General features: G+C 33.3%; 2 protein-coding genes across 3 annotated transcripts in view; both read right to left on the bottom strand.

The window, feature by feature from the left end:
• Window positions 1–9,354, bottom strand: part of LOC145269705 (uncharacterized) — a 12,522-nt gene extending 3,168 nt beyond the window's left edge. Inside the window, exons 1-2 of the mRNA XM_080125430.1 lie at window positions 9,107–9,354; window positions 1–1,850 (exon numbers count right to left, since the gene is read on the bottom strand). The exon at window positions 1–1,850 is cut by the window's left edge and continues 3,168 nt beyond it. Of these exons, the coding sequence (XP_079981556.1) occupies window positions 1–663 (663 nt within the window). The 5' untranslated portion in view covers window positions 664–1,850; window positions 9,107–9,354. The remainder of the gene's footprint in view (window positions 1,851–9,106) is intronic.
• Window positions 9,355–31,119: 21,765 nt separating this feature from the next.
• LOC145269704 (uncharacterized) lies at window positions 31,120–59,105 on the bottom strand. Of its 2 annotated transcripts, XM_080125428.1 has the most exons (3): window positions 58,948–59,105; window positions 42,133–42,430; window positions 39,743–39,920 (listed from the first exon to the last, which is right to left on the bottom strand). In XM_080125428.1, the coding sequence occupies exons 1-3, from the start codon at window positions 58,976–58,978 to the stop codon at window positions 39,878–39,880; spliced, it is 372 nt and encodes a 123-aa protein (XP_079981554.1). In that variant the 5' UTR covers window positions 58,979–59,105; the 3' UTR covers window positions 39,743–39,877. The 2 variants fall into 2 exon arrangements, 1 of the variants encoding a protein (XP_079981554.1); XR_013865179.1 differs by lacking the exon at window positions 42,133–42,430 and having other exon boundaries at window positions 31,120–39,920.
• Window positions 59,106–72,089: the final 12,984 nt, after the last annotated feature.

Here is a 72,089-nt window from a genome sequence, read left to right as displayed (position 1 = left end):
TTTCAGGTTCGACCCTTTTGTAAATGAAGCCCCACACACCTGACAAGAATATGGTTTCTCTCCGCTATGGTTGTGCTTGTGTCGGTTTAGTTCGGATCTGCAAGAGAAAGAAGTGAAACAGATCTCACAAGTAAAAGGTTTTTCTCCAGTATGTGTTCTCATGTGTACAGTTAATCGGTACCGTTCAGGAAATGCTGATCCACAAATCTCACAGGAAAATGCTTTTTTTCCAGTGTGTGTGCACATATGAATCTGTAAGGAGGATTTGCGTGCAAAAGAAGAGCTACATATTTCACAAGAATATGGTTTTTCTCCAGTGTGTATCCTCATATGAATTGTTAATTGTGATCTTATTGAAAACGATACATCACACAGTTTGCATGAAAACGGTTTTTCACCTGTGTGCGTTCGCATATGTGTTTTTAATGATGACTTCATTGAGAGTGAAAGACCACACACGTCACAGGAAAAAGGTTTTTCACCAGTGTGTGTCCGCATGTGGTACTTTAGAGATAAGTTCAATGAAAATGCTTTGCCACATACTTCACAACTAAAGGGTTTCTCTCCAGTGTGAGTTCGCATGTGGACGTTCAAGTTGGATTTATAGGAAAACAGCAGGCCGCACACTTCACAAGAATAAGATCTTTCTCGAATTGTTTTCATTTTACTTCAGTCAGTGACAACACGTTATTTTTATTAGATATCTACATTTTCAGTCACAATTCGCCACCTCCTTTTGGGGTTTAATTAATGAAGCAATCACGAACAAGTTTCCTCTCTCCAATACACAACTGTATTAGTAGAAATTTTATAGAAATTCTCTCAAATCAAGGAACCCCTTTCTTGGGAGTAAACACTTTTTTCCATAGAAATTCTATAAAATCAAAATGCCCCTTCATAGGGGTCAATACTTGATTTCTATATAATATCCACGTTTTCAGTCACAATTCAATTATTATCATTTCTGGGGCTAACACTGCATTTCTATGAGATACAGAGATATTCGAGTATAGAATTTATTAAAATTTTATAGAAATTCTAAAAAAAACATCAAGGAGCCCACACTTTCTTTCAATAGAAATTCTCAAATATCAAGGAGGCCCTTTCCTGGGGGTCAACACTTTCTACATGCAATATCTGCAATTTCAGTGACAATTTGCCATGTCTGGTGTTTATTTCATAAAACAATGAAAAACAATAAGTTTCCTCTTCTCAGTTGATGACTCAACTATTCCCATTTTATCGGACTAGCACTTGATTTTTATGAAATACAGTGATGTCCGAGTATTCAGTCAAAAACGTTTTCCTTCTTTCAAAGTTAAATTTGCATGGTTCATTTTATTCTGCCTAATTGACCACAATTAAATTATAGTTATACTTTGTATAGGGCATAATCATGTTAACACACCTGTTCCTGCTAGATCACCAAAATTAAGCAATGTTGAACTTGGCCAGTACTAAATGGGTGACTATTTAGGATTTTTAGGTGCTGTATGTGCTCTCCGCTTACCTCGGCATTGTTTCAAGTCGTCCTGAACTTCTCTTTACCACTGGAATCAAACAGTGTCAATACAGGAGAAATGTGTCTAGAGATTGCACAACCCTTGCCCCAGAGTTACATGCACAGCTGCCCCTATCAGGGGTATTCTTTGTCTTTAGGGACTAAATGGAGGCAGCAATATTATAGTTTGTTTTCTATTGTCATTTGCTGAATTTTGTTGGAATCCAGGACAAGAATTCATCTGATCTAATGAAGCATTCAGTTAAGTACTGTTATTTGAGACATTATAACTAGAGGATGCAGCATTCCTCTTAGGAACCAGTGTAAAGCCATGTTGAGTGAACTTTTCCTGTGAAGAAAAGACATTAAAAATGTTTTAGTAAATAAATTGTACAATAATTATATATAATAAATTTATAAGTATATATATGAAGTATCTATTCCTGTAAATAAACAATGCTTAACATGTTATAGTAAATAAAACTATAAACAAATTATACAATAATAAAACAAATAATGTGGTATGTATAAAACAATACATCCATTGAAAGGTTGGCCCGGAAACAGTGTGTATTCTCTCCTGATGATCCTACATTATCTGGAGACCACAATTTGTTCCTTATTAACTTTAAACACTTGAACTGATTTTATGAAGGTTCTCACAAATATACCTTGTCTGGAAGCGTTCTAGTATCGGAATATTTTTTTATAATAATCAGAAAACCGATAATCAAAAAATATCAGTAAATAAAGAACAATTCAATTTTGACTAAAGTTAACACCATTATACAGTCTAACATCACAAGTGCATTTGAGAAGTTTTACCACCACACAAGCAGGACTTGATGCATAAAATCAAGAGTAGATCTTTTGATAAGACGTAGGTGTGTTCAAAATGAATGTTTCTGTTTAGAGCACAATGGAACCATGATACTTGACTTTTGCAGTTTAAACTTTAATTCAAGTTTTCGACTAAAGCAAGCAATCAATCGATTTGATTAACAAATTTCATTGATTTCGATGACGATAAAAGTATTGGAAGTGTGGAAACATTTGTTGATCTTCATTCAATCCCAGGCAACGTCAGGTCTCCCTGCTAGTATCTACTAAAAAGTAAATAACAAATTCAGGCAAGAACTATTATCTAAATGTTGCTCCAATGCTGATATCATTTCAAAAATGTAACAATAAACAATTATAAGAACTATTATGACTGCTATATCAGGTTTGTGCGTGAGGTAAGCACACAGACACAAATTGTAAAAGGAAAACAGTAGAACAATTATTGACTCTTATTGACCTCGTCTACTGCAGAGGGCGCTAGTAATTTCCCCTTTTATCTCTCTCTCTCCACTTCTGTTTCTTTCTCTTTTCGCCTTGGCACGATCATGAATAGACGTGACTTGCGTTCGCTTCAAAATACATGCAAACCAAGAGCAAATTTCTTAATTCTTCATATATATTGATGGACTACAATGAACTTTCACTTAACTTCTCAACAATATTTATGAACTTATCAGAACTATATCTGTTTACATATTTCATACACACATGCTTTTATGTTATTTTCTATTGTTTGTAAATAAATGTATTGTTGTAACTCGGTATTTTGTTGTCTCATTTTGATGTTGGAATCGAAGAACACATATATATTCTGATTTTACCTTTCTTAGTTAGTCTGTACATTACGCTTTGAAAAAGGCCAAATACAATTTTTGAAGGTCCAGCTGCTACAAAAATGGTCAAATTCACAAATCTAAGTCTTGAGAAGAACAATCTGGCAACCCTGGATAGGAATATGAGTGATCTCCCCTTGATGTAGCCTCGTTTTCGAGTATCATTATAATAATATATGATCCTTGTTGTAATGGTGTGAGCGCTTTTTTACAAGAAAAAAAGTCAGCAAAACATTACATAAATAGGAAAAAATTTGAAGGAAAACAGAACAAAAGGTGCTGGACTAAAGGAGTCAATTAAAATTGGTTTTTGCAATGTGATTTTATTATTTATATAGAACTATGTAGCATAATATTACTTTCTGACTATTTATTAATACTTTTTAATGTATCTCATTTTGGTCAGTTCCATATTTAAAATATATTGGACAATATTTTCATAGATAAACTCATATGTTCTGTGTTATTGTTTTTTTTTTCAGTCAAAAAATCTAATTTTTTGCTTCTATCCAGAAAAATATCAGCCTTATCAAAACATTTGTGTGACTCAATATATTTCTCATTCCATGGAATTTTCATGGGTCCTGCTAGTATCGAATATTTATTTTTATATTATCCAATTATATATAGCAAGGATCATACACCAATCACATTCGAAAACGAGGCTACACCAAAGGAAAGTCACTCCCATATTCTTGTCCAGGATTGCAAAATTTGGCTTTTTTTAAAGTCGTTTGTCCTTCAAAAATTGTAGTTGACCTTTTTCAAAGTGTAACGTGCAGAATAACAAAGGAAGGAAAATTATTATATAGATATATGTCCAAATTCAAAATGACTTTGTTAACTTTGCTCATTGGATTGGATACATATTTGGTGGAGGGGGGGTTAGGGTTAGGGTTAGGGGGGATTATTTCTATGAATATCACCTTACTTAACACTAAACCTTAATTTTTTTACCGTTTTCACAAAAAAAAACATGGTGTACATTTTCTTCACACTGCCATTAGCCCTAACTCAAGAAGGCAATAGACAAAAATGCATAAAAGTTTTTCCAAAAACAAACAATTAAAGAAGAAATATTCTTAGTTAGATATATCATTATTACAAGGTTTCATTTGTTATATAAAATTATGAATATAAATAGGGCATTCGAAAATTAATGTCTCTTATTTTTTATTCTGCTTGAATGAATGAGGAGATTGCAAATTGCATTGTTTTGATTACTGAACTTTTGCACTTTCCCCACTCTATATCTGTGCCTAAACTCAAACGTAAATTCCATGAACAAAGCTTCTTCTTAGAACTGCATGCATGTGGAACTCTTTTCCATTTGCTTGTTTTCCATTTGACTACACTTTGCCTTTTTTTCATCTGACTACAATTTGGTTGTTTTCAAGTTCAATGTAAACAAATTCTTGATGAGCCCTTAAGTAATCCAATTTACCAAATTTCCACTACTAATGATTACTATGGTATTATTCTATTGTTTACTCTACACTCAATAACCCTTATCATCGAGTGGCCTCTGGGCCTTGATAAGTGGTGACCCCTATGTGAAAAAAAATCATCACGTGAAAGTTTCATATAAACGAGCGTACAGTATAATCCTGACCTTAATCTATGACCTTGAAAAATTGTGTACACCATCTCAAGGTTGGGGACAAACATTACATCAGCTTTGATCATGATCGCTCCAGTGGCGAGTGCTCTAGCAGAGTATCTATGCATATGCTATGACCTTGACCCGTGACCTTAATGTTAACAAATGGTGTGCACCATCCCTAGGTGCAGGACCATCATCATGCCAGGCTTGGTCATGATCAGTCCAGTGGTGTGTGCTGTAAGAAAATTGTAAACATACACACATACACACACACATGCTGCTTTATATATATATATATATATATATATATATATATATATATATATATATAAAATGAAAATTACAATTGAATTTACCAAAATGATCCAAGATGGTAAAATTAAAGTAAATTATAAATATTAAAGAATTAATATTTATAACAGTATCTCAGCCAGATATAAAAGCTCGATAATACCAAATAGGAAATAGAGCTTATAATATATAATATGATATATATATATATATATATGTATATATATATATATATATATATATATATATATATATATATATAAGCCGTTGCTTCATTATTATGGCGAAAATCGAAATGAATTTTCATTAAAAATTAATGTTATCTACTTTTTATGTAAATTTCATCTAAAAGCAATGTTAATTGGCATGTTGCAATTAATTAAATATCACTGCATTTACATGAAACATGTATTTTGACAAAGCCACAATCTATTAACTGCCATCATTTTGGGGTGAAATGTAACAAAACAGACTAGAATTACCTCCCCTGTTTATTCTGTTTATCATTTAAGTATAAATTGCAATTTATTCATAAACTATTTTCTAGGTACATGCATTTATAGTGGAAAACTGATAAGGGGATATAGTTTTGAAAGCTGGTTTATCATAATGTTTTGTAGGTTTCTGATTACTTTTTGATTATATTTGAAAGATGTAAGGCTAATGTTAATGAAAAGTGTTTCCATGGAAACTCACAAATTCAACTAAATTTTAAAGTTAGATTTTTTTTTTTTTTTTACACAGTGATCACCACTTATCAAGGCCCGGAAGCCACTCAGGGATAAGGGTTATTGAAAGTACATTACGTCAGTGTGGAGATTTGATGAAGTGTTTACTTAAGGGGGCGGTTCATTAGGAATTTGTTAACATTGGACTTGAAGACATCCAAGTTGTAGTCTGGTGGGAAGCAGGCAGACGGAACAGAGTTCCACAGGCGTGCAGTTCTAAGAAAGAAGCTTTGTTCATGGAAGCCGCGTTTTGATTTAGGCACAGATATAGAGTGGGGGAAATTTTTCACAGTGGATTCAGCTAGACAGGTGTTTTTCGTGAAAGATTGGCGAGGGGGGACCAGAGATTGGAGTTCAGACGAGCACCTGCCATGGAAATAACGATAAAACAAGGATAGGCTCGCAACGTCTCTTCTGTGGGAGAGAGGTTGCAGGGTAGAGAAAAGGGCATCCCCCACTAAGCCACGAAGTCTATTTTGTACTCTGTCAAGGCTGGATAGGCTGTTTTTAGCAGCTCCTGCCCAGATATGGCAACAGTATTCCATCCTTGGACGTACTTGGCTTTTATATAGATAGAGAATTGCATCAGTAGTGAGATATCTTCTGGAGCGGTAGAAGGATCTCACCATCTTTCCACCGACCTTGGCAACAGACTTGATGTACGTGTTCCATTTCAGATCAGGAGTAAAGGTCAAACTCATTGTAAAAATCCTTTGAAAGAAAATATTAGTTTTTTGGACTATTTCAAAGATAATTAGTAAAGTCCTAAAATATTGAATTAAATTTTTTAAAAAAACCTTTAATTAGCCCCCAAAAGCAAGAGATTCTGGCTTCACACACAATAAACAAAAAATCGTCCACAAAAGCCCAAACTGTCAGAAACTCAAAAAGCTATCTTAAAATGATGTTAAGTGGTTGAATGGGATGTAAAACCGATTGGTTTTCCTTTTTTTCAGTTGTAAATCTGTAAATTCGTATTGTGAACATTTGTAGTTTTACCATTTTTTAATTTAACTATTTTCCTGCGTTCCTGCTTTTGATTTTTCATTTTTTTTTTTCAAGATTATATAAAATGTATGTTTTTTTTTATGAACAATACCGTTTCATTAATATCATTTTTAATTATCTTTATTTGTTTGTCATTTTATTTATAAAATTATGCGGGAGTGATTCAATAAAAAAGATCTAAACTGATAAAAATCATTTTTTGAAATCCTGTATTCAATAAAAATTATTTAATAAAAAAAATATTATTTTCTAATATTGTCAATTTCAATATTTCATTTTATTTATAAAATGACGCCAATTTCACTATCCAATCAAGTGGCATTCTTATTACCGGTGTAACACGACTTATGTCCCATTTACTTATTCATATTTTAGTTTCCTTAAACTGTAAGAGGGCCTTTATGAACTGATTATACCATGCTGAAATAACGTTATTATTTTTAAAAAACATTCTTATTATAGGGAGGGTGTATTGTAACTATTAACTATTCTGCTCTTTCACCTAACAATGTAATAAAAAATAAAGATATCGTAAAACTTGAATTTAACCTGAAAATATCTTTTTCAAATAGTATGGTACAATAAATGTATAAACACTGATGTACGTATTCATCATGGAACGAATATGTCATATTCCAAAAATCGTGTAACCTGATCAGGTCGGGTTTTTTTTTTTTTAACTAAGAGATTAAAAATTATTACTAAGCAAGATGTAGTGCTTTGATCTAGTATAAATAAGTAGGAAATAACTAAATTCAAACTACCGAGATTAAAATCAGCTTTATAATGAATGCCTTTAATATTAGAATCGCTAAAAATCATAATTTTTTATTTGCTTAGTTTAAAAAATAATATGTGTTTTTTTTTTTGGAATATGACATCTTTGTTACATGACGAGTATGTACATCATAAGTTTAAAAAAAAAAAAAAATAAGTATAATTAATTCTAAATATTCATAAAAAACAATGGTTCGACCTTGATTACAGAATAAAATGTTATCGTTTGAAAGTTTACAAAAAACTGGAAAAGTCACTAAATATTGTAATGAGTTGATTGCAAGAAAATAATTAGCACTTTGACAGTGCCAGGAGGCGAATGTATTTTAGTTTCAAGAACGGTCGATAGAGGGGGCTGTCAGTCGAACAGGGGGTCGATAAATCATCACTCATTGAAAAAAAGAAAAACAATATTAAAAATTTCTATAAATTTTTATAAATAAATAAATAAAAAACTTCAATATTATTTTTTTTTCTCTCTAGTGACAAACAAAAAATTATATTTTAACATATGTTTATACAATCTTATTGTGAAAAACACAATCTTTATGTAAAAAATATTCTTGTTTTTAAAATTATATTTTGCTGCATTTTTATACAATCTTATTGTGAAAAAAATAAACAAAAACAAAAAAAAATTATATGTTGCTACATTTTATACAATCGTACAGGAAAACAAATAATTCTAAAAAAAACAATCTATAAATGTTTCATGTTTTCAACCTTTATTTTATTATCACTTATAAATCAATCACTTAAAAGAAAGAAACATTAAAACTATATTTTTTATACAATAAATGTTTCGCTTTTTCTATATTTTTGTGTTGATTTCGTTATTATTTTTACGTTCTCGGAGACACTTGTTTATATTTGAGGTTCACAGAACGGCCGGTAGAGGGCATTTCTCATTCAAAGAACAGGGATCGATAACTCGTCTCAGTCGCCTCATGACACTGTCATGCAGAAGTGCCAAGTAATTTTGTGTAGACGTAAGAAAATATTTTTTAAAAGATATTATTGCATGAGGAGTTATTTCGTGTTAAATCCATTAAGAAAACACACGCACAAACTTTTATTTACAAATACACACTTTAAATATCTATACATTGAACAATGAAAAACATGTTTTGGGGTTTATAGCTTGTTTATATAAACAGCGAAACGCCGTGATCCGAAACAGAAAACGAAACGAGGTATCGTTTTCTAGAACGAAGAAAGTGATCGTTTCGTTTTCCGATTCATTTCGGATCAGCACTTCGCTTTTTACACCAACAAGATTTGACCCCGAAATACTTAATCTATAGATATTTAAAGTGTGTGTTTCTCAATACTAAATGCGTAGTTCTATCTAGATTTTAACTCAAAATGATGTTTCATGTAATGGTATTCATAAAAAAATAAAAAAAAACATTGTTAATGGCTACACACGGAATTATATTTTCGCGATCAACTCAATACGGTATTTAGTGACTTTAGCCAACAATCATATTTACAAAGATGTAAAATAATTACAGTAACTTACTTTTAGAGTCAATCTTTTTTTTTTTAATTATTATTATTTTGATTAATCTGTTTGAAAAAAGAATAAAAACCGGGTGAAAGAATTGCGAATTTAGTGCTGCAGAGTTTAATGAGTCCGCAGTAAACATTCAAAATGGTGACTGCGATTCGCAGAAAATATTTTTAAAAAAGAAAATAAAAACAAAGGGAGAAAACCCTGAAATAAAGCGTCAATGTTTCTTTGAGTAATATTTTAAAATGTATAGGTGATTTTAAATTAAAAAAAAAAGTTTGTTTTTTTTTCGACTTCCGCTTTATATTTAGAAGTTTTGCCGGTGAATAATTAAGAAGAGTTCCTTCTGATTAATATTCATGTGAATTCATTTTACTTTTTAAATTATACGTAATGATACCGTGGCATTTATTGGGTGGGTTTCTACCAGAATTGTGAATATTTTTTATTTATTTATAAATCATTATCAAAACTTTAAATATTTAGGTGTCACTTTACGGCCAGTTTACACATTTTCACACTACGTTTTCGAATCAAATATACGTTTTACAGTGAACAAAAACCACTAAAAACTTTCGGTGCTAATGCAGAAAGTGATCCGCGCTATTTTTTAAATCGTATTTCCAGGTTTAATTAAAGTTTTATGATATGTTTTTTTTTTTTATTATTCAATTGTACGGTCAAAGTACAGAATAAGTACAAAAACCCTCCTCTCCCCATGTTAAGAATGGCATATTAAATAATAACGTTATTATTTCAGCACGGATCACTCTCTGCATGAGTACCAAACTTTTCCAGAAGAGTTAGTTATCTTGTCTTGGATAACAGTTTTGCCTCCGTTCATTCCATTTTATTTGATCTTGGTTTTTGATCACAAGGTCAAGGCTGCTACTTGCGCTACGAAATTCCAGATGACAGCCATCTTGAATTTTATTAATTCAATATTTACACATTTTTAATCCTGCATTTTTCAAGTTTCAATGAGTAAAATAAATTAACTTTTTCCTCAAAATGGCTCATTATGTAATAATGTTTAAGGCAAGAAATATTTTTAATGGCGACACAGATTTATTTTCTCATGTCATCCGCAAACCCTACTTAGTGACATTACCAAATGCAAATCTAAAAACCAGTAACATTTCATTTGAACTTATAAAAATAGCATGTACAACATGTAATTTTTTTTTTTCTTTTTAATGATTTATTTAATGTAATACATACGAAAATAGAATGAGACAGACCAACCCATCGATATCCATGACAAATAACACCCTACATGAGAATTCTTCTTTCAAACTCCTCGGCTTAACATTCACGGACAATATGAACTGGAACAAATACACTGAGGACATTGCGAACGCTGCTGCAAAGAAGGTGGGTTCTGTCTATCATGCTAAAAAACAGCTTACACCTGAGAGTATCTTGCACCCCTACAAGGCCACCATTTGCCCATGCATAGAGTATTGTTGCCACATCTGGGCTGATGCATCTACCACTAGTCTCTCTCTCTTGAATAGGATCCCAAAAAAGAGTTTTCAATCTAATATATCCCACTTTGTCAACTAAGCTCCAATCCCTTTCCCATTGCTGCACTGTTGCATTTCCATGCATATTTTACCAATATTTTAAGTGAATGTGCTCTGATGAACTTGTTGCACTTGTGCCCCCTTGACGAACATATCCCCGATATACCTGCTTAGCAACAAAATCACACCCTTTCACTAATGAGGTCCATAAATTCCAGAAAGTTTTCTATTCTAATAGTTTCTTCCTTCGAACAGCTAGACTTTGGAATTAACTTCTTGCCACCTGCTTCCCTGACTGTACTGATATGCAGAAGTTTAAATGTAATGTAAACCAACATCCTGTTAATCTTCCTACGCATAGTCCCAAATAATACTTCCTTACGTCCAAGTGGCGATATGCCTTGCTAGGGGTAAACTATCTATGGCAGCACATCAAAGGCCATAAACAACCAAGGGGAAGGGGGTGTAGGTGTGAGAGAAGAAAGCAAAGGGGCTGATTTGCTTTGTCATCGCTTCCAATAGAGCTACACCGGAAATCAGGAGGTACGTAAGCTGACTATAACCAAAAAAATTTCTTTAGGGATGAATTCGGCTCATAATATATTTTTTCGGTTTTGTGACAGATCGATTGCATATTTTAGATTAGTTTCAATTTTTGCTTATTCTTCGTTATTTTAATTGAATTAATGTTTTTTTATCAAAAGCAAATTTTGATATAGATTTATGAAAATAAAACTGGAAATTATTTAAATTATAATTAATTAAATCAAAGTACTCTTTTTTCTGTTTGTTGTTTAATTAAATTAGGTACTTATGCATTTATTGTTGTAAGAAATTATTGAATCATCGTACAAGCTTTAACTGCTATTGTATCGATCGATTTGATTGGTTGAATCTAACAAGACATGTCACGTGCCTTTGGCACCAACTTTCTATTTCCTTTCAGTTTCTTCAGCTCATTCCTCATCAGCAAAGGAGAAAAGACTTATTTTTATTACGTCTTCTTAAAAGGAGACTTGGACGCTAACATTAGTGCCTTCTATGCTTCATATCTCAGCCGTGGATGAAGTACAGAACATTTGTAAAAGCCTACGAATTAGGTTTACTTATAAGACAGAATGTCTACAACTGCATTACGGACCTTTCTTATCATTGTGAAATTTTCATCTTCGGTATTCAGCCTGTTTTTTTTTAGGGCCATGAGGTCCAATGGAACACGACTAAATTAATCTTTCCCTGCAACAAACTATGACAACATGTGGATTGCAAAAGGACTAAAACTTCCGCTTCATTGAAGCAACCTTCCAGCTCCACCACATTGGACGCAATATGGGCGCACTATTTTGCAATAATATCCAGTGTACCAATAAAGTTTGTCTTAAATTTTAAAGGTAGAATTTGTTGTTTTGTGATTGTCTCATTTCTTGCCTTCAACAGAGAGCACCAAACATGTTAGTTTAAATTCCTATCTTGACATAAAATAATTCCTACATGGTACTGTGCTGAAATAATAACATTATTATTTAGAAAGCCATTCTTAACAATTTAATAAACAAAAGATATCTTACTGTGACATATATTGGATGGGTTCCTAACAGTATTTTGTGTAATTTTCTAGTTTTAAGTCATTTTCAAAGCTTTGCATTTTACGAGCCAACTAACTGCCATTTTTCTTGTTCTCATGTAAACGCTAAACACTTGAACCGATTAAATTTTTTAAAGTGAGCAAAACCACTACAAAATTTTCTCGATAGGTAGAAGAGTAACTTATCTTACCTTTGATAACATTTATTTCTTATGTATTTTAATTTTTTACCACTTTTTCGAATCTCTATGGATTGTAAAACAAACCCAGCCAATCTTAACATGAGGAGGGGGGTGGTGTTTTGTAACTATTCTGTACTTTCACCTAACAATTTAATTAAAGAAAAGGGAGAGACGGGTAACTACACTATAGGTATTTAGTTCTCTCCTACGGCAAGAACTTAGACACCAGGGTCGGAAAGTGGAATTGAGAAGTCTGTGCCCTCTGAGGAGGATCACTCTGACCTGCAAAATGTGCCCGGGCAGCTCTGTCGACTTCCCCCGGTAAGGGCGCCTCAGGCAATTAGCAATAAACTAACAAGGCCATGGAGTGTAGACCTCCTAGAACTGCACAGAACTTTACTCCCACCGCAAAATCAACAGGGACCATATTATAACAGTAATGGTCTAATGATTTGGGGGGGGGGCAAGGATAAAGATCTCCAGCCGAGCGAAATTTGGAAAACGAAAAAATCGATTTAAAAAAAAAAAAAAAATGGCATTAAACTTTTTGTGTAAATTTCAACTAAAAGTAATTATATCTACTCTTCCTGGGAATTTCAGTAGTTTAAGGGTTTACCTGTTAGATATTTACACACACATATGCCTACTGTTTTATTTATATAGATATGTTTATAAAAATGATTTGGTGCTTCTACACTGTTGGGACGAGATTTTGTAATGTTAAATGGAGATTTCAGATAAAAACCAATGGTTTCAACTGTTTTTTGTTGTTTTCAATTCTAATAAGTTACAATGGTAGCTTCCGAATTTATTCAGTCGAAATTACCCGAAAATTACTGAATTATTAACAAAAAACTAATCATGTGAAAAATTGCCTCCATCTTTGTTTAAATCGAACAAAAATTACCTCCATGTTAAACTCTCCTGTGTTTTACGATCGTTTTCATCAAATTCTATTTTTCATTTTTTTTAATAAATAATTTTCTAACTTATTGATTTTCGTAATTTTTGGACAAAATCATCTTAAAAATGCGAGGAATACGTAGATACCATTGTTTTCATGTGAAATTCAGTTTTATGATTTCCAAAAATCTCGTCCGAATCCTGTAGAAGCGTCAATATTTTTTTTATTTTAAAAATAAAAGTTTTTGTTATTTGAATTTATCTAATAAATATATATTTATGAAAGTATAAAAAAAAATTATTGTAATCAAAATAACAAAATTTCAAACATCATTAAAAAAAAAAAAACGTATCCAATCTATATATCTATAAAAGTGAACGTGTCTGTGTGTCTGTGTACATTTTCCTTCGCAATAACTCTGTTAATTTTTAGTCTACGGACTCGAAATTTGATTTACAGGGTACTGAGATTTGGGAAAATCTATGTGGTCGGTTTTTGGCCAGAAATTTGGCTGTTAAGGAGTCAAAGTTCAACGAGTTGACCTTTGTAGAGGACTAGAATATATATATCCCAATCCCGTTACAAAAGAAAATAATGAAACGAATGGAATGAAGGAAACAAAAACTCAATTGCTGGATAAGATAAACGTGTCATTTATTTATTGTTGAAAGAATGAATGTTTTAGGTATAACACGTGTTCATGTCCGCGTTCGAGTGTAACCATCGTTTGTTGCGGGATTGGTGGTGTAGAAAGAAAAGGAAATGCGTGTTCATCTCACGTTCGGGTCACCAACGTTTGTTCGCGCGTGGGAAGAGAAGTGAATAATGTAGTGGAAATGGGAATGATAGTCCAGCGTGTAGACAAAGACAAAGATAGAGGGTTGACATCAGTAAAGCTGTGTGCCATGTTAGCAGTCAGCTACGCGGAGGTGTTCTCCGGCACAAGTTGTAGATAGAGAGAGAAAGTCAATCCAGGTTATGGAGATAGAAAGTGTATAAGATGTACGTACTGTTTGTTAGCTTTTTGCCCCATATACAGTAGCAAGTGGCATGAGGCGCGCGCACACATGCACGCGCTTGCCAAAACGGCGGCGGCGGCTGGTCCGTAGACCACTCACCTCGGAAGGCGAGTTGGAAAAGGAAGAAGCTGCTTATTGCTCTTGCTTTTATAGTTGTTTCCAGTGGTCTTTTGCGCATGTGTGGATTTCCTCTGAAAGGGCAAGTGATGTTGTCCATGTGTGCGTACGTGTGCGCGTATGTGAGTACATGTGTGTGCGTTAGCGTGTGTGTGTATACACGTGAATGTGAGTGTATATATGCAAACGTGAATATATGTACATGTGTGGACGTGTGTGCGTATGTATATGACAAGTAATATAGCTTGAGATGTGAACGCGTATTTTTGTGTGAGACTGGAAAAGGCTCGCGCACCTTTGAGAATTCTACCAAACTCCTCCGACAATTTGGGGTCTAAACACTTAAAATTTTAGATATAGGTTTCTTGGACATGGATCTTACTTAATAACTTGATTTGAGTTCAAAACAATAAATTTTAAGGGGTCATAATAGGGGTCAAAGTTAACAAAATTGACCTATTTTTTGTTTTTTTTGCTCAGCATACATCTCAAAACACCCGGACAACGCCGGGCACCCTTGCTAGTACATAATAAAAACGAAAGAAGCCTTGTCACCACTTTTGATAGCGCTCCGCAGGAAATTAGTAAGTACGTTAACTGACAATAATCTAATAAAAATATATTAAAACGTTTACATAAAAAAAAAGCGGGGTTATTTTACTATACACAAAGATTCGTAAAAGTTGTCAAAAACAAATATATAACAAAAAATATGTTATCAAAGACAAGATAAGTTACTGTTCTACCTAACTGGATAATTTTTTAGTGTTTTTATTTAATGTAACGTGTTTATTCGGCTCGAAAAATATACGGTGTTTACCGATGTATTGGAAAAAGGCAAATGGCAGCATACTCGCTGTTCAATACGGTAAGTTTGCGAAAAGGTGTTTCAACAAAATAATTATACAAAATACTATTAGAAACTCATTCAATATATGTTACTGTGACATAGGCGGACATATATTTGGTGGGTTTCTAACAGTATTTTGTATAATTTGTTTGTTTGAACACATTTTTCCAAACTTAACGTGTTCAACAGCGAGCATGCCACCATTTTTCTTTTTCAAAATATACCGATAAACACTGTATGATTTTCGAACCGATTACACGTTTTAAAGTGATTAAAACCACTAAAAACTTTTCCAGATAGGTAGAAGAGTAAGTTGTCTTGCCTTTGATAACATTTATTTGTTATATATTTGTTTTTTGACAACTTTTTCGAATCCGTGTATAGAACACAAACCAAAAAAATCTTTAGTTTCAAATTTAAAATATTTTAATCGTCAAATGAAAAAAAGAAATTTTACACAGTACAAAAAAATATTTACACAGTACAAAAAAATTTTTACATAGTACAAAAAAACAAATTTTACACTACAAAAAAAAAAAAATTTTTTACACAGTACAAAAAAAAAAAATTTTACACTACAAAAAAAAAATTTTTTTACACAGTACAAAAAAAACAAATTTTACACTACAAAAAAAAAAAAATTTTACACAGTACAAAAAAAAGCGTGTGCAGTAAAAATATCCGCCCCCCCTCCAAATGACTATAATTCGTCAGAAAAAAAAGAGGGGAGATAAATCGTGAACTAAGAGAAATTGTTTTTTTCAATGCAACTACACAATAATAATGAAATTCTAAATTTTTAATACTGAATTTCAAAGGAAACAAATGATTTCTACTTGATTGTCATGTTGTCATGTCCAAAATTATGAAAAATGATGAGAAAGAAAAAATAATTAAAGAAAACATTTTTGGACGAAAACAAAACAAGCACCAGAGAGTTGCCATAAATTGTGCGTTTTGCGTTGATTTTAGCATAAATGAGTTACTTCCCTTGATATTATGAAGATACATGAAGATCGAAAACTCGTGTTTTTTGGGTTTTTTTTTTTTAAATAATAATAATGGCAAGCAATCTACGAAAGATAGTAATAGTAAACGTAGTCACTAGTTTTGTCTTTTCTGAGCTAGCCTCTCGAACCAAAGGTCTCAAGTCCTTCGCCACCCTTACTCAAGGCACGCCTCCATGCTGGTCTATCTTCGGCTAGCTCCTCCCACACATTCACATCGATGCCAAGAGCGATCAGATCCCGTTTGGCCACGTCTTTAAAGCGCAGCACAGCACCACAGCACCGGGCGACTGCGGCTTCTTGATCCATTTGCCAGTTCGCTGTAGAGGATATCCTTAGGGAGACGGCCATCGGGCATTCTGCGCAGGTGTCCAAGCCAGCACGATCATCGTATCTTGAGTGTCTGAAACAAGGAGCAGCACTCAGCAGAGCTGTCGGCACATCTTAGCACCTCTTTGTTGGTGATTCTATCCCACCAATTGATGCCCATGACATGTCGCAAGCATCAGAGGTGGTAGACATTGAGTTTTTTTCTCGTGACGAGCATACATGGTCCATCAGTACTTACTTCACACATAGGTGTATCAGAATTTGGGAAATTTTTGACACCCCTAACACGAAACTGTGAATAAAATATAAAGAAAAAACTTCTAATTTCTTTTTTTTAAGTGGGTTGTTTATTTTCTTTATGGAATATACTTCCAAAATAAACTATTAAGGTTGTTTAAAAAATAATAGAAATATTAATTTTTTTAAAAACAGTGTTTACAAAGTGCCTGTGCACCTTCATGCAGCCATTTTTTTACGTAATGAAATCACTTGAATTTTATGAATTAAATATTTTTCAATTTTTAAACTTTAAAAATCTATCAAAATTTTTCTATTGGTTCAATTTTTACGATATTTTCAGGGTCAATATGAAATTTTATGCTCTTTCCAATAAACTAAATATAATATTTTAGACAAAGATTTTTTTTTTTAATTCACCCCTTTCCATTTTGAAATGTCTATTAAAATTTAAATAATTAATTTACTCACCAAAGTTTTATATATCACAAATTGAAGATAAAAGATCAATCAATAAAATATTCTAATTTAAAACAACAAGAAGTGTTTTTTGGAAATTTACCTGTGAAGTCCAAAGTGTAAAACCTTTTTTTTTTTTAAACCATGTGGATTTTTTTTTTAAGTGGAAGCTTATGTTATGCATAGATTGTCAAGCAAATATAGGACGCTTACGGCAATTTTTTTCTTTTTTTTTTTTTCAATGTTTTCTTTTTTTAGATATTTAAAAAAAAATCACTCAATAAAGAAGGAATAAAATATATTAATCAAAAACTCATGTATAAGAGAATAAAAAAATCAGTAGAGTGGGTTTTTTTGTTTAACGGCAAAAACTTATAAGTGAATGTGTTCATTTTCAACCAAGGAGGCCCCAAAATACTAATTTCGGTTTACAGCACACAATAGAAAGAGACATTAATTGTGTCCCTTTCGAAACCACCGGAAGATAAACGCGAAGAAAATTAGAAATTTGTCTCCCTTTATTTGAACAGTGAAAAACATCAGAGTTCGCATTTTTTTTGTAATCCCTGTTTAAAAAAGTATTTTATTTAAAAAGGACATGGAATATAAGTATAAATATGGATAAATTCTTAACAATGAACAATGAGAGTACCCATTGAATAGTATTTTTATAGGTAAGTGATTTTTTGGGATTTATATATATTTTTTATAATCAAAGTAAGTAAAATTTCGTTGATTTTCTTTAAATCTTTTTTAAGGAAAACCGATTTGCAAAAACAAATATTGCATAATTTGTTATTTTTTTTTTAATTTTGTCTTCGCTCCTTTAATTAAAAAAAAATTAGGGTTTGAATTACATTTTTCAAAAAGTTATAAGCTTCGAAAGACAGTAAGTCCAAATATTCCAGTTTTTACCACAAATTTTTAATGACGATTTCTAACACTGTTATTCATGCACCAAGGATGTTTTATAGCAAGTAAATTCTTTGTTTACATGCATGGATAACGTATACAGACATTAGCAAATTGACATGCAAGCCATTCATTCAAACTAGCCGACATGTTTGTATTTGTGCGCATGCACAGATCCAAGTCATTCATTCATGTTGTTCACGATTAATCCTTTGTATTTATGTAATAATACTTAAAAAATAGAAAGTCATTAAAAAATATAGTAATCACAAAAAATGGTGAGTCATTAAAAAGTGTAGTAATCATTAAAAAATGGAGAGTCATTAAAAAATATAGTAATCATTAAAAAATGGAGAGTCATTAAAAAGTGTAGTAATCATTAAAAAATGTAGTAATCATTAAAAAATGGAGAGTCATTAAAATTTGTATGTAGTAATCATTAAAAAATGGAGAGTCATTAAAAAATGTAGTAATGATTAAAAATGGAGAGTCAATAAAATTTGTATGTAGTAATCCTTAAAAAATGGAGAGTCATTAAAAAGTGTAGTAATCATTAAAAAATGGAGAGTCATTAAAAAATGTAGTAATCATTAAAAAATGGAGAGTCATTAAAAATGTAGTAATCATTAAAAAATGGAGAGTCATTAAAAAATGTAGTAATCATTAAAAAATGGAGAGTCATTAAAAAATGTAGTAATCATTAAAAAATGGAGAGTCATTAAAAAGTGTAGTAATCATTAAAAAATGGAGAGTCATTAAAAATGTAGTAATCATTAAAAAATGGAGAGTCATTAAAAAATGTAGTAATCATTAAAAAATGGAGAGTCATTAAAAAATGTAGTAATCATTAAAAAATGGAGAGTCATTAAAATTTGTATGTAGTAATCCTTAAAAAATGGAGAGTCATTAAAAAATGTAGTAATCATTAAAAAATGGAGAGTCATTAAAAAATGTAGTAATCATTAAAAAATGGAGAGTCATTAAAAAGTGTAGTAATCATTAAAAAATGGAGAGTCATTAAAAATGTAGTAATCATTAAAAAATGGAGAGTCATTAAAAAATGTAGTAATCATTAAAAAATGGAGAGTCATTAAAAAATGTAGTAATCATTAAAAAATGGAGAGTCATTAAAATTTGTATGTAGTAATCATTAAAAAATGGAGAGTCATTAAAAAATGTAGTAATCATTAAAAATGGAGAGTCATTAAAATTTTTATGTAGTAATCCTTAAAAAATGGAGAGTCATTAAAAAGTGTAGTAATCATTAAAAAATGGAGAGTCATTAAAAAATGTAGTAATCATTAAAAAATGGAGAGTCATTAAAAATGTAGTAATCATTAAAAAATGGAGAGTCATTAAAAAATGTAGTAATCATTAAAAAATGGAGAGTCATTAAAAATGTAGTAATCATTAAAAAATGGAGAGTCATTAAAAAATGTAGTAATCATTAAAAAATGGAGAGTCATTAAAAATGTAGTAATCATTAAAAAATGGAGAGTCATTAAAAAATGTAGTAATCATTAAAAAATGGAGAGTCATTAAAAATGTAGTAATCATTAAAAAATGGAGAGTCATTAAAAAATGTAGTAATCATTAAAAAATGGAGAGTCATTAAAAATGTAGTAATCATTAAAAAATGGAGAGTCATTAAAAAATGTAGTAATCATTAAAAAATGGAGAGTCATTAAAATTTGTATGTAGTAATCATTAAAAAATGGAGAGTCATTAAAAAATGTAGTAATCATTAAAAAATGTAGTAATCATTAAAAAATGGAGAGTCATTAAAAAATGTAGTAATCATTAAAAAATGGAGAGTCATTAAAAAGTGTAGTAATCATTAAAAAATGGAGAGTCATTAAAAATGTAGTAATCATTAAAAAATGGAGAGTCATTAAAAAATGTAGTAATCATTAAAAAATGGAGAGTCATTAAAAATGTAGTAATCATTAAAAAATGGAGAGTCATTAAAAAGTGTAGTAGTCATTAAAAAATGTAGTAATTATTAAAAAATGGAGAGTCATTAAAATTTGTATGTAGTAATCATTAAAAAATGGAGAGTCATTAAAAACTGTAGTAATCATTAAAAATGGAGAGTCATTAAAATTTGTATGTAGTAATCCTTAAAAAATGGAGAGTCACTAAAAACTGTAGTAATCATTAAAAAATGGAGAGTCATTAAAATTTGTATGTAGTAATCATTAAAAATTGGAGAGTCATTAAAAAATGTAGTAATCCTTAAAAAATGGAGAGTCATTAAAAAATGTAGTAATCATTAAAAAATGAAGAGTCATTAAAATTTGTATGTAGTAATCATTAAAAAATGTAGTAATCATTAAAAAATGTAGTAATCATTAAAAAATGGAGAGTCATTAAAAAATGTAGTAATCACAAAAAAATGGTGAGTCATTAAAATTTGTATGTAGTAATCATTAAAAAATGGAGAGTCATTAAAATTTGTATGTAGTAATCATTAAAAAATGTAGTAATCATTAAAAAATGTAATAATCATTAAAAAATGGAGAGTCATTAAAAACTGTAGTAATCACAAAAAAATGGAGAGTCATTAAAATTTGTATGTAGTAATCATTAAAAAATGGAGAGTCATTAAAATTTGTATGTAGTAATCATTAAAAAATGGAGAGTCATTAAAAACTGTAGTAATCATTAAAAATGGAGACTCATTAAAATTTGTATGTAGTAATCATTAAAAAATGGAGAGTCATTAAAAACTGTAGTAATCATTAAAAATGGAGAGTCATTAAAATTTGTATGTAGTAATCATTAAAAAATTGTGAGTCATTAAAATTTGTATGTAGTAATCATTAAAAAATGGAGAGTCATTAAAATTTGTATGTAGTAATCATTAAAAAATGGAGTCATTAAAAACTGTAGTAATCATTAAAAAATGGAGAGTCATTAAAAAATGTAGTAATCATTAAAAAATGAAGAGTCATTAAAATTTGTATGTAGTAATCATTAAAAATTGGAGAGTCATTAAAAAATGTAGTAATCCTTAAAAAATGGAGAGTCATTAAAAAATGTAGTAATCATTAAAAAATGAAGAGTCATTAAAATTTGTATGTAGTAATCATTAAAAAATGGAGAGTCATTAGAAAATGTAGTAATCATTAAAAGATGGAGAGTCATTAAAAAATGTAGTAATCATTAAAAAATGAAGAGTCATTAAAATTTGTATGTAGTAATCATTAAAAAATGGAGAGTCATTAGAAAATGTAGTAATCATTAAAAGATGGAGAGTCATTAAAAAATGTAGTAATCATTAAAAAATGAAGAGTCATTAAAAAATGAAGAGTCATTAAAAAATGTAGTAATCATTAAAAAATGGAGAGTCATTAAAAAATGTAGTAATCATTAAAAAATGGAGAGTCATTAAAAAATGTAGTAATCATTAAAAAATGAAGAGTCATTAAAAAATGAAGAGTCATTCAGACGTCATTCCTCTGATGAGATACCATTACAAGACCCCTACAATGGAAGAACTTGCACATAAACTCTCTGGTACTAAATATTTTTCTAAATTAGATGCCAAAAATGGATATTGGTCCATCAAACTCGATGCAGCCTCACAACTCTTGGCTACCCTCAACTTCGCTTTTGGAAGATTTTGTTTACAATGGATGCCTTTTGGTCTAGTGATGTCTCAGGGTGTGTTTATCCAGAAGATGGACATGATCTTGGAAAAGTGTCCTGGAACTCTAGGGCTGATCGATGATGTCATTGTCTTTGGAAAACCCCAGAAGAGCATGATAAAAACCTTCATAACTTAATGAGAATTGCACAGAAGGAAGGATTTTATTTCAACCGTGGAAAGTGTGCCATCAATGAGAAAGAAATTCATTTTTTTAGTGCAATCTACGACCAAAATACTATACACCCTGATCCCGGCAAGGTAACAGAAATAAAATTGTTACCTAGTCCATTGAACACTATTGACCTGGAGAGGGTGCTGGCAATCATCACATATATGGCACCGTTCATTCCACACCTGTCAGATCTCACAGAACCTTTAAGAAATCTCCTAAAAAAAAAGTGGAGTACCAGTGGACAGAAAATCACCAGAAATCCCTCCAGAAAATCAAGGATCTCATGTGCGCAGATATGCTTCTATGATATTTTGACCCTTCAAAGTAAACTGTTATCCGGGTCGATGCATGAAGTAGAGGACTTGGTGCCACTCGCCTTCAAGAAGGTAAACCCATATCATTTGCATCCAAATCTTTAACAGAGACTGAGCAACGATATGCCAAGATAGAGCGGGAGCTCCTGGCAGTTGTTTTTGGCTGTGAACGATTCCGGACTTATATCTATGGAAGTTAGTTCCAGGTGGAAAGTGATCATAAGCCTCTGGAAATGATCAACTTAAAAAATTTGGTTGCAGCTCCATCTCCCCTCCAACGCATGTTGTTACGTTTGCAGGGATATGGCATGACAATCGTATATCGCCCTGGGAAAGATATGGCGCTGGTGGATGCATTCTCAAGGCTACCAAACAAAAAAGCTAAAGAAGCCATTGACTTGGACCTGAGGGTAGATTTTGTTCAATTTTCAACCCCAAAAACTGGCTCAGTTAAACCAAGCAACAAATGAGGATACCACACTATGTGAATTGAGGGAGATTATTTTAACAGGTTGGCCCGACACCCTCACAGAAGTAGACAAAAATATGAGACCTTTTTGGCCCTATTGGGATGAACTGTCCATCGAAAACGGCACATTATTAAAATCAAACTAAATAATAATACCCAAATCAATGCACAAGAGGTATAACAGAAAATACATTATGGACACCAGGGGATGGAGAAATGTAAACTCCAAGCAAAACGTTGTTTTCTGGCACATTAACAAAGACATAGACAACATGGTACAGCAGCACCAAAAAGCGCAGTGCTTAACCCCTGATGCCCCACAAGATTCCGGTGAGGCCATGGCAGATAGTGGCTACTGATTTATTTCACATTGACGGTCTCAACTTTTGCTCATTGTGAGATTGCTAAAGGAGTTCTCCAGTCATGAAGTTATCAAACATACCAAGCAAATATTTGGAGAACAAGGAATTCCAGAGAGAGTGATAAGTGACAATGGTCCACACTTCAGCTCTATTTATTTCAAGCAATTCGCAAAAGAATGGGGCTTTGAACATCACATGTCTTCACACAGGTTTCCGCAGTCAAATGGCTTTGCAAAGCGCTGTGTCCAGGCAATGAAATCTGCATTCAAAAAAGCTGCTTCAAGTGATCGTGACTTGGACATGGTATTACTATGCCTTCGTTTGACTCTTCTAGATCATGCTATTCCATCACCAGGGGAACCCCTATACCAAAGGAAGCTAGCTGGGAACATCCCAGTCAAATGCATCAACCAGAACACTAACAAGGAGAAGATAATGGCACGACTGCATCAGAGGCAAGAAAATCAGATGTACCACGATCAACATGCAAAAGATCTGCCCAGACTGCACATCGGACAACCTGTATGTGTGTTAGATAAAGAAGCAGGCGAGTGGTCCCCTGCATTTTTTCACACAAATGGGCCGAGAACCAAGGTCGTACATAGTACAGACCCCTTCCGGAAAAACTGCGTCAAAATCGTCAGCACCTAAGAGTAGACCCCCCCCCCCCAGAAGCACATAACGTCCAGAGGTACACACCACTGAGGTTTCCCAGGAGCTTGCCAGAGGCTGTTCATCCAGTATAGAAACAAACAACACACAAAGGCAACAGTCACCTGTTAAAAAATACGCTATGGGGTAACAGACTCAGACAACCATACAACCACCAGATCTGGACGTATTATCACACCCCAAAAAAGAATTAGAGATGAAACAATTACTGATTGACTTTTCTTATTTATCTTTGATTTTGTCTTATCGGTTTATTACGATTTTCCTTTTTCTATTTTTTTTTTTTATCGAAGTATTGAAAGAAGGAGGGTGTGATAGTATGAACAGTTACCTCCCCTTAGCGAACTCTCTAAGGAACAGAGTTTTAAATATAGAACCACTTACGTTTAGGCGGGTTTTTCAGAAGAATAAAAAATGGAGCTCATATCATGACTCCTGTAGCTGCATCTCATGCGTTGTCGCCCTTCCTCCCATAAAAATGATATTTCAAGCATGAAACCAAACACGAAACTATACAGAAATACTCTATTTCAAAAAACCTGTTAGTTTCAACACTTCTTAATATATTTTATATATTATTTCAAAAAGACTTAATTTAGAGAAATGTCAAAACTAAAAATGTTCTTTATGTTTTCTTGTTTCGTGTGTGAAGCCATGTAGCAATGTTGTGTTTTAAGAAATTGTTTTTGTTTTGACAATTTTCGGGTTTGTATTACCATACACAGATGCGAAAAAGTTGTGAAAAAACAAATATATAACAAATAAATGTTATGAAAGGCAAGATAAGTTACTTTTCTACCTAACTGGATAAGTTTTTAGTATTTTTATTTAATGTAACATGTGCATTCAGCTCAAAACACATACAGTGTTTAGCAATGTATTGGAAAATTAAAAATGGTGCCCGACTCTATTGAACACGGTAAGGTGTGAAAAAGGAGTTAAAAATAAAAAAAATCTACAAAATACTGTTAAAAACCCGCTGAATATATGTCAGCCTATGTCACGGTAATATATATTGAGCGAGTTTCTAACAGTATTTTGTAATAGATACATTGAGAGCATTGTCAAGGCTACTGTGAAGAAGGTGGGCTCTCTCTACCATGCTAAAACACTACTTATACCTGATAGTATGCTGTACCTCTTTAAGGCCACCATTTGCCCATGTATGGAGTATTGTTGTCACATTTCGGCTGGTGCATCTGTTACTTGTCTCTCACTCCTTGACAGAGTTCAAAAGAGAGTCGCCAACCTGATAGGTCCTGAACTGTCATCTAGGCTTCAGCCTCTGTCCCATCGACGAAATGTTGCATCCCTCTGCCTGTTCTACAAGTACTTTAATGGTGAATGCTCTGACGAACTACAAGCACTTGTATCCCCTCAATGTGAATACTGCCGACAAACCCGACAAGCAGCTAAATCCCACCCCTTCACAGTAGAGATCCCTAGGTGTAAGAAAGCCTTCTACTCCAATAGTTTCTTCTCCGGAACTGCTAGACTTTGGAACTCCTTTCCGGGATTCTGCTTTCCCAACTGTACTGACATGCAGAAGTTCAAGTGTAATGTGAACAGACATTATTAGTCATTTGCTATTCATCTCCCTTCATAATACCCCTGCAACTTATGCCCCTGATAGTAGCCCCCTACTTCAAAGTGGGACTGTGCCTTGTTTGGGTTGTAAATTGAATTAAAAAAGAGCACTCTCTTATATGACATGCTCAGACAATGAATGCCTACTAGACACTATTACCAAATGTCTAAGGTCTCTCTGTACAGGGGTTTGTGAGAACAATCTGGCATGAGGATAATTTGTCCTACAAGTAAACCCTGACCAAATATTCAAAATAATATAGTATCCTTTGCCAGAATAATCTGTTCTTTCTATAGCTAACCCACATTAGCTTTTGCAAGGAATTTTGCAACTTTTCCAAGTGATGTTATCTTAAGTAATAGCACGAAGCTGGATACTCCACCAGACTAGATAAATTCTTTGTCCTGGAATCCAATAAGACCAAAACTAAAGTTATACTACAACATATGAAAATATTTAATTGGGGGGGGGGATTATGGTCTCAATTCTTTTACTAACTCAGTGTTTGAGAAATAAAGAACTTTAATGGAACATTCAAATATCTATATATTTCATATAGAGTTCAAGTTTTTATGTATTTCATATAGAGTTCAAGTTTTAGCCCAAAGTAGCGGGGCCCTTGGTTTCTGAGAACTTCGATTGAAATAAAATAAAACCAAAAAGTGAAGAATGTAGCAGTTTTACCAATTTCCTTGTTTGGGAATGCAGTTGTAAGGCAAAAACAATGCAAGATGAGGCTCACATCTATGGTTTTCAGGAGGAGAAGTGATGCTTCAGCATTGTCACTTGAATCCTGGATAGAACCGTCCTGGAATTGTCTTTCATGGGAGATGATTTAGAACCATGAAGCAATTGATGAAAGAAATATTTTAGCCTTATTGGAACAGCAGATTTCTCACAAAAGTTTGACCTCTTAGCATTTATTGTTTTGGGCTCAAATAGAATTATAAAGTTAGATCCCTGTTCAAGTAATCTATATCTAAATTTCAAGTGTTTAGACCCAAAATTGGCGGAGGAGTTTGGTAGAGTTCTCAAAGGTCAAATCGTTGAACATTGACCCCTTAACAGCAAAATTTCTGGCCGAAAACCGATTAAACAACTTTCCCCAAATCTCAGTGTGCCTTGTGTCAAATTTCGAGTCTGTAGGCGTAAAATTGACAGAGTTATTTGGTAGGGAAATGTACACAGACGGACACAGACACTTTCACTTTTATAGAAATATAGATTTGCATTTTATAATATTTATTTATTTATTTATTTTTACTGCAAAACAAACAATTTTTATATAATATTTTTCAGTCCGTTCTTTTAATAATAAATAAAACTTTTCACTGAGTATTTCCAAACATTTTAAAGTTAGCATTTTTCACAACAGTTTTTTTTTTTTTTTTTTACGATCGATGAATTTTCAATATTTTAGCACCGGGCGTAATTTATTTCCTTCTGCCACCCGTGCTACAATGTGGATTTCTCGCGATGAAACTGCTTAGTCATGGATGAAGGAAACTTTTTACTCATTGTTTCGTTACAGAAGAGACGTAAATTCCGATCAGTTCCTGTGCTACATCTGATTAGTCATTTGCGTAGAGGTTACAAACTTTTGGAATAACACATCTTTGCCCAGTTAAGTGCTGATGCCTTGCACAACTGACAACATGCTTTGCTTGCATAGTTGTTTTATCTGGAAGTTCCAAGTTTGGCTGAGATGTGGTATCAACACCTCATAATTGATGTACAACACTGATAATGTATTTGCTTGTTCTGCCTCACAAATACATAGAGGACATTGCAAAGGCTGCTGCAAAGAAGATGGGTTTCCTCTATCGAGCTAGAAGACTACTCACGCCTGAGAGTATCCTGTACCTTTATAAGGCCACCATTCATCCATGCATGGCGTATTGTTGCCACATCTGGGCTGGTGCATCTACCACTAGTCTCTCCCTCTTAGATAAAGTCCAAAAAAGAGTTGTCAATCTAATCGGTCCCACTTTATCAACTAAGCTTCAGCCCCTGTCCCATCTCTGCAATGTTGCATCGTTGATCCTGTTTCACAATATTTTAATTGAATGTGTTCTGATGAACTCATTTCACTTGTACCCCTCGATGTACATATCCAGAACAAATGCACTTAGCAATAAGATCTCACCCCTTCTCTGTTGATGTCCCTAAATGCCAGAAAGCTTTCTATTTTAATAATTTCTTCCCTTGAACAGTTAGACTTTGGAATCCCCTTCCTGCTGCCTGCTTCCCTGGCTGTACTGATATGCAGAAGTTTAAATATAACATAAACAAACATCTTGTTAATCTTTCCTAGACATGGTCCCAAATAGTAGCCCCTTACATCCAAGTGGCAAAATGCTTTGTAAGGGATGAACATGAGTAAAAACAAAAATAAATAAATAAATGTAGTCCACTTTCAAAAACTCTGCATATCCTTCATTTTCCAGAAATTATCTCTAGGATATCCTATAAAAACAAAAGTAAAAAAAAACATGCATGGAGTATTGTTTCCACATCTGGGCTGATGCATCTACCACTAGTCTGTTCCGCTTAGATGAAGTCCAAAAAAGAGTTGTCAATCTAATCGGCCCCACTTTATCAACTAAGCTCCAGCCCCTGTCCCATCGCTGCAATGTTGCATCACTGTGCCTGTTTTACAAATATTTTATTGGAATGTGTTCTGATGAACTTGTTTCACTTTTACCCCCTCGATGTACATATCCCGACAAACCCACTCAGCAATAAAATCTCACCGCTTCACTGTTGTTGTCCCTAAATGCCAGAAAGCTTTCTATTCTAATAGTTTCTTCCCTCGACCAACTAGAATTTGGAATTCCCTTCCTGCTGCCTGCTTCCATGGCTGTACTGATATGCAGAAGTTTAAATGTAACATAAGCAAATATTTTGTTAATCTTTCCTAGACATGGTCCCAAATAGTAACCCCTTACGTCCAAGTGGCGATATGCTTTGTAAGGGGTGAACAGGAGTCAAAAAAAAAAAAGAAAAAAAAAAGAGAGACAATGCAATGGAGTTTCATTCTATATTAATAAACAACTTTATTTGCCATCTTTGTTAGTAGCTTTAGTAGAAGAGAAACAGGTTAGTATGAGTTCATTGTTCGTGCGTAAAGATAGAATTAATATATTGCCGGCTGGTTGAGGAGAGAACAGTTCCGTTTACACGTGTTTATAGCTAGTAGTCGTCGGTATGAAGGAAGCCGGTTACAAAATAAAGAAAGGGGCGAGATATTCAGTGTGCTTACGTGTTGTCATGAGTATGTGTCAGTATATCGATGAGAGCAATTCTGTAACATGATAAAGAATGTTCATTTGGGTACCCCAGGTGGAAACAAATGGGAGTTAGAAGGTCGCCATTTTATGATTGTTGTACTCATATTCGACCTGGGAGAGGGGGGGGGGGCAAAAGCCCCAGACTAATGTGTGCTGCCAGCTGAAGGCAGGGAGCAAGAGGATTAAAAGTTTCAGATTTCGCCTTCTATGTACTATGTCACGTGATTGAAAGCTGGCTTGTGATTGGACAAGCCAGGGAGAAAATGGATTTCAAATCTCGAGTCGCGAAAATTAGCTTCTGCCTGTGATTGTAGCGAGTTTCAGCTGCTACAGATCTATTGCACTAGCATGGAAATTAAAGAAAATATATGTAAGTGTTTAATAACCATACATAACCAGTATACATGAATATAAGCATAACATAATTTGGTCGTCTTCAAGTTCAATGTAAACTAATTCTTGATAAGCCGTCCCCTTAAGTAATCCAATTTACCAAATTTCCACTACTAACAATTACTACGGTATTGTCCTCTTGACACTCATTATCCTCAAATGGCCTCTGGGCCTTGATAAGTAGTGACTCCTATGTAAAACAAAAACAAGAAAAAACACAAGAATCTGAATGTACTATCGTAAGAAATTCTACAGAAATAAGCAGACACCTCATTGGTCACTTTGACCGCCCACAATTTTTTTTTTTTTTGACCAATCAGATTGATCGGTGTTATTAACTGCTGAGTCATATTTTGATGCTATATTTTTTTCTGTTTCAGATGACGTCAGTTTTCTTCAAGACTGCAGGCTGAATAGATTAGGAAAACTCATCTCTTTATTTGAGGGATGGAGCCTCCAAACCCTTTTGTCTCTTTGAGACGCATTAATGCCCTAATGTGGGTCGAAATGTTATTATCATTTACAAACACCAATGTCATTATGTCAGGCGAAATATTATATTCTTTGCACAGTGATGTGCTCTATGACTTGACCGACTTTCATCATTACTTATATAATGTCTCTCCGAGAAAAATCTTATGGTCTACATTTTGACCTGCCATTTGTCTGCCATTCAGACGGTTTTTACAGTGAACTCCATGACAACCAGACTCGCAGCATTCATCTTGGGAAGACATCACTTCATATACATCGACCTGCTGCAATTATTCTTCAAACAGCGTGGACATTTGAATTCTGCAAATGCAAAGATAAACATGAACTATTACCCTTTTTGGGTGTTACCCACTCTGTTCCACAGAAAGTTAAAGATGGTACATCTTTTTCAATTGGATCTTTACTTTAACAAAATTTACACTAAAGTTTAAAGCTGAGCCTGTTGTGATTTCTGATTGCCTTTCTTTCATTCTGCCAAGAGCAAAGCCGAGGTGGGAAAATATCTCATGTATGTATCAAGACAAATAGTCTAATGTAGTCAGAAATAGTCTTATTGGATTCCTTGACTATGTAATCTAAGTATAGACACCAAATGCATATTTCTAGTTTCCAAGATATTGACGTTAATAAATGTGGTTGGCAGCGATCTTTTTAAAATGGCAAAAATGTATGAAGACTCAAAATGTGATCGTTGTCCGCTGAGATTAAAATTGTTACTTAAACTTTGTAAAATAGATGATTTCACTGATTTCGATGACAATAATCAGTTCTACTTTATTGTGAGTTCATTTTTTCGTTATTTGCGCTATTTCGCCATGTCACTTGTTTGTTCGGCTTTTTGGCATAAAGAAAGTAAAACTAAATTGAAACCAAGGTAGCTTCTCAGCTTACCCGCCGGGGACGTCCAGAAAGCAAATCAGCTTTGATCAATGCAGTGAAAACCATCATATCAGACAATTGCTATTCATTTGGACTGGTTTTCTCCCCATCATCTTGGAGAAACAAAACAAAACCAAAAAAACTGCCTTGCAGCCAAATTTAAGTGCGAGATTTCATTTCACAGTGGCATGATGTTAAAACCTCGTTAAATTTACGCACGTCTCAGTTAACTTCTTGATGGTTTAACTTCAAACATTATCAATGTCGCTACCCCCTTAGCGTCGATGCAAGCCATTACGTTTTTTCCGGCTTCAGGTTCAAACCTTTTTTTTTTACACTTCCAAATGCCGGGAACCCTGCTAGGAAGTTTTAACATCAATCATTTTTTTTTTTCCATCACGTTCGCTTTTTTTTTTTTTTATTTCTTTAAGAAGTTTTATTAATTTTTTATATAATATTTAAACAGGGTTATTACTTCGCTTTGTTTTGATTTACCTCCTCCCTCACCCCCACACATCTAAACACCTGGGCAATGCCAGGCACCCCTGCTAGTTAAATATGAATTAAAAAAAAACCCACAGAAATTTGATATCAGAAGAAATATTTCGTTTTTAAAAAATTTTATTCAATTTCATTTTAAGCAATCATGAATATGAACAATTGAACATGTCACTTTTTCTTTTTGTCTTTTTAATCTTATTTTTTTCTTTTGTGGTGAAACACGGAAATTTTATCCAAGAATATTTTTACATTTATTTAATCCACTACATGATCTTTGATTACAATCTTATATGCATGTGTATGTTAGGTTGGCATGAAAAAAAAATACAAACCGTTCTTCTAAGATTCGTTATTATTATGGGTCCTAAAAGTTGTTATAATGTATAAGTTGTTATAAAAAGTTGTTACAGTACATAGTTATGGGTCCAAAAAGTTGTTATAGTACATAAAAAAAAACATTAGTGCCAATTTGTTTTGGTAGTTTATGTTTAGGGTTCCCAGGAAATGATTGGCGCATATACTTTAACAATGTACTCTACCATCAAGAGAAGATTTTCAGATGGCGGCTACAAAGACATATAAAGTCTTAGTATTCTGTTTGTCCGTGTTATTCATCTGGCATGATGTATTATTCCAGGTTCTGCATGACTGATATGTTTCAGATCATCTTCAGATAACTGTGAAGCACCATTTCATACCAAAAAGCACAATCTCAAAAGGTACTTCTGATCGTTGCTGATAGATAGCAACATGCCATCTGCAACTGGTGCTGCCAAAACCTTTAATGCTTTGAACTCCGTTTGGCAGCCAATTTTTAATTGTTTACAAGATAATTTTTTTTCAAAATACATGATTCGTCTTATTATTTTATTCAGTTTTCATTAAGTAAATTACATCTTTTTTTATTTTCTTTTAATAACATCATTACTTAGACTCACATAAGGAATCTTGTCTTCGGAAATTATATTTACATTGGCAGTTGATAAGATTAAAATTACATTTACAAGGAAAATATAATTCTTGTTAAGGACTTTCATTTTCATTAATTTTTGTTTTCAGTCTGTTTTATCGTTATCAACATTGAACATTGATAGGGGGAGGGTATTATTATTGTTGTTGCTGTTAATAATAATAATAATAATAATAATAATAATAATAATAACGATGCATACTGTAAGAAATATACATATACATAATTATATAATATACATGCATGTAAAAATATAAAACTAAAGGTTTGGCCTCCAAAGTAAAAATTTTACAGCCAAACTTCATATTATTGCTAATGACACCTGTTAACAGCTTTCTCGATGCATAACAAGAAAAAAAACTTTTAACTTCACCCTATAGTACATGTATATATTCATACAATAACATTCAAATTTTTAGTTTTGTGTTGAACATATTTCATTATATTGAACAATTATCATTTAGATTTTGCGAATGATGATTCGGGTATTTCATATTAAAGTTTGTATATTTGCAAATGCTTTTACAGCAAAATAAAAAAATGCTGAAAATGTCTGAACGTCTTTTCCTTTTTACATATTTTTTGGTAAAGTATAAAGCCACAAACTTCGAGTGACTAAGGTGTCATCAATTATTTTACAGCTTTTTGGAGTAGGAAATAGTTCTCTGCCCACGGTGGGTGAGTCGAATCAGAGGATTCGGTTGTTTCGATTTACAGTATACAAATCATTTTGGGATTATTTTATTCTGAAGCTAAAATAAATTCAAAGGAAATTTTGGTACTCAGCACTTTTGCCACTATGCTAAAATAATAACGTTATTTTGAAAGCCATTCTAAACATGGGGAGGGTGTTTTGTAACTATTTTCCTCAAAATAACAACATAGATATTCCACCTGGTCCAAGTATAATAAATAAAATACATGTAAAATATCGAATAATATATATATATATTTTCGACCCTTATCTCATATATATATATATATATGAGAGAATAAGGGTGGAAAATGAATGTTACCTAGCATTTTCTCTACTCTTCTGATGAGAAGCATTAGGCTTCGAAATACCTTGGTATATAAAAAAAGTCCCTTTTTATCCACCAACTAAATGTATGTATACCCTTATTAATTAAATAAATAATACTATATATAAAAAAAGAAAACACGGTACTTATGTATTTTTGGTACCGTGTTGAAATAATAATGTAAAAAATATAATAAACTTATAACTTAAAATATTGCAGCTTTAGGAATTAATTATATAATGTCATAAATTGAATTAAAAAAAATTTTTTTAATGCTGCAATATTTAAAGTTATAATATTTTGTCCTTTTCTTTTCCACTTTTAACAACTAGTCCTTTACTTTTCCATGTTTAAGCTTAACCATATTAGTTTTCATGCTCGCATCTTTCTATTGTTATCCATAATTTTTCCAGTAAAATAACTTGTTTTTTGTTTAATTTCAGTCTTACTTTTTGGCTTCCATAAACACAACATACACATATGTACTAACAATGTATGGCATTTGTCTGCTTTCAGTAAAATCTCTCCAATTATCTCCCTTTCATTCTGTTTCACTTGTTACTTCTCTTTTCGTGCAAGCGGGGAATTGGTAGCAACAGTAGTCGCTGAAGCAACATGCTTGCTATGGAAAGCAGTCAAAGAAAATGTCGCTCACCTCACATTTTATTACGATTTTGAACACTAATAAATTCATCATAATTTTGTTTTACTGAACGCAAATTGAAAAACTTTTTTCACAATATAGCTGAGAAGGTGATCAATAAACTTATAATTGTTTGAAATTTGGTTGAAAAATGAGTGAGCGGTGAAGCAGTTCTAAATGAGTAAAACTGCCACTTAACCATATATTCAAACACGGTATATATAAAAGGAATAAGTTTTTTATAAAGTACATTTAAAGTAAGATCCAATGATGGAAAAATACTCATCTCGTGATTAGACAAGGGTTTCAAAAGTAAGGCTTATTTTTTTTACTCAAAAACTAAAACGTTGAAGAGCTTTGAAGACGGAAGTATTTTAGAACGCAGCTCATATTTAAATATTTTCTTAAAACTTTTCTCATAAGACCAGGTTCCCGTACGATAATGATGATCATTTCTTTTAGGAACGATATCGTTTTATTCATTCTTGGTTATGTGCGTCATTAACATTTACTACAAGAAAATGGAGAATAACAATCGAAACAAAGTGCACTTAAAGCGAAACCCAAAGGAAAAGGATAGACAATACCCTCCTCCCCCAATGTACATTCCTCTCTTCCTTTGTAAATATTCCACTGTAAATTTAACCCAGACTACAATTGAATAAAGGGTCAGCAAGTTCATTTTAGATTTTGATCTGTCTGAAAACGATATGTCACAAGCTTACCAAATTATGTTTTTATATTTTTAATTTCAATTCATTTAGTTTGAAGCAGGGTTTCTGAACAGGGTCCATACTGCCTACTAGGAGAGTTTTAAGAGACTTCAGGTGGGCGATGGCCAAATTTATAGTATAGAAGGTCCCTGGGATCCTTTAAGGGCGGTAATTTCAAGACTTAATTGAAGTAAGCATTCCTGACTGGGTAATAAATCCATTTATGTGTAAAGTAGAAAAACAAAAAAGTTCATTTGCAAGAAATTATCATTGTGTGATGACAAAATAAAAAAAAAACAATGTATGAATGATAGTTTAAATGTCTATTACGGACACTTACAACAAGCGAATGATAATTTTATGAAAAGATTTCAAGACTAGTAATTTATTTCAAGTAAGCATTCCTGATTGGGGAATATAAATTCATTTATGTGTAAAGTAGAAAAACAAAAAAGTTTATTTGCAAGAAATTATCATTGCGTGATAACAAAGTGAAAATAAAAAGGATTGAATGTACAGATGATAGTTTAAATGTCTATTATGGGCACTTATAACAAGTGAATGATAATTTTAAGAAAAGATATCAAGACATGATTGAAGTGAGCGTTTCTGACTGGGGAAAAAATCTATTTATGTGTAAATGAGAAAAACAAAAAGTTTATTTGCAAGAAATTATCATTGAATTACAATGTTATGAAAAAGTGAAAATAATCATTGAAAAACAAGGTATGAATGAAATGTGGTTGCTAAGTTTCCATTATTGTGGAATGAAGCGAAGCTATTTTTTTTATTGCCTTCCCATCATCATATTTCATGGAGAAAGGATTTAGCACCATAAACAATATTCTGACCAAAAATAGAAACCGAATGGATATGGTGAAACATGGTGATCAAAGACTTTTTCTATCACATATGGAACCAAACATCCCAAAGCTTGTTGATCATCAACAATCTACACATTGATCGGTGATTTCTATGATTATTATTGATTTTTATTTTATTGATTATTGTATTAGCAATTGACCCACTTGATTTATAGTTGTTAGTTCTACCCATGCGATCAGCATTTCTATGATTATTAGTCTGATTTTTATTTTATTGATTATGGTATTAGCAATGCTATGATTTATTAATTGACCTACTTGATTCATAGTTGTTACTGTTCTTCCCATTCGATTAACAATGTAGAATTTTGTTGAATAAACTATATATGAATATTCTATTTTTTTTTTTTACTTTATGTACTACCACTACCACCACTACTACTATTATTATGTAAGGATGCATGTGGAGGGGTGGTAGAAGGTATCTGAGTGTTCTAGGGGTACGTTTGCCAAAAAAAGGTTCGGAAACACTGGTTTAAGGGAATCAACTAGACCCCTTTTAGAGCAGGCATTTTATTTCTCTATGATCGATATTTGTATCAGAGGCGTCATTTATGGATGTTGTGCTTTTTAGGGCTGATGTATAACTGATGTTTCTGGTACATATTCCCAGGACTTGCTGCCACACTCTTTTATAGATCTTTACTTCCACAGTAAAGCCTCCTATTTTTTTTAAACTCAAAAACTAAAACGTTGAAGAGTTACGAAGACAGGACTATTAAAATGAGCAACCGCTTATACTTCAGAATTTATTTTTCTATATAGTAACCACCATTCTCAATGCACTTTTGCCAGCCTCTTTTGATGCCTCTGTTGTAAAAGTCCAGAGCATAATTTGTCACTCACATCGCTGTCACTACTCTGAAATCAACAAACCCTTCTCCTAACTGCTGAAATTAACTGCATCGGCTTTGAAGATGTTTAACAGGTGCCAATGAATATTGATCAGTTCAAATTTTTCTGCATGGAATAATTCAATGACGCATGTCCATGACAGGCATTGCTTTCTTAGAGTCTCACACCATCAATATCTGCAACATAGAGATAGAGAGGAAACTATTAAGTCATGGATGCATAAGTTCAGTTATTATAACAATGCACTTTGCAATCCCCTCTGATCTAGTCAGGCAAAATAAAACACATAGAATGCCCCTCTTATTTGAGGTCTTTATATTTGGTTATCTGTGTCATAAACATTTACTACATGAAAATGCAGTCTAAACAAAAAAATGAGACTTTCATCTCAATTCTTTTTTTTTCAATTTTTTTATCATTTTCTGTGGATGGGGCATTCTAATGGATGGTCAGCATTCACTCACTGTTCCAGGCACTCTAAGAAACCTTTTTTATAGTCTAACCAACCTTCTTTAAAGATTGATGCTGTGATTTTTAGAGCAACTAGCCTTACTTCTATACATTTTTGTTATTTTTAAACCTTTTTCCATCAGACTAGTTTCCCATACGACAAGGATGTTTATTTCTTTCAGTTGTTTTTAAGTCATTTTTGAGGTTCTGATATTTGGTTAGACTTCCCTGTGAACATATCAATCACACATACCACGAGCTTGTTTTTATATTTTTCTGGTTTCATTTTGCTGCATAAGACCCTGGTAATTTTGTTATTTTCTCTCTTTCAAATCTGTTTAAGCCTTGTTAGGTACTAGCGTTGCTACTTTCTCTCTCCACTCCCATATCACTATGTCACGCTTAATAGCCGTTTTCTAAGTATGTAGCTTTAGAAATTGGCTGTTTTTTTCTGGTACACGTTCCCAGGATTGCTGTTAAAGGATAGATGCTCTCCCTTTTAGAGTTGATATCCTTATTTCCATAGTTTAGCCAGCCAGAGATTGCATCTAAGTATTTTCTTAAACCTTTTTCATTAGACCAATTTCCTCTTCTACAGGAACCATGTTGTCGTTAAGTCCTTCTTAAGGTCTCGTGTATTCTTGTTTCATTATTTGGTTATTGTTTCACCTGTGTGTATTTTGTTATTTGCTCCCTTGTTTACTCTGTTGAAGCTAGCATCATTAGGTACATAGACTTCAACCATGGTTGCTACTTTCCTCCTCTTGTCCCACATCACCATCTCAGGTATATTAACTGTATTCTAGCTGTAGAAATGATAGTCATAGGGGATGATGCATAACTTATTTCCAACTGTTTTTTCTGGTATATGTTCACAGGACTTGCTATTAAATTCATTAACAGATAGTTGCTATCCTTGTTTCCATTCAGAGATCGTCTCTAAGTATTTTCTTAAACTTGTGTTTCATTAGATCTATTTCTCCTTCCACAAGGATGTTTACTTCTTTCAGAGACCATGTTGTTGTTAAGTCATTCTTGAGGTCCCATATATTGACATTTCATTATTTGATTATTGTTTCACTTAGGTACGTTGACTTCAACTATGGTTGATACTTTCTCTCGTCCCATATTATGTCAAGTTTAATAGCTGTTTTCAAGATGTTTTTATGTTTTTTTTTTTTTGGTATATGTTCCAAGGATGTTGCTAAACTCATTGCCAAGCTTATTCCTATACAGTTTGGTTGTTAAGAGATCATATCGGAGTATATTCTTAAAATTTTTTCAGTAGAACAAATTTCCCCTTCCAAAAGGATGCTTATTTCTTTCAGCGGACATGTTGTTAAATCATTCTTGAGCTTCCGTATATTCAGATGTTCATTATTTGGTTAAAGTTTAACCTGTGCATATTTTCTACCAGTCATAGTGGATTAAGTATAACTTATTCCCAGCTGTTTTTTTTTTTTTGGTATATGTTTCCACGAATGCTGCTAAACTTGTTAAAGGATAGATGATGTCCCTTTTAGAGCTGCTCTACATATTTCCATCAAGGCATCCTTGTTGTTAAGTCATTCTTAATATTCTGTATATTCACATTTCAGTATTTGGTTATCATTTCACAGTATGCATGTTGTTATTTTCTCCTGCATTAGGCACAAACTATGGTTGCTACTTCCTCTCTTTTCTCCCATATCACTATGTCAATAATAACTGTTTCCCAGTCATAGTGTTTTTTTCTGGTATATGTCCCCATGACTTGCTGCTACACTCTGTACAGGATAGAATCTGTCCCTTTTAGAGCTTCCATACTTATTTTCATATAGTTTGATCATCCAGGGATCATCGCTAAGTATTTTCTTAAACCTTTTTCATTGGACCAATTTCTCCTTCCAGAGAGACCATGTTCTCGTTAAGTCATTCTTCGGGTCCCGTATGTTCCCATTTCATTATTCGGTTATCGTTTCACCTGTGTGTATATTCATGTGTGTCAATAACGTCGCTCGACATGCGAATGCAGTGTCACAGTCTAAACAAAAATGGGGCTTCCCTCTGTCTTTATTTCCAATATGGCTACGCATATGTACCTTGAGGTTGGACTTCCCAGTGAACACAGCGTCACACACGCTGCAAACCTGTTTCTCTATGGCATGTGACCGCATATGAACTGTAAAGTTAGATTTCCGTGCAAATGTTGAGCTGCACATGTCACATGTGAAAGGCTTGCTTTCAGCATCTTCCGTGTGTATCTTATCCACGTGGTCTTTTAACTTGTGTTTAAATGAAAATTCGGACGGACAAACTTTTGGTTTCTCTTCAGTATGCAAGCGAATGTGTTTTTTGAACGTCACACTTTTGGAAAATGCCACACCGCACACATTACAAGAATATGTCTCATCACCAATGTGGATGTTTGTGTGTCTTTTTAACTTATAAGCTGTTGGAAAGGATGAACCACACATTTTGCAAGGAAATGGTCTGTCATTTGTGTGGATTTTCATGTGTCGCGTCAGTCTGTATTTGTTCGCAAACGATGATTCACACTTTTTACAAGGATAAGGTTTTTCGTTTTTTTGTTTCATTTTATATTTGAAGCTTGCAGAAATCAAGAGAGCCCTTTCCTGCTAAACATTCGCCTGTGATTTCAGACACCCAACCAAGAGATCTAAGAGTCTAAGTGTCCCTGTAAGTGCTATGACTTGTATTTTTCTCCTTTTAGTATTTTATTTATTAGTATTTCATTTTATTTTAATTTGAAGAGATTGAGAATCTTCCTAATATCGGTGATTCCCAAAGATTTTTGTTTCGGGTTTATCCGGTCCAAATTCTAAGAAATCAAGAGAGCCGTTTCCTGCCAAACAGTCATCTGTTATTTCAGAGACCAAACAGATCTAAGATTGTAATGGTCCGTGTAATAATGCTATAATTTGTAGTTTTTTCCTTTTTATTTCAGTTTATTTGAAAAGATTGAAAATTTTTCTAAAATTAGTGATCCACAAAGTTTTTTTATTTCGGGTTCATTCAGTCAAAATTTTCAGAAATCAATCGTACAGTAATAAGAAGTGCCTTTTGCTTGTTTCTACACTATATTACTTGTTAGTTGTTTAGTTCACTTAGTTCTTATAGATCAAGAACCACTTCTTGAGGATGAAACTGGAATACTTTTACATTTAAGAATCATTACTTTTCAAATCTTAAAGAAAAAAAATTTCTGTTTTATTCATCTAGTCTAGTGGAGTAACACCACTTACATGAAACAGGTTTTTCACTTTTTGCTTCATCAAAGTTCATAGAAAACAAAGGGGTACACGTCCTGGATTCGAACACTGGATCTTTATTTGAATATTCCAATACAGCTCTCTATCTTTCGACTGTCTCTGCAAATTGATAAGAGATGTTTGTTAGTAAAATCTACAAATAAAATATTAAATGAAAATGAGGAAATCATGAGAAAATGAAAACTATGGTTTTCTCATCTCAGTATACAAATATGTATTTGTTAAGAAAGAAACTCATATAAATAGCTATTTAGGTATTTTATAAGTATGGACAGAAGTCTATATTTAGATATGCAATACATAATTAAAAATTAAAATTAAAAATCGGTTCCATAAGGAAGAACAAACAAATCAATAAATTGTACGATCGTTTCGGAAACAATGATTTTATTGAGATAGACAATAAGTCTTGGACAATAATTTTATCATATATTTTTTTAAACAAATTTTCGTGTCTTTAAAAAACCCACCCAATATTTTTGTTGATGAGGAGACTTTGTTTCAAAAAATTATGATTTTTAATTTTTGATTATAAATTATCTATATGCAATACATATATATTCAGTGACTTTTTGGACACTCAGTATATAAGCTTTAACGATGATACGACTTTTAGAAGACGACCCATTAAAAGATACATCTGTCTTACCTAAAAATGCTAGTTTTATTTTTGGTGTCTTTAAAAAAACACCCAATATTTTTGCGGATGAGAAGACTGTTTCAAAAAACTATATGATAAAATTATTGTCCAAGACTCATTGTCTATCTCAATAAAAACATTGTTTCCGAAACGATCATAGAATTTATTGATTTGTTTGTTCTTCCTCATGAAACCGATTTTTAATTATAAATTATCTATATGGAATACATATATATATATATATATATATATATATATAATACTTGTTTATTGTTATATAAACATGCTCACATCCCGCTGCTACAAATAGCCACTTGTTTCAATCAAACAACAGATATCATCAGGCAGCGACTTGACTATTCAAAAGTTCAATGAATAATCTATAATCTATAGATTATTCATATAATTCTATAATCTATAGATTATTCATTGAACTTTTGAATAGTCAAGTCGCTGCCTGATGATATCTGTTGTTTGATTGAAACAAGTGGCTATTTGTAGCAGCGGGATGTGAGCATGTTTATATAACAATAAACAAGTATTATCAGCTCTTTTTATTGAGCACTATCTAACAACCTCGTTGAATTCATTAGTCCATTACTTTTGAATATAAAAAAAAACGAGTATATATATATATATATATATATATATATATATATACATATATATATATATATACACACAAGATATATCCAATCTACTCATAAATAGAATTTATGCAATGTATACACAATACATCCAAAATATTTATATACACAATGTATATATAATATATCCTAAATATTTCTATATGCAATATATATCCAATATATTTATATATAAAATATATTTATACACTGCATGTCCAATTATTAGCGAGATAACATTTTTTTACCAGTTTCAGAAACTTACCGGTAGTTTCATATCAAAAGCTTTGGAAACGTTGGCAATGCTGAGCTGCGCGTACTGTGAAATTTTCGTACTGTTCCACGCAATGTAAACAACTTGCCATCGTAATTGCTGAATTCATGGTATTTGAGGTGTGTCAAATTATTAACTAGGCAGTTTGTTTCATCAATAGAATGGGTCGTAAAGGTGGTTTGATTTGTTCTGAAAAGCGTACTATTACAGAACAGCTAGCAAAAGGTAAAACTACCATCGAAATATCGAAAATGATAAGAAGGTACCATCAAACTGTGAAGAACTTTGTCAAGGACCCTACGTAAGAGAGCTGATAAAAGTAAATCTAGAATTGTTTCACACCGTTCTCTACTCCAAATTAAATGTAATGTTGTTAAGAACCCTGGCCAGACAAGTCGAGAAGTCTTTGACCAAGCCGGATTGAAGAATGTCTAAAAAAGTACTCGATGTCATCTTCTGAAAGAAGTGGCACAGTCTGTTAAGCCTGTGACAAAGCCGCCATGAAAGCAACATCACAAACAAAACCGATTGATAGAGGACAACATGAAAACAGATTTTTCCAACGTTTTGTTCACGGATGAAGTGCGTGTCACTCTTGATGGCCCAGATGGCTGGAGCAAGAGATAGGTCCTAGATGGACGACATCGTCATCAGCGTTTAAGGTGCCAACAAGGTGGTCGTGGGATAATGATTTTGGCTGGGATTATCGGAGGTACTTTAGTTGGCCCAAGGAGAGTCTTAGAAAGCGTAAAAATGACGTCAAATGCTTACCTAGCTTTTCTGAAGGAGCACTTTGAACCATGGCTGAAGAAGCAAAGGTTGATGTTCAGAAGAACCATTATCATTATGCAGGATAATGCTTCCTCACATGCAGCAAACAAAAGCAAAGAGTATTTGCAACTGGGGTTCTCTGAGCTATGCAAGATGAAGTGGCCTGCGAATTCACCAGATTTGAACCCAATTGAGAACCTTTGGAGTATCATGAAGCGATGTCCATATGCAAGTGGATGCCAATTTAAGAGCAAAGATGAGTTGTGGGATGCTCTCCAAGAGGTATCGCGAGGAATAACTGTTGATGAAAACACAAATTTGACTAATTCTGTCGACCAGCCTCTTTTACAAGTCATTCATAAAAAAGATCGCATATCCCCTACAAATTATGTCAATGTAGAAATTTCTATGCAGTTCTTGTGTTCTAAGCATTTTCCCTAGTTCATTTAATGTTTGAAAATTATTTCAATAAGCAAGTTATGGGTATATTGTTTTTTTTTTCCCCACCTCATTAATAACTCGACATACTGAAATCAACAGATATTCCTGTTTTCTACCATGGTTTCATACTGCTTTAAATACTTTTATTTTCTGATTGGAGTAACTGAATAGTATTGTAAGCACTTCCTCAAGGTTTCATGGATTTTTATTCACTCGTTCCTTAAATATTTAAAAAAATGTAAACTCGTTAATAATTTAATACGCAGTGTATATACAATCCATATACAATATATTTGTAACAGGGAAGGGGATGCCCAGCTTTGCCCGATCGTAAAATACACTTAAATATATTTTTATTTGCCCAAATTTCAGTATATATTATTATAGAGTTGTGATTTCAAAAAAAAAAAAAAAAGTATTTGGGTGCCATCATCGAAACTGAAAGCAAAACTGTAGCATTCAAGGTTGGTGACGTTACCACTGTACCAATGTAACACGCCTACAAACTGACTAAAAATAAACTAAGATGAATGTACAATGTTTTTTAATTTTGGACCATTTTTTACTCCTTATAAACTATTTCAACCGGCTGAGGGCCCTTAAAAAATGGTTCATAAAAATCCAATCATTTGAGGCCCTGCAAATTTTAGTTTTGGAAGAGATAGAGTTTGAAAATATGGAGACAGACAGACAGACAGACAGTGAGCTTTATAAATTAGATTAGCGGGGGGGGGGAGACTGGTTTTACCCGGGCGTAAAATCCGCTTAAATATGATATTTTAATTTGTCCAGATTTCATATATGTTATTTTAGAGTCATGATTTTAAAAGTAAACAAAAGTATTTAGGTGCTATTAGCTAGAATCGAAACCAAAAGCAAAACTGCAGCATTCAAAGCTGGTGATGTTATGACTTTACCAACGTGACACACATATTAACTGATTATGATTGCTTGATGGATTAGTTTTGTGGCATATCGACCTTAGTAGTCATTTAATGCTGGAGTCTTTTTTTTTTGTTAAAGGTTATATGTTTTATGTGTGTATCTGCTTATATAGTTAGATAAGGTACTGTTTTTTTTTTTTGTTAAAGGTTATATGTTTTATGTGTGTATCTGCTTATATAGTTAGATAAGGTACTGTTTTTTTTTTGTTAAAGGTTATATGTTTTATGTGTGTATCTGCTTATATAGTTAGATAAGGTACTGTTTTTTTTTGTTAAAGGTTATATGTTTTATGTGTGTATCTGCTTATATAGTTAGATAAGGTACTGTTTTTTTTTGTTAAAGGTTATATGTTTTATGTGTGTATCTGCTTATATAGTTAGATAAGGTACTGTTTTTTTTTTTTTGTTAAAGGTTATATGTTTTATGTGTGCATCTGCTTATATAGTTAGATAAGGTACTGTTTTTTTTTTTGTTAAAGGTTATATGTTTTATGTGTGTATCTGCTTATATAGTTAGATAAGGTACTGTTTTTTTTTTTTTGTTAAAGGTTATATGTTTTATGTGTGTATCTGCTTATATAGTTAGATAAGGTACTGTTTTTTTTTTAATTTTGTTAAAGGTTATATGTTTTATGTGTGTATCTGCTTATATAGTTAGATAAGGTACTGTTTTTTTTTTGTTAAAGGTTATATGTTTTATGTGTGTATCTGCTTATATAGTTAGATAAGGTACTGTTTTTTTTTTTTTGTTAAAGGTTATATGTTTTATGTGTGTATCTGCTTATATAGTTAGATAAGGTACTGTTTTTTTTTTGTTAAAGGTTATATGTTTTATGTGTGTATCTGCTTATATAGTTAGATAAGGTACTGTTTTTTTTTTTGTTAAAGGTTATATGTTTTATGTGTGTATCTGCTTATATAGTTAGATAAGGTACTGTTTTTTTTTTAATTTTGTTGAGTAACCCTGTTATCTTCAGATATTTGAGGAGGGTAGTTGGGTCTATATGAGTAGAAGTGTCCTTTGCAGTTTTTTTGTTATATAGATTTAGTAGGTTTGTTTTCAGGTCTTCACATCTTGTTAATATAAACTGTATATGGTTACTGGCAGGGTATGAAAAATAGCGTTTCTTTTTAGAGCCCGCAAAAGTGTGTTATAAAGATATGATCTATGTGGAGTCTTGTTGATATAACTTCCTCCTTTCTGGTCATTCTTTTATTTGGTTTCTGTTTATCTATGGTTTCCTTGATTTGATAGTTTGTTTTTAGTACAGGAGCTCCATGACTCTTACCATGCGTTTCTAATATTAATTTTAAATGTATGTATGCAGGTATGTTTGTATCTCTGCCTAAAACTTTTAACAGAGGTGACAGATTTTTATGAGATTGGTATCATTTTGAAGCTCAACCCTTCGGTCCTCAAATACCCAAAAATTGGCTAAAAGCATTAATTCCTTCACTCTCAACTGGGTACTTTTCTACAGGGAGGGGTCGTTTTTTGCTAATATTTTCGAAAATCATCTCTTTTCAATTGACTAGCCTTAATTTAAACTGGTTTGGTGATAAACGCAAAAGCAAAGACGTCACTTTTTTTTCACATTCTTTTCCTCCTTCACGGTACAAGTCCGAGCCTGCCTGCCTACTACCAAATTTTTTTAGTTCAACACGCACCTTCAAACACCCGGGCAACGCCAGGCACCCAGGCTAGTTTCTAATAAGAAGTGATGTACCTCCAGAGGCTCTGAATCCAGTATCATGTATATGGCTATATTGATTATAGTTTTTTTAACTTTATGTTGTCATCTGATTTCATAAAGGTTTCTTGGAGACAGACTATTACTGGGAGTAGTTTTTTGAGTAGAATGGGGAGTTCATTTAGGTTTGCCTTTAAACCATGACAATTCCACTGAATTATATTGTCTGATTATTATTACTCTGCATATTTTTGGTGCTTTTTATTATCTTTCTTGCCTCTGGAAAGGTCTTGTAGGTGTTTGTGAAAGTTCATCCACTTCCATTTGTTGTATTGTTTTAGGTTTTTGGTCTGGTACTTCATTTGGTGTTATTTCTGGTTTGGATCTAGATTGGGAGCATTGATGAAATTTTTCAATCTCCAGGCTTTTAAGTTTGTTTTTATTTGGGCTTCTTGATTTTCTGTTTTGAATATATTTCTTGGCTTTTGGTTTCGATTAGTTTGAATTTGTTTTTATTCTCAACCAGCATCATTTCTGTTTTCTGTTTGTTATGCTGAATTTTCTGAAGAGGTTTTGTTTTAGTGGGTGAAAGATGCTTGGGTTTGGTAGTGGTATTGGGTAATTTTTCATCTGCTGTTGTTTTGTTTGATTTGTAGTATTTTCAGTCTCATCATTCTGGGATTGGCGATTTTCCTTTAGGTCCCATTTAGTTAATCTAGATAAATGTTCCTTTAATGTTTTTACTAGCAATCTTAATTCTTTCATCAATTCAATCAGATTGTTTTGTGTCATTTCTTGTCTTGAAATATAGTTATTTGTCATTTTAGTTATATTTGCATTTGTTGGTGAATCTGATGTTCTCTCAACTAATCTTCTTGCTTCTGGATATGATCGATTTTTGGTGTGTTTGTAGTTATTTGTTTTTCCTTTCTTCCAAACTTCACATTCTTTTGAGTCAGTTGCATGTTTTTGTTTACAGTTTGCACATTTTAATTGCATTTCACAGTTAATGTGTTCTCCCATTTAGCCACAGTTTCTACATCTCGGTCATCTGGTGCAGCTGTCTTTGTAATGGCCAAATTTATTATAGTTGTGACATTGCAAAGGGTTTGGTACATAAACTTCTACTTTTTCTATTAAATACCCGATTTTTATTTCAGTAGGAGGTTTGAAGTTTAGAATGTAGATGTTTGTTGGAATCATTTGGTTATTTTTTTTATTGTTATTCTTTGGACGTCTATGACACCTTGTTATTTTAAGTTACTTTTAATTTCATCTGGCAAATAAAGTGAGAGTTCTGAGCTTTTATCACAGCCTTTGAAGAGTTCAAGGTGGTGTTAAGATAAGGTTTTATTTTAAGGTTGTGCATGTTGCTTTGCTCTAAGAGTGCAGTTGCTAAGAGTTTATTGGATACTTTTATAAGGAGTGTATTGTTCCTTAATGTTTTGATTGATGTAGCTTTTGTTACAGATCTAATATATTTTTCTATGGTGAATGGGGATAATTTAGTGATTGGAGTGTTGCTCTCTATTGACTCAAAAACAATGAATCTTGGAAATATTTTATCGTTGGTTTTGTTGTTTGGTTCTGATTCTGTGTCCGTATGAGTATTTTGTGCTGGAATCGATGTGGGGTCTTTTTTTTTTGTTGGATGCAATTAATAATTTTTCTGCTTCATCTTCCTTACTCCCTACCTGCTTTGGTGCCCATCAGTGGGGGATGTTAGGGAGAGGAAACCTTTTTGCACTATTTTCCCATGGATAAAAGCAAGGTATACTCTCACTACTAAGGACTGTTAGCATTTCAGGTTTTATTTCCTTGACCATTTTTTTAATAAAAACTTCAGAGTAGTCCCTCCATGTTGCAGCTTTTCCATACTAGTAGATTGACCCTTGCCACTGCCTTATGATACTTATGCTCTATCTTTTGTTTGTGATTAAAACTCAGACAATTTTCGAAGGTGTCTGATGGTTTATTTTGTCTAAAGTAGGTTGGTTTTATGTAAGTATTAAGGCTTGGGGTGACTGGCAGATTGGTCAGATCAGGCCTCTCCGACGGCTTGTCTAGCCAAGTAAGAGCCGAAGTAACATGTTGCTATGGACCCACATCTAGGACAGCTCAATTACCAGGATCATGTTCGAAAGCATTATGGGCAGCAACCTCTGGCTAACTGGTTGCCCATTGAGGGACTTTTACCCTCTGCAGAAGTGCAGTTGGCTTATTCTGGCGCACTATAAACAGGGCAAGAGAAAAAAAATATATACTTCAAGTTGTTTACACATTTCTATATTTATTCTTAGGTTCTGGTTTACGGATTTTGTAAAATAGGTGTGGATAAACGCATAGATTTTTAATGAATTTTGTTGTTTTGATTCCTGGTCCAATAGCATATGATTTAGCTCTGCAAGGTAGAGGGTTCATAATATTTTTGAATGGTGTGTTTTAAATTAAGAAGCCAGTGGAAAAGTGAGGGTGGAGAAAGAAAAGAGGGAGGGGGAGGGCAGGGCCATAGATTTTTTTTTAACTTTGCAGAACACGATTTAATTGTGCAAGTAGTTAAAGGAAAAGACAAAAACAAAAGGTGTTAATGTACATTTGAGTCACGCAATCATCTTCTGACAGCCTGATCTGGTTGCACCAGTATCAACTGATTAAAAATTAAAAATAAACCAAGATGAATTTACAAAATGTATAACATTTTTTAAACTTTGATTCATAATTGAATTTTTTACGGATCATTCTTTTATGGTCTTTATCTTGTTAAAACTAAAGACCATAAAAGAATGATCCATAAAAAATCCAATCATTTGAGGCCACTAGCGCCAATCTGCAACTTTCAGTTTCAGAGGATAGAGTTTGAAAATATGGAGAAACACAGAACTTTAGGCTTTTATATATTAAATTAATACAATATATTTATATGCACAATCTTTATAGAAATATTAATATGTACAAACTATATACAAACATTTAAACAATCTATATACAAGTATTTATATGTACAATCTTTATAGAAATATTTATACAATCTATACAGAAATATTTATACAATCTATATAGAAATATTTATACATACAATTGATATACAAATATTTATACGTACCATTGATATACAAATATTTATATGTACCATCGATATACAAATATTTATACATACAACTGACATAAAAATTTATACGTACAATCTAAAATATTTATACATACAATCTATATAAAATAGTTATACATAAAAATCTATATAAAAATATTTATACATACAATCTATGCACAGATATTTATACGTACAATCTATATACAGATATTTATACGTACAATCTATGCACAGATATTCATACGTACGATCTATATACAGATATTCATACGTGCAATCTATATACAGATATTCATACGTACAATCTATATACAGATATTCATACGTACAATCTATATACAGATATTCATACGTACAATCTATATACAAATATTCATACGTACAATCTATATACAAATATTCATACGTACAATCTATATACAAATATTCATACGTACAATCTATATACAAATATTCATACGTACAATCTATATAAAAAATATTTATACGTACAATCTATATACAGATATTTATACGTACAATCTATATACATATATTTATATGTACAATCTATATATAGATATTTATATGTACAATTTATAGATATTTATATGTACAATTTATATAGATATTTATACGTACAATCTATATGCAGATATTTATGCATACAATCTATATACAGATATATATACGTACAATCTATATACAGATATTTATACGTACAATCTATATACAGATATTTATACATACAATCTATAACCAAATATTCATACGTACAATCTATATACAAATATTTATGCATACAATTTATATACAGATATTTATATGTACATTCTATATATATATATTTATACGTACAATTTATATACAGATATTTATATGTACAATCTATATACAGATATACGTACAATCTATATACAGATATTTATATGTACAATCTATATACAGATATTTAAAGGTACAATCTATATACAGATATTTAAAGGTACAATCTATATACAGATATTTAAAGGTACAATCTATATACAGATATTTATATGTACAATCTATATACAGATATTTATACATACAATCTATATACAAATATTTATACATACAATCTATATACAAATATTTATCCATACAATATATACACAGATATACGTACAAACTATATACAGATATGTATAAATACAAACTATATACAAATACACAAATATTTATATGTACAAACAATATACAGATATTTATATGTACAAACTATATACAGATATGTATATGTACAAACTATATACAGATATGTATATGTACAAACTATATACAGATATGTATATGTACAAACTATATACAGATATGTATATGTACAAACTATATACAAGTATTTATATATACAAACTATATTCAAATATTTATATGTACAAACTATATACAAATATTTATATGTACAAACTATATACAAATATTTATATGTACAAACTATATACAAATATTTATATGTACAAACTATATACAAATATTTATATGTACAAACTATATACAAATATTTATATGTACAAACTATATTCAAATATTTATATGTACAAACTATATTCAAATATTTATATGTACAAACTATAATCAAATATTTACATGTACAAACTATAATCAAATATTTACATGTACAAACTATACAATATATTTTGGGGCAAACACTTGATCTCTGCATGAGATGCACAGAGGTTTGAGTATTCCATTAAAGTTTTCCTTTACATCTCAAACACGGAGTTAGTAAAGACATTGAGAACAATTTTTCCTTTCCTCAACTGACCATTTCAATATGTTATCTATAATATAAATCTCACCTGTCTGTTTGAATGTAGGTATATATGTATATCTGCCTAAAATTTTCGACAGAGGCAACAGATTTTCATGAGATCAGTATCGTTTTAAACCTCGACCCCTCGGACGAAAAATATTGAAAAATTGGCCAAAAACATTAATTCCTTCACCTTCAACTGGGTACTTTTCTACAAGGAGGGGTCACTTTTTTTCACCAATATTTTTGAAAGTCATTCCCTCTGTTTGATTAACTAGCCTTAATTTAAACCTTTGCTACTTCTGGTTTGGTGATGGATGCAACAGCAAAGACATCAAGTTTTTTTTTCATGTTCTTTTCCTCCTTTGATGTATGGATTTGAGCCTGCCTGCCTACTACCACTTTTTTTTTTTTTGCTCAAGACACACCTCCAAACACCCGGGCAATTCTGGGCACCCAGGCTAGTTGTATATATTTCTTCTGGTCTCTTGTGCTTACCAGATTCTAGGACAAAAATTCATCTAGTCTGGTGGGGTATCCAGCCTCATGCTATTACATGAGGTAGCAACATTTGGAGACGGTGCACCATTCCAGTATGGGTGAGACATACTGAAATCTTATTTGGGCTACAAATACAATGTTAGGTTGAATATTTGGCCAGGGTTTATTTAAAGAGGGTTTTCTTAAGTTAATTCTCACAAGTGTCTTATTATTTTTATTGGTGAAAAAGTTACCGTTTTATCAATTGCGTAAATTTGCTTTATTTGTTAATTTCATCTTTTGGACATTTATTTTCTACTAGCCGGGGTACCTGGCATTGCCCGGGTGTGTGGAAAAATAAAGTTTTGGAGAGGGATGTAGGCTTGCACCCGAATCCTTGAGGCAAAAGCAAAAAATAAAGCATGATGATTTACCTCGATGCTACGAAGGTAGGGGAATGAGAACAGATGAAGTGAATCGACAGAAATTGCAGAAATTTAATGCAGTCAAAATGAAATCCGCAAAATTTCACTTTTGCCGCGAGGCATTTTTTTTTTGCTTTGTTTCCCCAACTTTGGCTGTGTGGTAGTTTCTTTGGTTTTGTTTCCTGAAGATGTTCGGGGAAAAAAAAAAACAGCTCCCCATAAAAAGAGAGTGTCGAAATGAATATCAATTGTCTGATATAAGGGGTTTCCCCCGCATTGATCAAACCTTATTGCTTTCTGGATGTCTTGCAAATCCGCTTTCACAGTTTCACTTTTTTATACGGAAAAGCCAAAGAAACACACGTAGACCCAAAAATATCGCAAAAATAGTGTGTAAAAGTCGCCCAAATTAAAGATACACATGATCTCACTTCATAAATTGGAGATATTACAATCTACGTAGCATATAAAAAGTTCTAAGAAACAGTGACTCCCGTCTGAGTGCCCCCCCCAAAAAAAAGCCTTTGCTGGACATACAAAAAATACACACACACACACACACATGCACTAACACACATTTTGCCTTTTATATATATACTAGCCCGGGTGTTTGGAGGTGTGTGTGGTTTTGGGTAAATCAAAACACCCGTGTGTTTGTGTTGGAGGGGGGGGTAAAATAAAAAAAGAATTTTGGTAGGTAAGTATGAAAGATCAAACCCGAACACTTGAGGCAAAGTTGATAATTAAAGTGTGAAAAAAAACATGCGACGTTAACCACTGGGCCACCACAAAACACTAACGGAAACACATTTGAATTTATTTAACTATTTAGAATTAGCAGGTGCCCGTTTTTAATTACTTAGTGAGGTCAACTTTGACTGCGAGGTAGTATTTTATTTACTGCCGGAATGCTTTTTTATTTTTTTTTGTTTCCCCAAGATGCTGGGGGGAAACCAGATCCTAATAAAAAGGGGATTGTCCAAATTGAATAGCTATTGTCTGATATAAGGAAAAACTCCACATTGATCAAATCTGATTGCATTTGGACATTTCCAGCATATCGCTTTTATTATACGAAAAAGCCTAATCCACATGCGGCGAGCGAAAAATGTTGAATCTTTTTTAAGTTGAGCAAATTAAATAGACAGGCGACCTCCACTGTTAACTCATAGATATTATGATTTAGATGTAATATAAAAAGTTTTAAGCAGTTGTAAGATGACTGATCGCTTCTCGGAAAAAAACCTTTTACAGACATACACAAAAAGCAAGCAAACATACATACATACATACATACATACATTTTCGCTTTTATATTTATAGATATATAGATTGACTTCACTAGGACAATCTTTTTATTTTGTAATATTTATGAAATGCTTTTATATGGTTCCACTAAATGAAGAGTTACATATGCACAATTACAATGGTGCCATGCAATATAAAAAATATTATGAATTATTTTTGGTACTTATGCAGAGAAGGTACCATGCTGAAATAACGCTATTATTTAGAAACCGATTCTTAACACGGGGGAAGGGAGGGTTTTTTATGACTATTCTGTATTTTAATTAGTTAATAAAAAATGATGGTAACTATGCACTTATGTTACCATACTGCAATAATACCGTTATTATTTAGAAAGCCATTCTTAATATGAGAGGGTGAGGGCGTTTTGTAACTATGTACTTTCACCTAACAATTTAATAAACAAAAGATACTGTAAAATTGAATTTAACTTGAAAATACTACTTTTTTTTTTAAATATGACGGTGCCTTTCTACATAAGCACACTTGGTTCTGTGTTATAATGGCAAAATTCAAGAACTGATTGGTATTTCAAGTAAAGCCAATTATATCAACTGAATTGTTTTCTTTTTTTTATTCATGTTCACCCCTTACAAAGCATATTTCCACTTGGATGTAAGGGGCTACTATTTGGGACCATGTCTAGGAAAGATTAACACGATGTTTGTTTATGTTACATTTAAACTTCGGCATATCAATACAGCCAGGGAAGCAGGCAGCCGGAAGGGAATTCCAAACTCCAGCTGTTTGAGGAAAGAAACTATTAGAATGGGAAGCTTTCTGGTATTTAAGGACAACAACAGTGAAGGGCTGAGATCTTATTGCTAAGCAGGTTTGCTGGGGATATGTACATTGAGGGGGTACAAGTGAAACGAGTTCATCAGAACACATTCCATTCCAGAACACATTCCATTAAAATATTTGTAAAACAGGTACAGTGATGCAGCATTGCAGAGATGATACAGGGGTTGGATCTTAGTTGATAAAATGGGACAACTTTGTTTTGGACTTTATCTAAGAGGATGCACCATCCCAGATGTGACATGGGCGAATGGTGGCCTTGTAAAGGTACAGCATACTCTCAGGCATGAGTAGTTTTCTATAGAGGGAACCCACTTTTTTGCAGCAGTCTTTGCAATGTCCTCTATGTATTTTTTCCAGTTTATATTGCCCGCAAATATAAGGCCAAGGAGTTCATATTGCCCGCAAATGTTAGGCCAAGGAGTTTGAAGGTAGAATTCTTAGGTAGGGTGCTATTTGTCATGGAATGGATATAGGGGGTTGGAGAGGTGTCTTGTAATTATTAAAGGAGAGCAGTTTAGTTTTACTAGCATTAAATGTTGCCATTCATTTGCGGCCCCATTCCACTATAGTCTGGAAGTCATTTTCTAACAATTCTGCCATTGTCTTAGATTTATGTATATTAAGTGTTGAGACATTATGTTGAACACAGATGGTGGTGAAGACACAGTGTAGTACGATCCTGAGTGTAATTGCCAGTAACAAAGATGGCGGTGTAGAATCAGTGCAGTTCAGATCAGATCCTGAGTGTAATTGTCAGTAACAAAGATGGCGGCGAACTGCTTGAATCCAAAATTTGACAATTTTTATAGTAACTTTAGAAGCTTTTCATTTGTTGTTCACCATGACTTGTGGTTATAAAAATGATCATCGAAATCATTGGTATCATACCCCCCATCAGGGGTCAAAAATATTTCACAATGTACATCTGTTCTTCCCTCATGCATATTATAGAGCATTGTATCATCAGCAAATAGTTATGTCGAATTTAGTAATATATTCAAAAGTTATGAAAAATGATAAGGTAGAACATTAAGTCCTAATGAAAATAGTTTTGAAAATACTTTCATATGATTCCACTATGCAAATGAATAGATATTTGTACTCCCATAGTCAGTGGAAGGCAAAATTTAATGCATCTAAAACCAAGCTCCTATTTTTACATCATCAACGCTCTGATCCCCATCTGGCATCAATTGAAATGGATGGCTCTCGTCTAGGGGAGGCTCCATGTTTTGACAAGCATCTGGGATTGACCTTTACTCCTGACCTGAAATGGAACACATATATCAAATCTGTTGCCAAGGTCGCTGGAAAAATGGTGGGATCCTTCTATCACTCTAGAAGATATCTCACTGCTGATGCAATTCTCTATCTATATAAAAGCCAAGTACGTCCAAGGATGGAGTACTGCTGCCACATCTTGGCAGGAGCTGCTAAAAACAGCCTATCCTGCATTGACAGAGTACAAAATAGAATTCGTGGCTTAGTGGGGGATGCTCTTTTCTCTTCCCTGCAATCTCTCTTCCACAGAAGAGACGTTGCGAGCCTGTCTTTGTTTTATCGTTATTTCCATGGCAAGTGCTCGTCTGAGCTCCAATCTCTGGTCCCCTCTCACCAATTTTTTATGAAAAACACCTGTCTAGCTGAAACCATTGTCAATAATTTTCCCCACTCTTTATCTGTCTCTAAATCAAAACATAGATTCCATGAACAAAGCTTCTTTCTTAGAAGTGCACGCCTGTGTAACTCTCTTCCGTTTGCCTGCTTCCCACCTGACTACAATTTGGATGTCCTCAAGTCCAACATATACAAATTCCTGATAAACCGCCCCCTTAAGTAAGACACTTTATCAAATCTCCATTACTTACGGTTACAACGATATTATCCCATTGATTACTGTACATGCAATAACCCTTATCCCCGAGTGGTTTCCGGGCCTTGATAAGTGGTGACTACCATGTAAAAAAAAAAGCTTGAAAGAAATTGGTAATAGGTATAGTTAAAGGTCAAAGTGTTTGTTAAGAATTTGACGAAAACTCTCATTAATAATCGATAGATCTGTTCATTAATGGTAACAGCTATTCCAGAATTAGAATAAGTGAAATCTGTATTCTGTATGTATTCCATTATTCAGATATTCTGTGAATACAGTCTTGACTAATTTGGGAATAGTCTAAAGCATCCAAATTTAACGTAGTCAATCATAAACAAAAAATGAATTGCAGAAATTTGATTTTGAGTTGTATTGTTATCTTGTTCTTTTGTCAGTAGCATACAATTGTCATAATAAAGTAGCAAATATTTTTAAATTTTTCTAGGCTCTTACCTCAGAATTGAAAACGGTAGTGAGGTAAGTTACAAGATCGATAAGAGGGGAATCCCTTGTAAGGAAAATAGTGTTGTTGGAAAATACAAGGAACGGTGGCTAGAGGTGGTGGATGGATGATGTAGAGTTGTACTTTAGAATGGCTGGAGCAGTGGATGAGGAAAATGTCAGATAGCTGTCCTAACCACAAAAGGCCTGGTTGGGCAATTCATAAATAGACTCCTGTTAAGCAATGAAAATTTAACATGGGCGAAATTGAAGAGGTCCTTAGAAGACTAGTATGGAATTGTCACAAACCTTAACAAACACATAGTTGAATTAGCAAATGTGAAACAGGATAGCTTAGAAGGGATACAGGATTATGTGCAAAGGATAGTTAGACTATGTTGCTTTTAAACCTCCCACAAAAGTAAATTAGACACAAGTTTGTTTTTAATGTGGGGGGGACCAGCTCCCCCAAAAAGAGGGCACTCGGACAGTATCCAAATAAATAGTAATTGTTTTAGTATGAAGGGTTTCCCCTACATTGACCAAGAACCAATTGCAGAACAGATATTACCCGGCCCGAAGGCCAGGCGTTTGCATCTGAATAGTTTTGCTTTATTTATACGAAAAAGACAAACAAACACCGGAGATGACAGCATAGTGGAAATTTTTTTTAATTCGATCAAAAAAAAAAAAAAAAAAAAAAAAAGGAAAGAAAGGATGTCCATTTGCGAATGCAAGATATTACAATCTTGGAAATATGTGAAACCTTCTCACAGAATCTAACCAATGCAAAAATCCTTTCGTGAACATACACAAATGCTAGTGTCCACTTTGCCCTTTATATAATAGATGTGTAATGTAATCTGTAAGCAATTATGAATAGAGGTTGAATAATAATGATACCTGAATAGTATTTCAAATTTAATAGAATTGAACACAACAAAAAATAAACATTTCAGAGTATTCATCAAATAAAAGACTCAGAGAAAAAAGGAAAATAACTGCCTAAATTGTATGTTGCTATTTGAAAATGATTGTTTTGCTGAGTTATATGGGAGTAGATAAATATGAGAGAGTAATAGAGCTTGCTACCTTCCATATGGAAAAACATCCAAGGTGGAATGATAAAATTGAAAAGATGACATGATTCCATTTCTGTTTGATAAAATTTTTTTTCTTTTTGGTTGCAGACCATCTACTAATTGACCAGTTGGGTAGAAATCCCAAGAGCCATAGGAGTCTTCTGTTATGTTTGAAAGTGACACAATGTTCAATGCGCGAGATTGCACCGCTTTACAAATTGTGTTCTCTACTTATCCAAATTATGAGAACAGGACCATTGCCAGCACCCTCAAAATGCAAATCCGAAGTTGGCTTGAAAATCAACACCACAGTGCACCGAAACGTACTGCAAGTGTGGTGATCCTCTGATGTAATTAGGTGGCCGCTGGAAGACCCTCAGCCCCAGCCCACAAGTCCAAAGAGACCCAGACTTGGCATCAGAGGGAGTACCCTTCTCTCACTGACCTCTCTTCCTCCCAGACCTGAAGCCACTGGACTACTTTGTTTGATCATATGTTGAAAACATCACCAACATGACCTCCCACAAAACCAAAGCCAACCTAATCGCTGCTATCTGCCAAGTATTCACAGAGTTATGTATTAGATTTAGATGCTATTTCAAATTTAAGTGTAACGAACTGAGTATCGTCCTATTTTAATGTCCGTCTGTCTGTCTCTATATTTTCAAACTCTATCTCTCCCGAAACTAGAAGTCGAAGAGTGGTACTAGGGGCCTTAAATGATTGGATTTTTATGGAGCCTACTTTTATGGGTCTTTCGCCGGTTAAAATATTTTTTCAGGGGTAAAAATTGAAAAAAAATCGTTATACATTTTGTACATTCACGTTAGTTTTTTTTTAATCAGTTCATATGCGTGTCATGTTGGTACAGTGGTAACGTCACTAGCTTTGAATCCTACAGTTTTTATTTCTGTTTCAATTCTAACTGATGGCACCCAAAAACTTTTTTTTTTTTACTTTGAAAATCATGATTCTAAAATAATATATACAAAATCTGGGCAAATTAAAATATCTTTTAGTGTAATTTATGACCGGACAAAGCCGGGCGCCCCTCCCTAGTATTCTATCTGTATATTGGTCAATTATGTTCGAATTTAAAATAACGTCTTTTAGTTACCATATAAATCTCTGTCTGCTTGTACATCTGTTAAATTTTATGGTTAAAATGCAAGTTACAATGCCATAAAATAGGCTGAATGAACAAGGGAGATAACTCATAATTACTTTCCGTTAATGAACGTGAAAACCAGTGCAATCTATAACGTTTTCATTCATTACTTTCTGTGAAAATATTTATATTTGGTGCTTATTCAGATTGGCACTTATGGTGATGAACAAAAAAACGAAGAAAAAATTTGGTACTTATATACTTATGTTACCATGGTGAAATAATAACATTTTTCGAAAGCCATTCTTAACATAGGAAAGGGAGGGTGTGTAGTAACTATTCTGTAGTTCCACATAAGAATTTAATAAAAAAAAATATTGTGTAAACTTGAATTTAACTTGAAAATACTATTTTGAAAAATAGCATGGTAATATAAGTGCATAAGCACCAAAACGTTTGCCTGTCACGGAATGGAGATAGTATATTTCAAAAATCACAAAACTTGATCAAGTAGTTGTTTTTGTTTTCGAAAAATAAATTTACCGTTTTTTTTTATCGTTAAGTGAAGCCATTTTAATATTGTTCAATTTTTTTAACTTTTATAAAAAATGACTTAAAAAAAATGATTTCATTATTTAAAAATTTTATAATATGAAAAAAATTTTTTTTAATACATGTTATATTAATAAATTATTTTTTTGTTTTTAAATCGTACGCTTCCGCTTCGCTTTAGGGTTGTTGTTGTTTTTTGTTTGTTCCCCCCCCCCGATATTATCCCCACCCCAAGAAAAACATCGGTTTCCTGCCCGTGATTTTACTATCCTCGCCCTTCCTCCCTATCGACACGGGATAAAATTGGATTTTCTTGAATTAAAAAAAAAAACTACTTCAACAAATTACGCGATTTTGGGAATAGTTCCGTGACTGGTGCTGGTGCGTGCATTATACAGACTTTCCCGTATTTTCATTAATTTTACTAGCAGCCATAAGTGCCAATTTGAATAAACATCACATATTTTTTGGAACTGTTAAACATTCATTAACTTTTGTGAAAATGTGTTACTTCGTTGATCAAGGGGGCTAGAATCAGGTTATCACCGTCTTTTTTAGCTTCATCCAAAGCTTCTGCTGATTAAAATCAGTTAATATGCTGGATAGCCATGAAATTTAATATTAATATATTAAAACATTTATGTTCACATCTAATCTCAACATCATGTCATTGGCGATCTACGAAAACAAATATACTGGCATTTCTTATTTCAAAATCGAGTTTCAGAGAACAAAACATGGAACCTTTAGAAAGTTAACAAAACAAAAACGTATTAAAAAAATAACATTTTTTTCTTTAAAATACAATAACATTATACTTACTTTTATCCAATCTTTTTTGTTTGGTCGGCATTAAATAACAACACAATAGAAAGATTTGTAAATGTAGTGTTGTAGCGCGTTAAACAGGTCCGCAGTCAAAATTCAAAATGGTGACCCCAACTTCGCAGACATTTCAAAAAATAAATAAATATATAATAGCAAACAAAGAGATTAATACTGATCACTTTAAAATTTAAAAGGAAAATATTATTTATTTATTTATTGTAATATTTAGCTAATTTTATTGTAATTTGAAAAAAAAAAAATGGAGGTGGCTGTTGTGTAACCTGACCATCGTAAAATAGGCCGAATCACTGGAAAAAATGACGTCACACTAAAGTCCGAGTAAACAAAACCTGTCGAATAGTCAGACCGTCGATGATGAATGAGAGCTTCTGACCCCCCTCCCCCCAAAAAAAAACAACAACAAAACCCCAAAAAACTATTAGAAAACTTAAAAACTTGCATTAAAAACAGTTTTACAAAAAAAAAAAAAAAAAAGAAACACAATTCATACTGAAACTGAACTTATTCACTATCACTTTTTAAAAAATGAGAATTAATTCAAAAGAGTAAAAGTTTTTCATTCATTTTTTTGTTTCTTTTTTTTGCGGATTGTTATCCTCATCTTCATTAGTTGTTGTTGTTGTTGTTGTTTCAACACGTTTTGGCCAAGTCATCCTCTGGCCTTCTTCACGTGGTTAACAACGATGGGATAAAAATGTTGAGTCTTGTATTGGCCTGCTTTGAGTAGGATTGAAACCGCTATCATCAGACAATGCTCACCTAGAACCGTAGAGACTTAACGCCTCTATCCACTGCGCCACGGGCCCCAATAAGCGATCCAGGTAAGATTTTATAGTGTTATAAATCCAGGGGGCTTCCACACTATCAGAACGAAATTTCAGAAATCGTAATACTGAATTTTACATGAAAACAATGGAATCATTGTATTCCTCGCATTTTTATGATGATATATCCAACAATTACAAAAATCGATAAGATAGAAAATTATTTTTTTTTTCTAGAAAATAGAATTTGAAGAAAACGATCGTATTTGCTTATGTAAGACACGTGAGAGTTCAAAAGGGAGGTAATTTTCCGTTTCGATTTATTTTATAAAAACCAGATGGCCACAATTTTTCACCTGCTAACACAATTATAGCGTTTTTCTTTTTTCAATACTTCAGTAATACTCAGGTAATTTCAATTGCCTAATTTGGAAACATTGTAATTTATTAGAATTGACAAAAAAAAAAAAAAATCAGTAGAAACCATTGTTTTTTTTGTCTTGTTTTTTTGTTTTTTAAATCTGAAAACTCCATTTATCGACTCCAAAATTTCGTTCTGATAGTGTAGAAGCGTCAAATCCAGTTTTCTGTTCTTATCTGGTCATTAATTGAATGGTATTATAATATTATTTTATTTTTATTTTTTGAACTTCTTTCCAAAGTTCTGCAAAAACTATTGCTGAGTTTTGAAAAAGACTAAAATTCGTTTATTTACTTGCATAAAAAAAGAAAAGAATTGAACATGGTTCGCTTTATACCGAAACTGAACATTATTCAATATAAACAAAAGCAGAAACAAGAATTATGTGCGAAAAAACATGTTTGAAGCAAGAGACACTCGAATATTGGAAAAACTCAAGTATGAATTTAAAGAATAAACAAACACTAATTAAACAAACGAATTTAAATCGGACAATAAATAATTTTTAAAATTAAAACGATTTAAATTCCAAGAAATAATTTAAATACAAAGTTACTACTTCAGGAATATATGTGTTTTTTGTTTTGTTTGTTTGTTTTTTTTTTTTTGTTGTTTTTTTTTATCAAACGTGCACAACTCCCCACAAACATTTAAAATGGCTGAACAAGGAGCATTCTAGTTGTGCACACGCGAATTTCGCGGGCATTAAAACTAAATCCTTGTCTTTTCGCCCGGACGTAGTAGACAGCTGTACCACGTGACAGGATGTCTGCTTTTCATCCAACCGGCATTCAAAGAAAGCAAATTTCAAAAATATTTTTTCTGACAGCTTTCGCTGGAGTCGGTACTGCGCACCAAAACCAGTCAATCAAAACCAGTCAGACAAAACCAGGTGTGTCAGAAATTTCGTGAAAAATATTGAATAATTCCACCCCCCGTTTTTTCCAGCTTATAACTCCTCGAAAAATGTCATTCAAGCCCTAATTTTTTTTTCAATTAAAGGAGCAAGGATCAAGGTTTCATTAAAAAAAAAAAAGAACAAACAACGTGTTTCTTTTTTTGTTAAAAAGGTTTTAAATTTCGGTCTTTACAGGTAAATTTCTAAAAAAAAAAACACTACTTTTTTTTGTTTTAAATTTGAATATATTATTTATTGACATTTTCTCTTCAATTTGTGATATATAACACTTTGGTGAGTAAATTAATTATTTACTTTTTAATAGACATTTCAAAATTGGAGGCGTGAATTAATCGCCCCCCCCCTGTCTTTCAAAGCTTATAACTACTCAAAAAATGTAATTCAAGCCCTAGTTTTTTTTTTTTTCAATTAAAGGAGCAAGGACCAACATTTCATTAAAAAAAAACAAAAGAAAAAACAAACAACGTGGTTAAAAAAAAAAGGTTTTAAACTTCGAACTTTACAGGTAAATTTCTAAAAAACACTACTTTTTTTTTATTTGAATATATTATTTATTGACCTTTTCTCTTCAATTTGTGATATATAAAACTTTGGTGAGTGACCTAAAAATAAAAGAACTCTTCTTTTTCTTCCCTATCCCGAATTACCTCCCCTGTTTCTCTCTCCTTCTGGGAGACAGTAGTAGCAGCGATCGGCCATCTTTCTTTCCCCTGGTTTTTTTTTTTTGCCGGCGCTCTTTTTAGCTGAATAAAACTTTATACAAGCTATATAAATCTTCAGTCTCATTTCGTCATACCTCTATGCAACAATTTATTCAGCTAAAAAGTAAAAGATGGAAAAATATCTGAAACCAGACCGACTAGATGTGGACGCCAGTAAATCGGACGCGGCAGACACATGGCATCACTGGAAAAATCTTTTCACATCTTTCTTGACGCGGTCAGCGAAATGCAGCAGACTCCTCTAACAGAAAGACAAAAACTACGTTTACTAATTAACCTTGTCTCTACAACTAAATTCAAATATATATCGGACATGGACGATTACAACACTGCTATGGATTCTCTCGAAGTTGTGTTCATGCAGCCTAAAAATACTATATTCTGCAGACATTTACTGGCTACTCGTCGTCAACAAACGGACGAAAGTGTAGACCAATATTTACAGGCCCTTAATAAACTCGCCAAGGACTGCGAGTTCCAAGCCGTCACAGCTACTCAGGCGAGGAATAACTACGTCAGAGACGCCTTCATCAATGAAATTTCTTCCAATCATATACGATAGAGACTCCTGGAGAACAAGAAGCTGGATTTAAGCACAGCGTATGACCAGGCTTTAACCCTCAAAATGGCGCAAAAGCAATTAGCCTCTTACTCCCTACAGAACTCTCTGAATGCATCTGCCTCCACTGTCCGGACCAAAGTTACAGAGAGTGATGACCAGTCTGAGTGTGGTGAGGGACGCACTATAGCTGCTGCCTCGGGACAAAAATGCTTCTTCTGTGGGAACCCGAGACACGATAGGTTTAGGTGCCCTGCCCGAAGCTCCGTTTGCAAGAATTGCAACAAGAAAGGACATTTTGCTCGTATCTGCCGATCCCCTACAGCAGCCGTTATAAATCACGGTGAGTCGATTCTTGCTTCTATTCCATCTTACAATTTTACAGAGAGTCTATCTCACTCATCGTTGTGTGGTAAAATTAAGGGCAAGTCTGTTAATATACTCATTGATACGGGAAGCTCGGAAAACTTCATTCATCCTGATAAGGTGAAAAGGCTGGGACTGTCAACCATGGCAAGTTCGAGAAAAATTTTTATGGCTAGCAGTTCGCATTCGTCCTCTACTCTCGGGCATTGCATAGTATCCCTCAATCTGGGCGGAAGAAAATATGATGATGTCAAACTAGCTGTTATGGCAGACTTATGCTGTGACGTAATCCTCGGACATAATTTCCTACGCCAACACTCTTCTGTGAAAATACCTTTTGGAGGACCGCTCCCCCCTCTTACGATTTGTGGATTGACAGCAATTAATAATATCCCTTATCCTTCTCTGTTTATGAACCTAACCCTCGACTGTCGTCCAATAGCAGTAAAATCAAGGAGGCACAAACCTGAAATATCGTGCATGCTGAAGGAAGGGATTATCAAACCCTCTCAGTCTCCATGGCGAGCTCAAATGCTTGTGATATCCCCTGATAACCACAGGAAGAGACTCGTAGTAGATTATTCCCAGACAATAGACAGATTTACTCTTCTGGACGCTTATCCCCTACCTCGGATAGAAGACATGGTAAACAAGATTGCTGGTTATAAAGTATTTAGCACTCTGGATTTAACCAGTGCGTATCACCAGGTTGCCATCAGACCAGAAAAAAGAAAATATACTGCATTCGAAGCTGCAGGGAGCCTCTACCAATTTTGTTTGATACCTTTTGGAGTGACCAATGGGGTAGCTAGCTTCCAGCGAGTTATGGATGACATAATCAAGCAAGAAGACCTCAAAGGAACTTATGCCTACATTGACAATGTCACTATCTGTGACCAAAACCAGGCAGAACATGATAACTATCTGAAGCAGTTCATGAATACCGTGGATAAGTACGGTTTGACACTGAATAAAAACAAATGCCATTATTTGCTTAGCTCTGTGAATCTGTTCGGATATACAATAAGCAGTGGTTCAGTTAGACACGACCCCGACGGACTCAAGGGATTGGTGGACCTCCCTCTACCTCCAAACCATACGTCTCTTCGGCGAGCTATGGGGATGTTTTCCCACTACTCCAGGTGGATCTCAAACTTTTCAGAAAAACTACATCCTTTAACTAGGGTCACCCACTTTCCCCTCAACGAGGAATAAACGGATGCCTTCAAGCATCTGAAGAAAGAAATTATAAAAGCATCCCTAGTAGCCATAGACTCAACTCTACCATTTGAGGTCGAAACAAATGCTTCAGAACATGCCATCACTGCCTTGCTCACCCAAAATGGTCGTCCTGTGGCTTTCTTTTCTAGGACTGAACAGAAACACTCTTCAGTTGAAAAAGAGGCTTACGCTATCGTAGAAGCCATTCGAAAATGGCGACACCTACTACTTGGAAAGCATTTTAAACTTGTCACGGATCAAAAATCTGTTTCTTTTATGTTCAACCCCAAAAGCAAGAGCAAAATAAAAAATGAGAAGATCACAAGATGGAAGCTAGAACTCGCCTGCTTCAGCTACGACATAACTTATCGTCTAGGAAAACAAAATCCAGTTGCAGATGCTCTATCTCGAATTTGCTCAGCCACAATTTCTATCAAAAAACTATACGCTCTGCACAGGGATTTGTGTCACCCTGGAGTAACCTGAATAATGCACTTTGTTAGAAGCAAGAATATGCCATACTCCGTAGATGATGTAAGAGAGGTAACCAGATCATGCCAGATCTGTTCTGAGATAAAGACTAGATTTGTTAAAACTCCACCTCAAACGCTCATTAAGGCAAGTCAACCCTTTGAGAGGTTAAGTATAGACTTTAAGGGACCTTTGCCAACAAATTCTCAAAATCGCTTTTTTCTAATTGTAGTAAAAGAATACTCCCGCTTCCCTTTTGCTTACCCTTGTGCGTATGTCTCGGCAGCAACTGTCAAAAAATACCTTACCAGTCTATTTTCTATTTTCGGAAATCCTTCATATATACATTCGGATCGAGGCACTGCTTTCATGTCCGACGAACTCAAGGAATTCCTTCTCTCTCGGCGCATTGCTACCAGTTGAACAACTACATTTAATCCACAAGGCAACGGCCAAGTGGAGAGATATAATGGAATCATCTGGCAAACAGTTAGCCTCGCTCTACGATCGAACAATCTCCCCATAACTAGCTGGGAAAAGGTGCTAGATGTAGCACTACACTGCATACGCTCATTGCTCTCTACCGCCTCCAACTGCACCCCTCATGAACGTCTGTTTAATTCCAAATCAAAATCTGCGCTCCTGAGACGCCATGTACGCGGAAGTAAATATGAACCCTTAGTTGAGACAGTGGAAATTCTGGATGTCAATCCAAACTATGGGTATGTGCGACTTAATAATGGGTGAGAAACGACAGTGTCACTACGCAATATTGCACCACCTGGTGACGAAAACAACTATTCACAGCCTGAACTTGCTGCTACGGAGGACCCTACCAAGTCTACCCTTGATCATCCTCCTCCACCAAGCGTCACTAAAGACTCTGCTATTAATACTCTGGCAGACATCGAAAATTATGCCCCCGAAACTGGCACTCCTACATCTCCTCGCCGCTCACATTTGGATGATTTGCAAAGAACTTCCCTTGAAGATGCTGATGAATAAAATCCCAGATTGCTCGTCTCAAGTTCGTCGCAAACCTCCATATTTAGCTGAAAGTTACCAGCTTTGAATTTGTTCCTTTTCTCTGTAAAATAAGTGAAAAAAAAAATATTTATCTACATATTTTTTTTTGCCCATGTTTCAAAATAATCGCATCAAATTTTGACAAACTAAGTGGTGATGGAATTATCTCCCTTGGTGCATCTCTATTCTCATGCGTGAAATAAACAAAATGGCAGGATATGATTGATTTCATCAAAATTTGACTTTTCCTCATAAAAAAAAATACTTGATCAAATTAAGTGACTTTTTTATGAAAACTTCATTCCATAACTGGTACATACAATACATATTTTTTTCAATATTTTCATTTTTTTTATGTCTTGATTAAACTAAACAAGTACCCTTTTTTCTTTGTTTTCTTTTTTTTTCCCCAATATTTGAAGCTTTTTTTTGTTGTTGATGGTAGTTGTGTTAAAAATATCCTGGGGAAAAAAAACAAAGCCGATAGCCATTAGTTATGTGCTCTCGTGTAATGAATGAATGCGTGAATGTAGGATTGACATGAAATTCTTAAAGATAAACTAAAATGACCGAAAAATGTGCTGAAATGACTTAAATAAATAAAAAGTAAATGACTTAAAATGACTTTTATGAACTTAAGGATGAATTGAATGACCTTAAGAATGACTTGAATGCTTAAAAAAATAACTGGAATACTTCAAAAACAACTTGAATGATCTGGAGAATGACTTGAATGGCTTGGAGACTGACTGGTTGTAAAGTGAGTTATCATTTTACATTAAATTAATAGAGAAAAGTGATCCCTCACTTTATATCACAAAACAGCATGTAGTAAGAACAGATACTACACTTTGATCTTCATATTTAATTTATTCCGTTTAAAGAAAAAAATTCAATTAAAAAATTTCAATATGAAATTAAAAAAATTAAAAAGTAAAATCTCCAAAAGACAAAATAAATTTAAACACAAGGCCCTATAAGATCTGGGGAGGGGGGGGGGGTTGCAGGGTCTTTGTAACTAAAGTAAGATCTTGGCCAAAAGGCCAAGAAAAGCTTAAAAAGCTAAGAACAGCATCTATTAACAACAGACCTTTGATCTTAACCAAAAAGGCCAAGCGCAATAGTGTTACGGACTGACCGACCGATGGAGTGACTTATAGAGTCACTTGCGTGCGACTAAAAATCGTCTGCCTTTTTTTTTGTTGTTGTTTTGTTGTTGTATCCGGTTGAAACGTGTTTCAGCACTTTCCAGTGAAAAATGTTCAGCCGAAAATGTGTGTGCGGCATTTTTTTTTTTAGTTGGAAAATGTTTTTTTGATATTATTATTATTGGTGAAGTATGTATTGTCGTAAAATGTGCCATTGCTTTTTTCCAGTTAAATTGTATTTGTTTGTATGTTGTATTTATTTTTGGTACTACTACAATGTATCCCTGAAAATGGAGACGCCATTTTTTTCGGGCACCTGTCATCAGAATCAGAGGGAGAAATCAATATATTAAGCTATGACTGAAGCATGAAATAATTAACAAAAAAAAAGTAAACTAGATAATGGTTACTTCTGGAAAGAACTAATTTCTACGTGCTCCAGCATAGTATAAACACACCCAACTTCCCCATGTTAAGAACGGCTTTCAAGGTTGGGGAGGGGTTTATTCCGAAAGCCGTTCTCAACATGGGGAAGTTGGGTGTGTTTATATTACACTGGGGCACGTAGAAATTAGTTCCTTGCAGAAGTAACCATTGTCTAGTTTACTTATTTTTTCTTATTTATTTCATGCTTCGATCATAGTCTAAAATACTGATTTCTCCCTCTGATTTTGACGACAGGTGCCCGAAAAATGGTGTCTCTATTTTCGGCGATAAACTGTAGTAGTACCTTATTTTTTTATCAAAGGAACAAATATTAGGTTGAGAAGAAAGTCTTGCAGAATTTCTAATTTTATTTCAAACTAACGGGGGATACCCGGCGTTGCTCGGGTGTTTGGAGGTGTGTGTGTTAAAAAGAGGTGTAAAAGAAATAAAAAGTTTTGGTCAGAAGGTAGGATTGAACCCCCGAAGCCTTTGACGCGAAGGGTGGAAACGAAAGGGGAAAAAAGCCAGTCACCTAACCATCTCGGCCACAAGGAGAGGAACTGATAAGGGCATTATATGAAGGTTTATGAAGCGAAATAAACAGGTGCGAGGAAGTGGCGTGGTGTCTGACCTAATTTTGCGCTGCAAGCCAGATCATTTGCTTGCGCTTTTCAAAGACGCGGCGAGCTGATAAAATTCAGGCAAATTAAATACTCAAGCGACCCCCGTTGTTAAGTCGTAGTTATTATGATTTAGACGCGATATAAAAAGTTTTAAGTTTGAGTGAGCTTATCCAGAAGGCCTGTGAAAAAAGTCTTTTGCTGGCATACACAAAAAGCGAACATACATACATACATACGCACATTTGTGCTTTTATATTTATAGACGATGTATTTTCAAATAAGTTTGGAGTTTTTATACCTTTACATTATATATCATTTTAAAGAACGTTTTTCGCTCTATCTAATCGTTTGAATTGCAACTGTTCTAAACAGAACGTTGAATACAAGATGGAATAAAAGCAAATATGTGACAATTTTCTTATTTCAATTTGTTGTATAAGAAAGGGTTCACAGAACAGGGACGACATTTATAATAGGAGATAGATTACAAAGGTGAAGAGACGATGGGTGTATGAACAAGGATGGAATATTGTTGCCACATCTGGGCAGGAGCTGCTAGAAAGGACTTGCCCTGCCTTGATAGAGTTCAAAATAGACTTCGTAGCCTCGTAGGAGATGTCCTTTTCTCTTCCTTGCAACCTCTATCTCACAGAAGAGATGCTGCAAGTTTGTCTCTGATGTATCGTTATTTTCATGGAAGGTGTTCAACTGAGCTTCAATCTATGGTCCCCCCTCGCCAAACTTTCACAAGAAACACTCGTCTAGCTGTACACACTATCAATAATTCCCCCCACTCTTTATCTGTGCCTAAACCTAAACGTAGATTCCATGAACAAAGCTTCTTTCTTAGAACTGCACGCCTGTGGAATTGTCTTCTGTTTTCCTGCTTTCCGGCTGACTACAATATGGTTGTCTTCAAGACTAACGTAAATAAGTTCTTGATGAGCCGTTCTATATAAGTTATCAAATTTACCAAATTTTCATTACTAATGATTGCTATATTGTCCAATGTCTACTGTACACCCTTTATCCTTGAGTGGCCTCTTGGCCTTGATAAGTGGTGATGCTTATGTAAAAAAAAACAAAAAAAAAATCAGTTCTTTTAAACACAGAGGGGAGATACATTATTGATGAGGGGGATACAGTTAACACTTTGGAAAGGGTTTTATATAAAGTTCAATATTGAAGATGATGAGATAGTGTGATGTTATGTAATGACAAAAGACAACACATCTTTTTAAAATGATGATGAAAACAAAGGCTTACAACAATCACAAACACATTCATTTCCAGCTGGAGATAGGGATGATGGGAATTCGATGCCTGATAGAATTACTACATTATCTTGTCCTCCTCTCTGCCTTGCTTCTGAAAGGGGCTTAGGCAAACTCAACTTGAACTGAACTCTGGCTCCTCCTATATGACTCTCTTCCAAACGATAGTCTAACTTAACTGTGTATATTGATTCAATATTTCTCTGTGACGTCATAACCCGGCCAAACATGTCTGGTTTGCACATGGATGCTGCATATGCTTCGAACATATGTTCTGGGAAAACAAAGAAGATTCTTTAATTTCCATTGTTGTTCTGACCTAACTTTGTTTCGTAATTTCTACTATAATGGACAATTCACTACATTCCTGGAATCGCATCTAAATATCAATATGTATTCATTTTAACTTTTAATACTGAGTTTGATTCTAGCATTCTACTTTAATAAATATTATTTCCAATCCTAATTACTTAATTTCTCGGAATACTGGCATCTGTTCCCTTTAATATACAACAAATTCAAGATAGGCCTAAAAGCTACTGAAACAGCTTGCAATATCAACAAAGCATTAGGCCCAGGAACCACTACTGAACGCACAGCATGATGGTGGTTTAAGACATTTTATGATGGCAACGAGAGTCTTGAAGATAATGAGTATAGTGGTGGTCATCGGATGTTGGCAACGACTAATTAAGAGCCTTAGTCGAAGCCAATCCACACATAACTGTTTGAGAACTTGCTTTTGAATCAGACGTAACATACACGGCGATTTCCAACCACTTGAGAGAAATTGAAAGGACAAAAAACTTGATAAATGGGCGCCTCACGAATTGAATGACAAACAAAAGAAACACCGTTATGACATCTTCCCTTTACACAACAAGAATGACCTGTTTCTTGATAAGGTTGTGACTTACAATGAAAAGTGGGTTCTTTATGACAAACTGCAACGTTCAGCTCAGTTTCAATTCGAATTTCTCTCTCCCATATGATTCTTGTTAACCTATACAATTATTGTAACAGTGTCTGGGAACCAACACATTGTAGCCTCAGTCGCAAAGGAGACCCAGAATAGAAACGAACTTGTTGTACAACGACCTTTATTTTCTCAGTCTCTCATTTGCTAGGTAAATGTCTGACCATTCTTGTAAAAATAAACTTTATTCAATTTTATTCTTTAGAAAAAATAATTCATGAGTACGCCAAACACAATTTTATCAAACCAAGTCACTTTCGTTTAAGAAAAAAAAAGAAGTCAACTTCATACCTGACGTATAATTTGGATTTTTAAAAAATGATAAACGCGGTTTTTCCTATATAATTTTATGCTTATTTGCTAGGTAAATGTCTTACCATTCTTGTAAAAATAAACTTTATTCAATTTTATTCTTTAAAAATGATAATTCATGAGTACGCCAAACAGATTTATAAAAAAAAATTAGTTTAGTTTTAAAATCAAAATCATTGACTTCAACTCCGTTGTTGGATATTAAAAATAATAAACACGGTTTTCAATATATAATTTCATGTTTATTCGCGAGATAAAAGTGTAAAAATATTTTTTTTTTTCTGTATAAAGTTGTTTTTATGACGGAATGAAATTTGGCCCGTGGCGTACTTTTTGGCGAGCTGGTGTCTTGGCGTCCTGACGTCCCAGAAAAGAATCACCCTAGGAAAAACAGCGTTTATTATTTAAAAAAAAAAAAAAAATCCAAATTATACATCGGGTACGCCAAACAAAATTTTATCAAACAAAGTCACTTTTGTTTTAGAAAAAAAAAAAAAAAAAAAAAAAAGGAAAAGGAAGTCAACTTCATACCCGATGTATAATTTGAATTTTTAAAAAATAATAAACGCGGTTTTTCCTATATATTTTTATGCTTATTTGCTAGGTAAATGTCTGAACGAATTTAGGAAAACTCGTCCCGGAAAACTCGTACCCGGAAAACTCGACCCCGGAAAACTCGACCCCGGAAAACTCGACCCCCGAAAACTCGTCCCCTTTTGCTAGGTAGGAAAATTGGTCCCTCATTGAATAAATATCGATTGAAAACACATTTTATGACCGTTCTTGAAGAAGATATTGTCTTTAAAAGAGAATACACATCCCATAATATTTTTTTACTTGTTTACTGCTGTTTTAAAAAAATTAAATTAATTTTTCTAAGTTTTAGTTTTCTACCTAGCTTTGAAAGTTTTTGGTCTTTCAACTTATTTTAAAGAATTTATTTAGTTAAAAAAAAAAGTAATGTCGAGTGTTACTTATGAACAAAAATTGTCCGACATAAGAGGAGGATCACGTCTTAGGATAATAATTGCTCAAAAATAGAAAATTAAAGAAAATGTTAAGGTAGATATAGTTTTAAAACGAGACCCCCTCCCCTCCAAAAGAAAATAAATTTGTATACTTTTAGGTAATAATGCACATCCCATAATATTTTTAAAAATATTTTTACATGTTTATTGTTTTAAAAAAATTAAATTGACTTTTCTAAATTTTTGTTTTCTACCTAGCTTTGTAAGTTTTTGGTGTTTAAACTTATTTTAAAGAGTTTATTTAGTTAAAAAGATATAGCAAGTAATGTCAGACTCGACATTACTTAGTAAATAATTTTTAACAAAAAAATGTCCGAAAATTAAAGAAAATACTGAGGTAGATATAGTTTTAAAACGAGCCTCTCCCGCCTCCAAAAGAAAATGAATTTGTATATTTTTAAGTACTGCACAAGTGCCACCGAAATGACTTTAAAACGATACCCTCTCCTCCCCATGTTAAGAATAGCTTTCGAAATAATAACGTTATTATTTCAGCGCGGTACCAAAATTACATAAGAACGTGTTTTCTTTTTTGTTTTGTAATAACACAAGAATTATTTAAACTGAATTAATTCTTCTAAATAAAATAATTGCTTTCTTTGATAATACGTGTTTTCTTTCTTTATTTTTGTTTCGTAATGACACAAAAAGTGTTAAAACTAGAGTATTTGTTAAAATATTTGGTTTCGTTTTTCGTATCTTAACTCCGTGATCAAGTTTATTTTTTTAAGCAAGCGTTAAAAATAATTTTTAAAAATATTATGGGGGTGCAGTCTCTTTTAAAAACAATATCTCTTTCAAGAACGGTAATAAAATGTGTTTTCAATCTATATTTATAAGGGACCAGTTTTCCTACCTA

Source organism: Euprymna scolopes, chromosome 45 (genome assembly GCF_053919585.1).
Source record: "Euprymna scolopes isolate OS-2025 chromosome 45, ASM5391958v1, whole genome shotgun sequence".
Lineage (NCBI taxonomy): Eukaryota > Metazoa > Mollusca > Cephalopoda > Sepiida > Sepiolidae > Euprymna > Euprymna scolopes.
The sequence above is the reverse complement of the archived record's forward strand: the minus strand, read 5'-3'. Positions and strand labels throughout refer to the sequence as shown.

What these genes read in the sequence shown, in the direction of transcription:
- LOC145269704 (XM_080125428.1), bottom strand. Translation starts at nt 58,978, where the DNA reads ATGCCGACCAAACAAAAAAGATTGGATAAAA. An exon ending in ACAAAAAAGATTGGATAAAA is followed by an intron (nt 42,431 to 58,947) that starts GTAAGTATAATG and finishes TTTCATCAACAG; the next exon opens with TTATTCCTCGCGATACCTCT. An exon ending in TGCTCCTTCAGAAAAGCTAG is followed by an intron (nt 39,921 to 42,132) that starts GTAAGCATTTGA and finishes ATCAATTTGCAG; the next exon opens with AGACAGTCGAAAGATAGAGA.